Below are 70,464 nucleotides of genomic sequence, written 5' to 3'. Positions count from 1 at the left end.
CTCTGGTGCAGGTCTGTGGTTTTACTGTAGCCAGTAACATGAAGCCTGTGTTACACAGCCTGTCTGTGTAAGCGTGACTACTGACATTTGTAGATTGCTGTTTACAGTCAAGTGTTGAAATGGATATGCTCGACTATAAACACTGTTTTGTATATTTGTGTATCTGATCGTCTCCGCCTGTTGCCTCTGGTTGGTCGCTTATGTCTTACGTCCACACAAAACTCACAAAACCAACCATGTGATGTGATGTGATGCATCTTTGTTATATTTGCATTAAAACACACCAAACAGTACACGAGGAGCCATGTTCATCGATAATTCAACAAAAGAGCTCTTGTTTTTTTAATTTGACTCACATAATGTGTGACCTTGTCGCATTACGTCTTATATTGTGATCATACAGTATATTGCCTATACATTAGGGTGATTATCTAAAACCCTAAGTGGATTAGGCCTAATCTACTTACTGTGCCATATTTAGGGATTTTCACATACATGGATTGATAGCTACATCCAAATCCGGTCAGCAAATCTAGCACCCCATCACTCAAAGCTACATGCTAACGTGTAAAGCTCATGGCTGCGTCAGAGGGCCTTCTGCTGCGTCACAGTGTTGTGTGCTCCAGCCCCAAGAGGAAACGCAAAAGAGGAAGCCGATGTATTCCCCCCGAAGCACAGTGCTGCAGCACGGCACAAACAGCCACATCACAAGCCAAGTGAACCGCCGCAGCACGCGACCAGACCAGCTGTTGCATGTCATGGAGGGAACTGGCTGCACCACAGAGTAAACTGTTGCATCATAGGAAGGGACTGATTAGATCTCTGTCTCCAGTGAGAGTTAACTGGAACATACAGTACATACGCAGGCTGTGTCCCCAACCACTCCTCCATTCACTCGTTTTACTACTCCCAGTATAACAGATGCTATTGTTTACTTAATAATGAGCAGTGAAATTCTCCTTCTGGACATTCTCTTTTCATCCTCATCCCTTTGCATCATCGCGGTCAGCTTACACAACAGTCATTTTGTCTTCCGTGAAATATGGATTTCATTGTATTATGAGCAGAAAATTGTGCACTGCCCGAAGACTTTATTATGTGGGTACATCTGAACACTTGGAATTTGGATAATCAATTAAATGTGGAACAGTAAATATAGTTCATAATGGATAATAGAGTAATGGGGAGTGATTTACGACACAGGCCTATAGCAAGCAGCAACAGTTATGCTGCTGTGGCAACCTGCAGTTTAATAAACCTGACTTAATCTGTAAACTGCTTCTGTGTTTGACACCTGGCAGCAAAGTCATTTCTGTGGCTATGGTTGCACAGGTCTGCACAGAGAAGAGCTGTAATTATACTAGTTATGTTCAGGAACAGTAGCATTAGCTTTGATCAAGTTTCCATCAAACTTTGGCACATAGAGAATCAATTCTTGAAGTCAGCTTTCATTGCACTTTGTTTCCCCAGCCAAGGTTATGCTTTTCACCTTTCACCACTGTCCATTTGTTTGTTTTATTGCAAGCAAGATTACACAATATCAGCAGAACAGATTTCCACAATATTTGGTGGAAGGATACATGTGTAAGGGAATAACTAATTCAATTGTGCAGAAACAAATTATTTTTTTATTATTGCGAGATAGGACCTTTTTCAACATTTTCACTGTTTCCCCGGGGAATAATTCATGAATCTTGAAGAATCGAGCATATTTGGAGAACTGATGTCTATGAGTGTGTGAAATTTGGTGCAGCTTCATTGAATTTAAGGCGACTGCTGGGCCTTGACAAAGAATGCGATCTATGTGCTATTCTGGTTCTTTCTCCTTTTATCAACACATAAGCTGTGTCTCCATTATGAGGCTGCATCCTTTGGAGGCTGCATTTGAAGACATCACCTTACAGCGATTCGACTAAGCTTTCCCAACAAATGCGTCCATTCCCGAGCAATGAAGAATCCCACGGGTGGTTCCCTCTTGGCTCAACCTATCCCAGGATTCATTGTGCATCTGTGACAAAGCTAACGATCTAGCTATCTGGTTGACTGAGCAGCAGGACGTGCAGTGGCACAAAGTAGCTAATGATGCAACAGAAAGAGCGAGACAAGCTGGTGAGGCAAATATGAACTCCGCCGTAGCCCAGATCGTCTTGTTCTGGTTCAGCCTTCACGGGAGACTGCGGCGGCCCCTGAATTGGGTCACGGCTATAGACTTTCCTAATTCAGTTAAGTGGGAAAACTTATGGACTTATAAATATTTTCATATTTTCTTAAACTACTTAAACTTTCCACTCAGTTTTTTTATTTTAAATGTGCATAAAAACGGGTAAGTGGAAATTTATAATCCAGTTTGTGTTTTATTGCTCTTTAAAAAGATTATACTTGATTTAATAAAAACATCTTTGATCTCAGATGTTTTACTTTGGTTGGAGGAGTTTCTGGTCTGAACACTTTTCCTTTAGTTCATAGAATTTGTTAGGAAGACAAAGTTCTCTGTTTGCAATGTAAGGTTATGTAATGTAATATTGTTACAGTGTGATGTTCTTATTATAGAAGTTAATGTGGTCGGAGGCCGCTGTTCGTTTTGTGAGGTCGGTTTCTTGTGACCACGACCCTGATGGGTGGTCATTCCCAAATCAAACTTTGATCTTTCCACAATCCTCACCATGTTGTTTTTGTGCCAACACCTAACCAGCTCTGAAACCATGTGGGCTATAAAATCTGAAACGGGTTTTATTTTAGAAGGTGCGAGCAAAGCCAGCCTGTCAACAGTTGCGTCAGATTAGAAAATACTTATATGCTGCTGCTATATAACAGTGCTACAATAATAACCTGCCAGTGCAAGCACACTCTCGGCTTGTTATGAAATCCTTGTCATACAGTCATAGTGACCCCATCGGTTTGAAGGCCTGCTGGATTCAGCTGGCAAGTCCAGCGGAAAATACAGTATCTGATCAGTGTTGTGATTTTGCCTGAAAGTAGTAGGAGGGAGAAACGTCCAAGACATGCTGAAGAATTCCAACTTTTAAAAAAACATGTTCCTATGCTGTGTATTCGCAGGCTAACCCAGGTTTGTCTGGCCGGCTCAAGCTCAAGGACAGACAGATAAGAGGATACACACACACACACGCACACACACTCAGACACACTGGGCATACATTTACACACACACACACACACACACGCACAATTTTCCAAGACTAAATCAAATATTTATCAAATCCAGGCAAAAGTTACAAAGGCATGAAAGACTGCCTCGACTTTAAAGAGCGGACCAGTGTGGCTCATCCATGCAGTATTCATTAAAAACCATGTTCTGCCTCTATGAACTTCACAAGGCATTTTCCACAAGCTGCTATAAGGCATATGGAACATGTCAGGTACCGTGCATGTAGCCAACCAACAGCCAGGTGGAAATAATGCTAAATTAAATGCAAATAGAGTGTAACAGTGACAGACCTCTTTTAGTACAGCTCTGGTACCAGAAGTGAATTCATGACTTGTGACTACGAGATGACTTGTGAGCACAAAACATTTAATTCAGAGCAAAACATAAATAAAACTGAAAAAAGGGTGTTAATAATTATTTTAAGTGTGACGAAACTACGCATCCCATCAAGCATTGTTATCCGTTCCAGATCACTTCAGCTGCTTCTGTTGTTTCACCCTCTAGACTCTAAAAAACACAACATGTAAGAGAGGGAAATCTCAGTTGTGCTAATGAAACGCTGAACCATCTCATCGTTGCCCATATGCTTTTAGCGATTGTGGTAAATATTTCCATGGTAACCACGAGCTCCACCAATCAGAGATGTCGCTGTTACACCTGAGGATTGTGGGTAGTGTAGTATTTCTCCATGACATTGCAAAATAAAATGTGTTTTTCTTAAAACACAATCACAGACATGTGGCTTCTCCAGGTTTATCGCATTGTCTCGTTATCTCGTAATAGAGAGGTATCTACCTTGGATGGTTAAAATAATTATAGCTGATAATCACAATGATGATCAAATCTTTTTACTTCCGCAACCACGCTGTTGAGCTCTAAAAAAGCTAGTAGCTAAATCCTACCTCCATTTATTCTGAGGAGAGGAAAGAAAACGTGCAGTGGATTCGCCTTGGAGTGACCTAAGAAGGATAAACATCAAGTCATTGACACGTGATCGTCGCAATCCCACATTACACTTCTCTCTCCCTCTACTTCTCATACCTCCCATTCGTCCCACACACACATACCCCCCTCCCACCCCCCCACCCCACCACCTCTCTGCCACTTGCTTGCCTGCCCCTAAGTGTATCTCATTTTAGCATCGACTATCTGTAAGCCAAGAGCTGCTGTCACCAGATCCCCCTGGTCCTGCAGGGTTCTCAGGAATGGCATGTGTTCCCAATTGGCAGCTTAGCATACAAACCAGGGGCTTTCTGGAGGCCAAGGTGTGTGAAAGTATAGGTTGGGGCTCGCAGCGAATCTGTCCCACCAGGCAGGGAAAGAACTGCAAAGCTGGGATGTACCGGGGTCAGGCAGGTTCGTGAGGTTTTGGACAGAGAGAATTCAGACGTCGAGGAAGGCTGCTTCACCAAAAAAAGAGCTGCATGCAGGTTCATCCGCAGTCTTGTGATGGACAGGTGTTACTGTTTTGGTTTTTGAGCAACCCCCCTCCTCACTCCTTTCCAGCAGATAATGTCAATGTTACTTCTCGGGTTTCGGAGGGAAGCTGCACGGGGAGAGCCAGAAGTTTCTTGGAATCGACGATTGCATCAACCCTCCCAGCTTCACCATATGGCATTGTTGACTGTGAATATGTGTGGGTGTGATTGTGCACATATCTATATGCTTAAGGGTATTGCAAGATTGTGTGCATTTTTATGTGTGACTAACTGAAAGCATGTCTATCTAACTTTTGTGCCTATGCACTCATTTTCATTTACATTTTTTTCCTGGCACACACAAAGAAAAATAATGTATAGCTTTGGAGTGTGTGTCACAATTGTCACAGGGGAGTGGCAACATTAACTGGAAACACACAGTCAAAGGTCAAAGTGAACATGGAGACAAGAGCGGATATATGACATTGAATCAACATCGTTTCTCTGCTTCTCTCGTTGTTCCTCTTAATGACACACTAGAAAAAATTTTGCTGAGTCATGCCAGCTGTCTGCAGCGACTTCTCTGTTTCCCTGTTTCCTTTACTGTTGTTTTGTTTGGGAGTCATCTGTTTCTCCTTTAATGATTCATTAATCACGCCGTCTCCCGACATGCACTCGTTGAGCAATAATCGAATTTCTCCATCCTTTTCTTGCCCTCTGCACTCTTTCTCTTCCACTCTTGATTTCAACTCCACCTATGACCTTCTGTTCTGTTCACCTTGTTTCTAATGGTGAAATTGTGTAATTAACGAAAGTCTGGCTTCAAATTCATCACAGTGCCTCAACAAATATTGGTTGGAGTGCCATTCAATCTGCTGCAGACCTTCATGTTCCCCCATGATCAATTGGAGTAGCACAGGTGTTCCTTTACCTTTTCATATAGCGCCATCATCAGGTCAAAAATGTAACTTTGATGATAACATTGTTGAATTGATGAACATCTGGCCTCAAATTTATCAAAGTATCTCGATAAGCATTGGGTGGATTGCTGTGAAATTTGGTGCAGACCTTCGTGTTTTCATCCTTTAACACTTAATTTAGCGCCATCATTAGGTCAAAAATGTAATCATCCAATACTTTGTGTTTAGGACTCATTTGTAAACCTAATGACATTATCGCCAGTCTGTCCTGGGATTGGTGATTAGTGCTAATTAGCAAACATTTGCATGTTAACATACCAAACTAATGTGACGAACATGCAAACATATGCAAGCTTAACACAAGGATGTTGGTTTGCTGATGTTAGCGTTTTAGCTCAAATCACCAGTGTTTAAGTGCAGCCTTACTGTGCTGTAGACTTTGAGTCTTGTTTCTTTATCCATTCCTTGGCAGGGGAAAAGAAAAAGGCCTAACGAAGCAACACAGCGCAGAGTAACACAGGCCAAATATAAGTCAGAGCTGTGGCAGTAAAAATGGATTGGGAGCATGAAAGCGATTCCTTAGAACAAGGGCTACAGTCGGTTACATGACATATTTAAACCTTCCCCCTCTCTCTCAGGCCATTTCGTCACCTTTTGTTGAATTTTCACAGCCCATTCTGGATTGCATCTCCATCTCATGTATCTGTATGCAACAGCGGACACATGATTTCTGTGGTTAAAACACATTTCATAGCATGAGGTGAACCGTGCCGCGGTGCAAGTCGAGGGATTCCACTCACACCCCCTCATCCTAAAACCTTTCCCTCCTGCACACGGTGGCACAGCCAGGCTGGAAGAGAGATATGCGCACTCACACGCACACAGAGATGCATACATACACAGAGGTAAGCCAGTAATTAGAGGTACTGTAATTGTGACTTAGCATTGTAAACTGGCAGTGCAGCGTTGCCAGGGAAGGTTTGTTGACTATGAGATTATGACAGAGAAGTTAAATGGTGTGTGTTTATCTACATTCTGCAGTGGTGAGAGCTGCCGTCTAAAATATACACCAGGTCAACGGTAATGGATTTGGCTTAGGCTGTAAAGTTTGAGGGGTTCATCATCATTATCATCACCATCCTCATTGCAACTGGCAACGTCTCTGCTTTATTACTGGCTCAGCAGCAGGATTTTGGACACAAGTATTAAACTGTGTCAAGCAGATAACTTACTTTTGTTATATTTGATTGTGTTCCTACCAATTCGCTTTTTTCCAAATTATAGGGATAACTACACAAAGACTACACAACGTTTTAACAAATGACCACAACGTTATGGGGACTCACGCTCCGGCCGATCCCCGCAGGGAAAGTGATTACATTTTAAGGTCTTAAATGCTTAAAGTACGTGTTGAGGTTGGACTGGAAGCGGTAAGGGAAAACCTGTGGGACAGAAAGTGTCTGAAAATACAACCTCATGTAAAACAAAACAAACGACTTTTACAGTTGTTTTAAAAATATGTTGGCTAGACCATCGTTATAATGCCAGAGCCAGTGTAGCAAACTTTAGTCTAAGATGGATCAGGGTTTGTAGAGGGAAATGGAAAAAGCTACCTCCTTTCAAAATAGAATGACTCTGGATCCGCACCAAATTGTACATAATTATCAAAATATCATAAATATCAACAAACTGAATTTACCTAATTGTGCATTAATCCTTGAAAAAATTGAGGAAATTTGGGAAAAAGAAGCCCTGTAATGCCGTGTTGAAAAAAAATTTCCATGATGTGCAACGAAACTTTAATGGGGTTTTCCCATCGCGCCAAGTTTGGTGGAAATTGTTCCTGCTGAGAAATACAGTGAGCCGACAAACTGTAAGAAGTGAAAACATAATCTCCTTGGCAGTAAAGAAGATAAGTTATATCCTCCTTCCTTTAGGGGAAAAGCATGAGCAATGGTGGATAATATAACCTTACTAAAAACCTGTTTTACAACTTTTATGATGTGATTCATTTTGTGGGTGTGCTCTCAGCCGTCTGCTCACTGAAAAGCTTCCTGGTTCCTATTTTCTCATATCTCGGTATCAGACATTGAATATATGTGTCCATCGGGATGTTGCTTGACGGACTGTAAACTCCACGAACAACAAAAGAAATTAAACTTTATTGTTTTGACCCTGCCAAAGTCTCATGTGATGTATTTTTATCAATAATGATGTGAATAAACTAAACCCCAAAACAAAGTCTTCTGGGAATTACAGAAAGTCAATGCTATGCCCCCTTATGTGATATGTGCTATTCAAATGTAAGGTCATAGTTACAACATGGGAAGCTGTGTGCATGACGTCCACGTGGTTAAGGTTTACATGGTAGCGAGGTGACAGCAACATGGACACAAATGCTAACTGTCAGGACCTAGAATCAACAGAGGATAAGAATGTAGTGAGCTTTAGCACGCTAGCAGGTGGGTAATGAGTCCTAGTTTGCTTGACAGAGGGAAAACATGAAGCCATTGGGGATATCAACATTTTCCTCAAATATATTATGACATAAAGACAAATTACAACATTTAGAGGCTAATATCTTAACTTACTGTCCAACAACGAAATCACATGACCTTGTGAAAACATCAGTAAACATTTGTGAAATCAGACTAATCCAGAAAATTTGAGGGTTCAAAGAGTTCATACGGACTCTCCTCCAGAACCCCTGCAAACATGACCCCATTGGAAGACCCTGCTGCTGTGTCTCAATTCACCTACTTCTACACTCTTACTTTTCGAAGTGCATAAGTGCTTTCACGCTTACAAAGATGGCAACATGCAGTGCACTGTAAGATGACCAGATGGTACACGCAGAAAGGTCAAAAATGTGAGAGTAAAACCACAGACAGCTCTATGCAGTGGAAGGGGGCGGGACCACCTACGCATTCTCAAACTTCCGAAGAATTCTGTCCAAGGAAGGAGGACACCTCGTCAGTGTCACATGATAAGTGGAATACGCAAATGTGAAAATTGTTCCTTTCGAAGCCAAGTGCGCAGAGCTGCAGCCAGCAGATATTTTGGTGGTGACAGTCGTGGTCTCGTGTTGCTATCGTCATCTCCGACAAGTTCACCATGGATTTATTTAATATGTAGGAATCCATGCAGTATGTCATAGAGTGTCCTGTGTACGCAGATTACTGCATGTAACCCCACTGACTGAAATATCCGATTGGACATGAGACATAGCACGTGGGTGCGTGTGTGCTTGTGTGTGTGTGTGTGTGTGTGTGTGTGTGTGTGTGTGTGTGTGTGTGTGTGTGTGTGTGTGTGTGTGTGTGTGTGTGTGTGTGTGTGGAGGGGGAGTGTGTGTAATGACAGGTGGTTGTAATGACGAGTCAAATATTTGACACTGGCTAATTACAAAGGTAGTCTTGTGACTTTACACAGTCATAGTTTCCAGAGGTGTTGAAAATAAGGCTTTTGCCTTTGTTTGTTAAACTGCGCACATGATGTGAGGACATGCCCACACACGTGCACAGAGCAGTATTTGCATGTGCGTGTGGGTGTGTGTTTGTGTGTGTGTGTGTGTGTGTGTGTGTGTGTGTGTGTGTGTGTGTGTGTGCGTGCGTTAATACACAGCAAGCAGATCATGACATCAGGAAACCCACCCATAAAAATGAAATGTATCATATTTCCTTTTTTTCTTCCTGGCTTTCGTTCTCTGCCCTCTTGGGGGGGGGGTTATTCCCACACATCACACCACAAATAAATCCTCCCATAACAATATTTCTATTCATGCCACTGCACATCACATCTATCAAAGTCACATATTTATTGCAAGCTATTTTTCTTTTTTCATGGCATTCTCAAACTCAATTCCCATGTCCGAAAATTTCCATATCACTCACATGAGTGGCCGATCAGCAGATTTTTTTCCCCCTCTCCCCATTCGGAAATAAACAATAGCTGCTTTTCAGGACTTCAAAGTGCTGGAGGGGGTGAGAACAGGCTGCTGAGTGGCATAAATATCAAGGTGAGAGATTAGGGCTTATCACAGATTTCCTTTGAGAATAAAAATGTTTCTCCGTGTGGTTTCTGCTTGACTGAGCAGCAACAATGGAAGTGGATGAGGTGTCCATGTGTCATAACAGGGTCACAGGGTCAGCCACAGGTGGTTTATGAATTCTGAGGATGGAGACTATGATCTGCATGAGTTTTCCCCTGGTTCTCCTCGCCTTTCTGCTTCACGCCGCTCTTTCCCTGGTGTGCGTTTGACCTAATGTACCCTCTGACCAGAAAAAGCCAAATTACAGGAGAGTGGTGACTTTCCAGGAAACAAACTTTTCACACACAACCATTCACTTCTGATCTCCACAGTGCAGGAGAAGAGAGGGAACAAAACGATCTCAAAACAGCCGGTTGGCATCTTTACAGTGGTGTTGTCCAGCGGTAAGGTTTTCCAACGTGATTCATACGTGCAGGGGGGGGCGTCGGAGACAAGGTCGGCTAAAACCGACGTGACTGCAAATTCCAAATGCCAGTCATTCATAAAGGTTTGGGTCGGTCAAGCCGCAGTCGTGTGGATCAGTGAGTTCTGAAGGGGATTTTATTTTGGATCAGACCACCCCCCCCCCCCCCCCCCCCCACACCCCTCCGTCATTGGTCAGGTAATACCCTACCGCCCCCAAGTGGTCATGGGGCAAATGTAAATGACCTTGAAGTTTGGGTCATTTAGCCAGTTGAATAGACATGAGGACATGGAGTAGGATGAAAATAAACTGTAAAGAAAAGCGTTTTAAAGTAAATGAATACCAGTAATCGTCTTATCAGCCACTTCACATGGCCTTATGTCCTTAGTTCTCATCCAGAATTCAGCTGCCTTGATACTATGTTATGATCTTGCAAATTATTTATGAGTGTGCTTCTTTTCCTTCAAGCCAGCCCCAGTCAGTGAGAGAGAATGAGAAGCAGCAATCTGACTGGGTACCTGTCTGACACAGTGGTGCCATAAGTCGTACGTGACAACGTTCACACAAAATATGACTTGACCCAAAGTCTCCCCTGACACTGTGACACAGAGTAGGGGACTTTTACGTCACAGTTTTGACAAGTAGCTCTTTTCTTCGCCGCGCACAAAGCCTCGACTGTGCTCGTAATGGACTGAGAGAACAGCTGCTCACATGTCAGCTCCAAGATTGTGAGCCACGCTGACTGGTGAGGAGAAAAAAAAAAAGGGCCCCGCGCTGCAGGTGGTTTTGTGGATGTGGACTCCAAGGCGCAGGTGGGCTCCCCCGCGCGCAGGTGCATGCACACTGGGCCCCCGCGTGGACCAGGAGGACTCTGGTCAGGCTGTGCCAGTGCTGCAGTTACTTTCTGCACCATGAACTCAACGCTGAAAGTAAGTGATTATGACAGAGATTACAGATTTCAAGCAGCAGCATCTTTCTGCTTCTGTCTCTCTGTCATTTACAGTGTTAATCAATAACACATGGATTATACTTCACTAAACCTAAATCTCATTTTAAGTCTCTTCATATAAACTTAGGTAGCAGGACACCACACACTCATGTGCACACTTTAAGTACACATGCGATGAACACACACACTCAGAGAGGCTCCATTAGACTAAACTGTGCCCAGTCCCCAGAGTTAATGTTTAGACGCACTGTGTCTGCTGTGATATACGCAGCGAGCAGTGGGGGCGCCGGGCTGAAGGTCAGCCCCACATGTGCTGTTTGATCTTTTCCAGCCAACGGCGAGCCAAATAACATGGATTTAAGGACCCGGGGAGCGGGGGTTGTGGGGTGGTGGTGGTGAGAGGAGGGTTTTATGTAAAGGAGACACAATCACCTCAGGAGAAGTAGGTCGACGAGAGAGAGAGTAGTAGAAAGAAAGCGAGAAGGAGGGAGGCCGAGTTGACGATAGAGAGTATAAATCAATTGGGGATGTGTCCAAAAGAATCGGATACTCAGATGTTGGTGTGTGTGTGTGTGTGTGTGTGTGTGTGTGTGTGTGTGTGTGTGTGTGTGTGTGTGTGTGTGTGTGTGTGTGTGTGTGTGTGTGTGTGTGTGTGTGTGTGTGTATATGTGTGTCTGTAGCAACTGTTGCCGAGCAGCAAAGTTATAAAGTCATCTTTATTGTTATAAAAACAAAGGATCAACGTGATAAACAAAAACATATTACCATGGTTTTCATGCTGACGCTATTTTGTTCTCTAAAATAAAATGAAAAATCTTTTAAGTTCTATTAATTTCCACAATAGATCTGGTGGCACATTTTGTAGTTTATTATATTATTATACCAGAGACATATTGCCATAAAATGCTACATTTGTCAATGCAGCCATGAGCTGCAGACATTTTATAGTAATTTTATTTTATAGTGCAAATGTTATGAGACAATTTTATATAAAACTATAAAATCTTAATGAATGAATAAAAAGTCTACACCCATAGCAGCTTATGAACCTGTACTTTGGCACAGTGGTGCTTTGAGCTAAATGCTGACATTAGCATTATAACATGTTCACAATGAAAGTGAAAATGGGGGGAAATCCCTTGAAGCCAACTAATTGCTGAATCCTGCTCATACGCAAACAATGCATAGAGCAACTTGCACTTTCTCCCACAACTAATGTGTGACGCGCCAATTAAGCAGCACTTTTGTTTGTAATCCTTAGCATGCTAATTAGCATCTTTAGCAGGTATAAGGTTTACCATGCTTACCATCTTCGTTTGTTTGTGTTAACATGCCAACATTGGCCAATTGGCACTATAAGTACAGCTAAGTCTGATGGGGATTAAGCCGTGGCTCCACATTTACATTGTGGGTATGAGCCTGCCATTGGGTGCCCGCTTTATATGGCATTCTCCTCCCCCTCCACTTTGGCCTGCAACCATTTTCATAATGCGAGACCAACCTCCGGGCTAAGTTTTGGCGACGATGTGGATCGTGCACTTACACATTTGACATTTGTCTTTTACTGTTATTGTGGCATTTTCCCCTGCAGGGAATTAGCTATTGTAATGACAATGGCCTCCCTACATGCAAAGGTTCCACCAAGACACGCTCTAACAAAGGAAATACATCATATAGGGACGTTGTCGCTGCATCCTGAGTTTAGCCCCACTAAAGACGATTGTGATTGGTAAAAAAAAAGATAAAGAGATATTTAGCTTTCAAGGTATTGAGTCCTTCACCAAAACTCTGAAGGTTTAGCCTCATGGTGCCATGAGAGGAAAAGTCAGGGGATTTCTAATGTAATTCATCATCTGGGAACCATATGAAGGTCTGGACAATGTTTAACATGTTAGCGCCGGCTCACAGTAACAGGGCGATTATGGTGGCGCATTATGTTGTATGCTGCACAGGAGCAACTTATTCCAGTGGAAGGAGCTGAAATCAAATCATGTTTATTTCATTGGTGTTAATTGACCATTGACAAACTGTGACCTCCTGCTCAGGACACCTTTACTCTGGAGGAAACCAGTTAATCACAGTGCTACTGCAAGAGCAAGTGACAGATTGACAGACATGCAGGCGAAAGTGGTCTCATTGACAGACAGTCTGACAAGCAGAGGGGGACGAGGTGACCGCTCTGAATGCCGCTAAGAACATGAATCCGTCCGTACAAAAAAGAAAAAAGCCTAAATGCTGACGGACACGAACAAAAATAGCACAGACAATCATGCACATGGATATTCATGGACCTGAGTGAAGGTTGCGAGAAGCATTGTTGACCGATCACGTCTCTGTTTTCGTTGGCTGCCCCCACGCATGAACTCCATTTTGCAGACTAATCTTGTCTGTTAGAGTTTTCTACAGCATCATGCTGTGTTTCATTTTGGGCCTTTACCCAGAAATAGATGAACTATCAGCAGCAGCGGCCGAAATGGCATCAAGTTACCCAACAAGTTGTTGCTGAGAGAATGCATATCAAATATCTGCTGGAAATCTGACATGCCTCTAATCGTGTGACTCTCACCACATGCACACAAATACACACAGAGAGACACACACAGACACACACACACACACACACACACACACACACACACACACACACACACACACACACACATTCCCACAAACACACTTGCCAAAAAACTCCACCTGCTCTTTCCAGTCCTTTCCAACCATTCTCCATGAAGCCAATTCAGACCAAATCCTGCTGCTGTGTTGGCTGTGCTCTCCTCCAACCAGTGAAAAGGAAGATGGGGTTTTGTTCTGCAGCCCAGAAAGGCTTCGGGATGTGACGCAGAAACCTCCGACAAGGAATGGGGTGGAACAGAGGAATACAGAGAGGGAATGGGGTGACCACACACACACACACACACTCTCACAGATGTAAAATATGTCTGTAGGACGGTAAATGTGGTCACAGCGCCCTGCGGGATCCAGGGTACGTAGGGTTTGTCTGTGCGGGGCAGTGGAGGGTGAAATGCAAAGAAAAGAGAGAAAATGAGAGGTTCAGTGTGTGTGAATCTCTTTATATACAGTGTGTCTGTGCAAAGTCAAGAATGGGAGATACAGAGCTGAAGGGAAAGAATGAGATCATGACAGGGTGTGTGTGTGTGTGTGTGGTCAAAGTGTCTGAGTGTGTTTGAAAGAGAGAAAGAGAGAGAGAAAGAGAGAGGGGGAGAGAGAGAAAGAGAGCGAGAGCAGAGTTTGCTGCAGTCTGACTTTGACCCACAGGCTGCCAGTAAGCAGGCTGCTGACAGCCTGGCCAGTTGCCATGCGAACCCAACGCCTCGGCAACGTGCAGCCTGCCTCGTACGCAGCGGCGTCGTGGAAACAGTTACCAGGCACGTCGGTTTAACTGAGTCAACAGCTACCACTGGTGGACAAACCCAGACATTCATTCATAAAAACTTGTAACCACAGAAGTATTTCACATGACGTTCAGTGGCGTCAAGATATGTTAGACCCTGAAATATTTCTCCATGACGCAATGTAAGGTTTAACTCTTATGAGACACAGATGAGCCATATCCTTTACAACACATCTTTGCCATCACGCACACATATTTCCACATTTGCTGGGCTATATGTCTTGCTCACACGCCAGCTGATATAGCCACACATTCTCCCTCCAGCTGAAATAACAGCATCTCCATACAGCCAGCAGCAGGACATCCTCTGCTGTAATAGCATATGGGGCAGAGGAGGACAGAACAACCTCCGCCAGGCGTCCAGAGTCAGAACCCAAATCAATTTAATGCCCCAGTACATTTGGATTAAAGCAGCGAGCAGATCAAACAATGAATCTGCAGCAAGCACACTGTCCTCTGTTTCATGGGTCACAGAGTCCAAAAGAACAAATGTGCGCCATTGTGTGAGAGGAGGTGTCTGGTCTTTGCCTAATGCATGAGTGAGTAAAAGTAGGAGGCAAACGACGTCAAAGCGCCACTAAGAGAGGCAAGAGTCCGGTTGCGACAGAGGAGTCCCTGTTAAGTAATACCTCACAGACTTTCCATGTTTGCACAAAGTAAACCAGAGTGTCCTGCAGTCACCTGTAGGAGATAGTCATTGCAATGACAAATCAGTGCGTAATGCAAGTACAAACTGACCTCTAAACAGTGCCGCTGTATTAAGTAGTGTGGTCCATTGTCTATCTCATCTGTTAAACCTAAAACAGTACAACTTTTTTTTACCATATAAAAGTTATTAACCTATAATAAAGTTTGATTTGGGAGAAAGAACAGCAAGATCAACAACAGAGTTAAAAACCAAACTGCTAACTTCCCTCAGACTACAAGGCTAGATAGTGAGTTAGCCTTAGCTTCTTGTTTCTTTTAACTGATAATTCTAATCCCATTCTCCAACATCTTCATGATTGAAAGTTTGTTGTACAAACTAAAGGTTCAATGTGTAATATTTAGGTGAAAGGGATCTTTTGGCAGAAATTGAATATAAAATAATCATAGTGATGTTTTGTTTGAATTGTCATTTTTTCTTTACCCTAGAATGGGCCCTTTATATTCAAATACTTTATATTTACCTCGGGAACTGAAGGCTATCACAGGTTCTATTTCATGTTTGGATGGAGAGGGTGAGGTGAGGGGTATTCAGCTGCGACATTAAACTTCACCACTAGATGTCACTAAATTCTACACACTGAACCTTTAAATAAAGGACCACTCATGCGAATGGTGGCTTCAACAGAAAAAGAACTGCATAGCACGAAAGTTAGCTATGTTATGTGCTCCGAGCAGGAAACTGTGATTAGTTGTTGTTATGTCGGGACTACAGACTGTATATATAGAATACGCATATCCACTTATTGCACATTTGGAGGCATAGTCTGCACAGTAGCAATCGGAGGATGTAGCTGTGGTAGCAAGGTCCCATCAATCTCGACCAATCATGAGTCATCTCAGCTGTCAATCTTGACATTTCACCCCATTTTTTAAATCAAATAACCAATCAAAACCATGAGTGTGATAACAACTATCTAAAAAGTTATTTAATGTGCACTTAAATTTTTTTGTTTGCTCCATGTCCTATCTACTAACATGGAAGAGGTGGGATTTTTCACCTAGACTGCAGCCAGCCACCAGGTGGTGATCAAGACGATTTGGCTTCACTTTAGGGCTGCTGTCATATCGTCCATCTTTATACACAGTCTATGTCAAATGTGACAGAGAGCGTAAACGGAAGCAAGAATGTTTCATTTGAAGACAGTGATTTCTCAGCTTTAGATTTTCTAGATTAAGAGTCTGTGGTTAATAATCAGCCTGTAAAGATATTCAATCGACTCACCCCTCACACCTACATATCTTTAGCACATGTTTATCTAAAAGTCTTCAAACCCTTTTATGATGACATGAGTCAGCAGCCACGCAGACAGACGGCACCGGAGGGAGTGATGATGTCACCACGATGTCACCACGATGAACTGAGGAGCACAGTGTCTGTGATTGTGTATGACTGTACGTGTAAGCAACTGTGCTCACAGACACAAAGGGAGCTACAGCTGAATTACTTCAGTACGTGGCACCTTGGGGGTTTCGAGCGTGTGGCCTCCTTTGAGAACATGGATTTCTTCTGACCTATATGCGCGGCCCTGTTCGCATCCTGTCCACCCCGGTGCAGCTGCGTGTTCGACCCCCGCCCCAACACTTCATCCGGGCTGGATTTTAGAGGCGCATGGTAGAGAGTGTGACTACCAGCATGACAACAACGTGTCTGTAGGTCAACTGAACTGAATTAGAAGTGTTGATTTTGGTGGGGTGGGGGGGGGGTGGGGGGGTGGGATGGCACAAAGACAAGCGTGGCAACTGCGCCTCTCTGCAGCTGTGGGTGTATGTGAGCATCGGCAGGAACACTCTCGCTCCACGTCTCATCCCCCTCCCTTACTGGTTCCCTTACCCCCCCATGCTTGTTTGCACCCTCTAATTGACTTGATTGACATGACAGCCCCCCCTTGTTGTCCTCTGCTGAAATCCTTCTTGTACTGTTCTCTTTTTTTTCTCTCTCTCTATCATAATTCCCTCACTTCTCCCCCACATCATGTTGCCAAGTGGCGGGGACCTTGACAGAGAGAGATGTGTCGTGTTCGCACAGCCAACAGATATCCGAGAGCACTGAAAGAGGAAGAAGGGACGGCAAAAGATCACTTTTCCCACAGACACAGACACACACACACACACACACTGAGACACACAGACAGACATTCACACAGCCAATCTGGCCTTAAATGACCTGGAGTGTGCGTGGTGTCTGTGCTCTAGGGTCTGTGTGTGTGTGTATGTGTGTGTGTGTGTTACTCAATGCAAGTTTACTGTGTCATACGTACGCACATGCTGCAGCAAGCATGCCAACGCACACTCATGTGACCACTCCAGTATCATGATACCGTGTGCAAACACCAGGCTTCCAGCCCAAGGTCAGAGGTGATACCACACTCAAGATCTTGCAGAAAGAACACAGGTGGTTGGAGGACAAGGAGGAGGAGGAGGAGGAGGAGGAAAGAAGAGAGGGATGAAGATGAGGAGGCAGAATGAAAACAACAAAGGATTGAGAAAAGAGAGGGGAGGAACGAAGGACAGAAGACTGACCGAGGGTTTATACATTGTTGTACCTGTGTAGAGGTGGGAGAGGAGGATGTCAGAGGAGAGTCATAACACAGAGATAAAGGAGCGAGAGGAATGTCCTTGTGCTGTTCAGACATTCAGCAGCGACAGGAAGGCCTGTGATGCCCTCTTCAGGACACAAAGAGCAGTGCTGCCCTCTACTGACTCAATATGGCCATGAGCATATGTTTCTGTGGGTAAAATATATAAATATCTCTATTTTCAGTACTTTAATTAATCACATAAATCTGTGACTTTGTGATTTTCTTGTTTAAAATCACTTTGTTTATTTACCAGAAAAATACACAATTAGACACTCTTCAAATGACATCATGCCTAAAAGGCTTTTAGGCATCAGACGCTGCTGGATGGATGACGATCAAATGGGTTTTCATTTTTTATCTGTCCTAATCTACAATAAAGTCGTGTTACTGAAGAATAATGTCAGATTATCAAGTATAAAAAATGAAATACATGAATGATTAGGACAAGAAAACTGCAAACTAAAGCAGAAGCCTGTAACACATACACGCACATGCACAGACATACAGCAATGGGTTGAGATTCACTTAACAATTGAGAGTTAAAACCTTACAGTGAATAACTGCCTTTTACCATTTTTACATAGATAGTTATTAGGATTCTTTCACATGTTTTTTGAATGTAGACTCAACAGGACCCTTCAGTGTTATTGGGGAGTTATTGTCAGGTTTTTGGATTAAAGTAGCAGTAGCAGTAGGAGGGCTAACGTAGCGCAGTGTTGTTCAATGTACACAATTATTTTAAAGTGCCACAAGAACCCAGTCTCATCAGGTTTCTTAGTTAAAAAGTTAAACTTATTTGTTCCAATGAATTCACAGAATCATTTCTTATTAAAATCATTTTAATTCTTCTTTAAAGTCACGACAATTAACCTGAGCAGTGCATCATGTGGATTTTGACAGAATTAAAATTATGTTTCTCAAAAAAGAAAAAGAAAAGATGAAATGTAAATATTCTTCTGAAAAACCAGCACGACTTTCATTATCCTTCCTTTATTTGAAAGTTAAGGATTTAGTTAGTCTCATATGTTCTGAGGCACAGAAACACTCTGCATGTGTCCTTTAAACACCAACTTTCAAGTCATTGAGGTTCACAGAGAAGGTTAAAACAAGAAGAAACTGTGACATGATTGTTCACTGATGAAATTCAGAAAGTGAGCGGTCAGAGGAAGATAGCGTTTCCATCATGGGCGGCTCTCTGGAGTTGGCCACCTCTGTAGAATTGGCGGAGATTCAGTTTGGCAGGTGCTGAGACATACCACATAACCACACCTGTGGGGTTCACTGACACCACAAAGTCAGTGGAGTCTTTCAGCATCATAGACTTGCCAGTGAACACATCGATGATCTGAAGAAGAGTAGAAATAAAACAGTGAGGGAAACTCTCCTGCTATATTCATGCATGCATTAGGTTAGTTACAGTATCTATATTAATTTAATCTTGAAACCAGACGAACAAATTCATAAAAACTATGGACAGATTCTTAGAAAACATCAGATAATAAAGCTTTAAAATCGTCAAGGGGAATGAACAAATCTAGCTTGAAGGCAGCTTACAATTAATTACTTTTAAAAAGCTGCACAGTATCTGAAACCAGTTCTGCCAAGACAAGATAGACACCATGTAATTCTACAGAGAGCCTAGTAAATTGTTATAATCTGAATCCTCAACAAGCCAAACTCCTATGTATTTGTATGACAGGTCTCCCTGCACGGTAAGAATCTTGAGTGCGACAACATCTAACGGCGTAGAAGACTTTTAAAAGACGTACCTTGTAGCTGCCGCTCGTGTAGTTGAGTTTGCTGAGGGAAGTCTTGTAGCGGAAGGGCATGTCAGTCCGACGACTGAAGAACACCAAGGCACTGGCATTTTTGGACAGGGGGCGCCAAAACACCTGAATGCTGCTTTTCTCCTGGTAGAACAACGTGGATGAGAAAATATGAATACTAACAACAAGAATAAACATAATAATTACAACAATGATAAGAGTAAACAACTGAGGACAGAGATTAGTCAAATCATTCAAATCTTTCATCTTGAGAACTTGCAAGATCCATGCAAAAGTGTGTCACCTTCAAAATTCGTCTTCCCTGAACGCCCAAGACGTCCTGGCTGATGCTGATGGCCAATTTGTTCTGTAGGATAACGCGGGCCTCGTTGCTGATGGTGCGCAGGTCATTGGACATGTAAAGAGGAGCGGCCATAATCGCCCACAGAGCCATCTGAGTGCGGGACTGGTCAAGGCTGAGGCCAAAGTCTCCAATAACCAGCTTAAGAGGGTGAAATCAGAGAATCGAGGACAATGACATGAAATGACCGATCGTTCCTGTTGGTGCTTGTACCATTGGTATACTACCCTCTACCCATACTAAACAGTAAATATGTGGAAATGGTGTTATGTCAGATAAACAGACCATGTCAGGGTCGTTCCACCTTCCTGGTCCCGCTGCAGGTGACAGGATATCCTGGTTCTCGAAGAACCAGTCCACAATGCGCAGGATGCTGTCCCAAGAATCCTGGATGTCGCCATAGTTACGCCACAGGTTGCAGATCTCACCCAACTGAGTGTAATTCACCTGGAAACATAAATCAGTTTCACCGTCAACAGAGTCTTAAAATGTTTTCAGTGACATGAAATATGTTTAAAGACATTCTGCTCATACCTTCGGTGGCAGGCCTCCCTGGTAGGCGGGCCAGCTGCAGGAGTAGGCAATGGGGCGGCCCGTCGCATTTAAAGCCTTTGCCATAAGAGGGTAACCTGTCCAAGAAAGGAACGAGCATCAGACATCAGCAAATCAGTTACATCTTGACAACCGCAATGTTAAAGTCACCAAAGGTCTCACCCTGCTCCTGCTGCATGACATCAGAATAACAGCCATCAAATTTTAACATATCCACCTCCCAGTCTGCGAAGGTCTGAGCATCGATCTGGATCTTCTCCAGTGGGGTGCCAGGGTAGCCCCCGCAGGTGTGCGTGCCCATGTCTGCGTAGATCCCCAGCTTGAGTCCTTTGTCGTGCATGTAGCGTGACAGTTTAAGGATGCCTCCTGGGAATCTGAGGGAAGTGTGATAAACTGTTACTTTTTGTTTACAAAGCTCTCAATGGTCTTGCCCCTCATTATATCACTGATTTATTAATCCCATATTTTGCCCCCAGGTCACGTAGATCATCCTCACACCTCTTTTCAGTCCCACTTTCTCGTCTAAACACTTAAGGGACCAGCTTTTTTCTGTCCATCCAACATTTGGTCTAGTCCCACTATCGATACTTGAAATCTAATTTAAAGTTCTCCCTTTTCAATCTTGCTTTTAATTCAGCTTCACACTGTCTAATGATTTTGACTGTTTTTTTTATAAATCATAGTCTGTAGCAGTAAATAACTCAACTGTCTCATTCAGATGTCTCTTTTACAAAGTTAAATGTTAGGAAAGACTGAAATGTAATTAATGTAATCAACAATGTATAAAAACAGCCAGTTACACCTCCATTAATACATAAACTGTACATTATGGGTTTCCATTCACATAGTGAAGATCTAACTCCCCAAAGCCTGAAGCTGTTCATAACTGTAGCGTGATTTTTCTTTCGAGGTTGTGTTTGCTCATCACGCGTTTTCACTTCCACCTTTCAGGGAAGTGTTTATTATGTTTTTATCACACTTACGCTGATGCTGCAAGTAAAACACGTTGATGCGGTAACGCTGCTCGCAATTCAATCTGCTGGTTCAGGTTTTTCTTAGTTATATAAACGCATGACTGTCACGCTGTCTCACCTTCAACAGTCTTATTGACATGCATGCTTAGAAGTCACATAGAAATGTTTACATTGTGGAACAATGACCCGTGTGTGTGTGTGTGGGTGGGTGTCTTTGAGCATATAGCGTGGATATACTACACGTACCTCTTTGGGTCCGCCTGCAGCCGACCCTGCTTGTCTCTCTCCATGGACGCCCAGCAGTCATCTATGTTCACATAGATGTAGCCAAGCTCCTTCCAGCCGTCCTTGAAGAGTCTGTCTGCCATGTCGATGAACAGATTCTCACTGGAAGAAAAGGAGTAACGTCTCATTACAAGGTGTAAATAAAAATATGTCACTGTCATTTGATAGATGGATTGTTTGGTTTTAAATAGCTGATTACTGAAACAAAGTAGGTGTAAAGAGATCTAAAGGACTTTATATTATGTAATTTCCAACAGAAAAATCAATGAACCATTCACAGATTCATATTTTAAAATGTACACTGGTAAATAATATCATGACTAAATATTTCATTTTTGTTTCCTCAAAACTGGTTTGGCTTCCAGAGCTCCACACCCATTTATATCAAAACAGGTTGCAATTAACACAACAAAAGCATCTCTCACAGACCACTCCTCTAATTAGGCACACGCAAGTTAAGTACACATTGAGAAATTATATCTCACATTGTTTCTGTAGGTGTCAAGTTAAATGTAAGGGTTTTCAAAGACCATAAAGAATGAAAATTAGGATTTGTGTCAGTTACAGAACTACTAGTACTAGGATTACTTTGCCATAACTGAAGATAAAGTGAAGTAGCCGTGTAGAGAATAACATTTGAAACGTCATATTATCTCTCATACTACAGACAGAGACAGTAGGTATCCATAGTCTTTCCCACAGCCACAGACTGTGGTGTCCATGTTGCTCTTCTTTACTGCGTGCTAATATCTATATCATTGAGGAAGAACTTCAAAACATGGAGAATTCACAAAGTATGCAGGCCGCCAAAACAATTTCTAAGAAAAAAAACGAACTAGCATTAAATGAATGTCAACATAACATGAGATCACAGAGTGCTACGTTTGTGTTGTGTTGCCTTGCCTGATGCAGTTCTTGGGGTCATTGTCACAGTCAATATCGCAGCGGAATCGTTCCCAAGCCAACCAGCCCATGGGGGGGGTCAGCATCAGACCGTTGTCGAGGGCCAAGGTGGTCAGAGGGAGCGCCGAGGCGAGCAGCAGCACCGCCAGATGCATTCCTGCAGAAGTAACGTCAAGTTGAATCAGATGCTGCACGCCGCACTGCATCAAGGTTCAACAAAAGGTAACACATAAAGTTTCACAGTCATGCTGAACCTGCTGTGCAACCCCCTTTATCCTATGTTCATTGACAGGATGAGTCAGGAGTGCTCACCTGACTGACTGGGTGTGACTGTGGCTGAAAGCAGCCATAACAGGTAGTTACAACTACCACCACAGTCTGTAAATATCAGATGATCACATCCAGACTCAGCACTTACTGCAGAAAACCCCAACAGCATGGCAGATATAATGCCTGAGCAAATAAGTACACATCACACTTAAGCCAAAAGCATTATCCTGATTGTTTCCTTTACCTGTTGGATTTGATGCAAGTGAATAGCTGATACAAATGGGTTGTCTTTTTCTATTAGATATTCCTGAAATAAATTGTATTTAATATTTTATTTTTAAACTATGAAACTATAAAAATGTTAAAAACTAAAATAGGGTTTTACAGGGGCACTGAAATAGTTTAACAGCCAGTGTTTCCTGGTGCATGTTCAAAACAACAGTGTGAAAAGAGGAGTTCGCTTACTGTGATTCCGCAGGTCGCCGTGAAGCTGAAGGAGGACAAACACAAAGACGAAGACTGATGCGTTCACGTCTCCTCGACTCTTCTCTTTAAATGCACTGGGTCCTTCATACAAATCACATGATGAACATTAGAACCTGTCGACCGCAGATGAAATAAACCGAAAGTCTGCACGAGAAGCAGGAAGTGAAAGTCATGTGACGTGACGTGCCAGTCAGCTGACCACACAGCAGGTGGGGGGGGGGGGGGGGGGGGGGGGCGGGGCCGTTTTTTAGTTTTTTACTCACCTCATTTTTTACTCATCTAAAGTTTATGTTTTCATATATTTTAACATAACTTTATAATAATAATAATAAAACATGTATTTGTATGGTGCTTCTCAAGGAACTCAAAAACACTTAGATATACATAGAATTTAAATGAAAGATACAGTAAAGATAAAAACGGCATCATCACACATTGAAAGTGTTTCTGTCTCATTTACATTTATTTATGTATATTTGTGGCTTTGATTATAGTTTATTAGTCATTTACCATCTTTAATCATCAGTTCCGATATCTACAGCCAGGTTGTGATAAAACCTTCTTTAACCTGATATTTTTTTGAATTAATAGAGTCATCAGGTACCCATTTATAAATGTGAGCGAGTCATTGGTAAAAGGCCACCGCCAGCAGATGTTAATCAATCACCAATCTTTCAATGTAGGTTAATGATAAACCATTAATAAAGGCTTCTACAGTAATCCATCAAGTTTGCAGTGGTATTAAACTAGTCTAAACGTGGATTCTGGTCCTACAGTCCTTCTCCGGACGCTATCGCAGCAAAACACTTCATAAAGGGGTCTTTTAATAAAAAGCAAAGCGATTGCTGAAAAGACAAATAAGGTGTCATGTTAATCCACAACCTGGTATTATTCAAGGCCTTACACTGATTTATAAAGTATTATTGAATGATTTATTAACCATTATTAAAGCCATGTATAACAGCATATAAAACCTAGATAAAATATATTATCATTTATTTTGAACACAAATTCGTGAGATATCCATGAATGAAAGTGTGATGTTGTGGTTGTGAATATGGAATAAGTGAGTTGTTAAATATATCTCTCGCACACTAAACTAACAGTGCCATGTTGTATTTCTCCATAACCTGACACAACAGGTCAAATGTCACCTGTCACCCACAACAAAGGTAAGGTACATTTTCTCTGGTTGGTTCTACCTTCCCCGCAGGTTATAATCAATGTATAATCACTTTAGTACTTTCAACCTGTGGTGATTAATAGAACGCACGTGAATTAATTCCTAACGTCTTTACCCCTCCCAGGTGTTTTCAGTGTGGCGTCGGCAATCCTGCAAAGTGCAGCGCGGCAGCTTTTGTGTTTGGAGAAGCTGCATTATTTGCAGTTGAGCTCCACACTGACTGTAGCTGTCGTTCTGCTCGTTCTGGCTGCTGGTCGAGCCGGTTCCACAGGCATCTGAGTGGTGACGGAGACGTGTCTCGTGTTCACCTCGTCGCTCGTTTCTCTGGCAAGTGGTTTCCTCCTCGCTGCCATGACAATGAAGCTGTCGACCGAAGTTGGAGACATGTTCTTGTGGTTAGCACAGTGGGCATCCTTCCACTGTGGATCTATGTTGCAGCCCAAGGCGTCCTTGTCCTTGTAGTCTAATCATACTTGAATTTTAACGACATGACCACAGCCCTGCTCATCATCTTCACCACCCTCTACCTCAGTTTCGTATACGGGAGGCTGGGCGTCCTAATTGGGCTCCTCGCCATTGGATTGACCATCTGTGCCAGGTGTGCCATACAAAAGGCCGAAACCTAACACCAGGTGCAGTCTGTTGGAGAGGATCTTCTTCTTCTGTGTTTTTGTGGCGATATTGGGATTCTCAGTTAGTTTAGTGGCAGGTGAGGCAGGAGGTGGGTCAGAGGCAGAGGTGGTTTTGATGCTGCAGTCTGCTCTCTGGGTGGCGTTTCTGTCTGCAGGGCTGCTCGGAGGTGACTTGGGAACAGTGGCCATGGTTGGACTGGGCCCAGAGGTGGCTGGAAAGGGCGCTGTGGGAGCTGCTATGATATCCTCATTGTCCTTGAGAGTTATTCTGCGATCCAGTTCATCCCTTGGGACTTCCAGCATGAGGGGAACGTTAGGAGCAGCCGCAGCAGCAGGGGTGTCACTTGGAGCTGCAAGTGTGGCAGCAAAACAAGCGTTCAGGTCTAGAAAATCAGTGTTTACAGTTTTAGGTTCAGTTGTTGTTCGTGCGATTCGAGCCACGTGAGGCGTAGCACTGAAAGCAACTATGCTGACGACGTCAGAACATTGGTCTTGTTGCAGTAGGGGCATTTGTTCTGGGTGAACTAAAGAGCCTGTTCCACACCCAGGTGAATCTACAAAGGGGTCTTCTCACGGGGCCAGACCTAATTAAAGGAATCGGCATGGAGACGGTCACCGCAGCAGCGGCCCCTATCGGAGCCGGGGCACTTGGGGCTGCGGAGTTAGGCACCGCGGCCCTGAGGCGACTGGGCACTGAAGGAGTTGTTGTGGCTGTATTGTTGGCCTGGGGAAGCACTCTGAGTGCAGGAAAATCACACAAAGAATGACTGACGCCATCTTTCTCTCCTGCAGGTCACTATAGTCATGCGCCTGGACACAGGGTCAGATATATTTTTAAATGTGTATTTCATTTCATTTAATTTTGTAAAGACTGTTTGTTACTTTTCTTTTTTTACAAATGTCCCTCTCACTGCTCATCCAAGTGCCTTGTTTTATTTATTATTTATCATTACAGAGAAATGTTACATCCCCATAATCTTTTATCCTGACTATTTATGTTGTTACCTACCACTTTCACTCTCTCTCTCTCTCTCTCTCTCTCTCTCTCTCTCTCTCTCTCTCTCTCTCTCTCTCTCTCTCTCTCTCTCTCTCTCCCTCTCTCTTCCCCATGCTGCTTCCCATCACCCTTCACAAAAACATTAGTGGCAGACGAACGTGTAACATGAACTGACAGCAACAACACATCAGTAACAATATAAATATACAAATAACTAAAAACCTAACAGATATATATTGAGAAAAATGAATACAAATTTGTCTCCCTACATTATCTTCTCTAAGATCATATGATGCTGTTTCATTAATCGATGCTTCAATGTTTTGTTTTCCCCCAATAATCTATAATAAACTGATAGTGCTATAAGTGTCCGATCCCAGCTGACTTTGGGCTAGGGGCGAGGTGGACCCTGGACATGTCACCAGCGACATAAAAGTAATATTGCAATTTAAATGATTTTATATTAGAAATTAGAAGATTAAAAATGTTTATGTGGTGTATTTACTAACTGATGCAGTTTTATTCTCTGAGAAAAAGGAAGACTGATTAATAGAGAACATAATAAACTGTTTATTGTTGACTTAATCACCTCTTTTCCTCTCTTCCTCACACCATCACCTCCCCAGACGTGGCCACAAGCCGACAGTTACTTTGGTTTTGTCTTAGCAACAGTAACAGAGGATTTGGTGTTCAGGGGAGGGAGGAGGGGGGAGGAGAAAGAAGGAAAAGAGTGATATCAGAAGACAGAATAGATCAGAGTAGATGTACAGTATGTTGGGGAGAGCTCACAGTGAATAGAAGGAATATGGATTTGGTTTGAGGAGATGATGTGCAGCGTGCAGATGGACGTCCAGCTGTGGCTCACGGTTTTGAAGATGTGCAATGGCACCAAGAAGAGGATGCAAGAAGTGTTTCCTCCGGAAACAACAGAGAGATAAACAGCACTGCACTTGCATGAAGAAACATGGTAATAAACTCTTAAGGTAAGAGACTTTTCATGGTGGATTTGAGGTGAAACTTTTGGAACTCTTCACTCTGGAATGGGATTATCTTCTGCATTGAAATCACATTACTTCCTTGCACTATTCAAACCTTGATAATGTAATTATCTCCAAAGATGGGACACATCACAGCTTCTCCGTGGATGTTGTCATCCTGTGCGCTTCGGCACCACTAACTCAGTATTACATGCATCAGGAGGATTGACCTCACCATCATGTCTGTGAACCGGGTCCACAACACAGACAGGGAGCAGTCTGTGGACTACTCTGTGGAGTATTCAGTGCAGGAGGGCCGTGCGCGGGAGGTGACCGTGCTCCAGTCCAGCTGCTGCAGCTGCCTGCCCCGCGCCGTGCGCCTCACCTTTACGCCCGATTCTTTGGAGCGGCTTTACCAGAACTACTTCCGCCGCCAGAGACAGGACAACCTGCTGGTTCTGGCGATGTTCGCCGCTCTCTTCAACAGCTTCATCATCATCATGTGCGCGGTGGTGTACACCGAGGACAAGCTGGCCATGGTGGTGGTGGCAGCCGTGGGCCTGGCCGCGGACATCGTCCTTTACGCGCTGTGCTGGTTCCAGAAGCTCCCCGCGTCGCCGGTCTCCCGTGGAGCGGTGCCGTACATTCTGTGGCTGATGGTCACCGTGCACGTTCTGTGTTACATGGGACTCAACTATGAGCGTTTCCATCACGCCAGTGACTCGGTGGGCTGGCAGGCCTTCTTCAATTTCTCCAGCTTCCTGACGCTGCCCCTGAACCTGGTGCCTCTCCTGCTGCTCACGGCCCTCTCCTCCGGGATACACACCCTGGTGTTGGGGGTGATTGTGGCCCAAAGGTTTGAAGACAACCTGCAGGGGCCCATGCTGGTGAGACAGGTAAATGTTGCGTCAAGATTGCATATGGCTGTGGGTCACTTCAGCCAATGATGCAGAACTTCTGACCTATTTTAAAGGTATAATCATATCAGTGTCTTGTTTCACCTAAACAAGTCAATAAATCTGTTTCTGAAGATGTTTAGGGCAGAAAAATACAGTACTTTAAGTAATTGATTAATCTAGAATCTACAAAGTTTCAGTTCAGAAGTTTTATACAAGGTTTGAATATAGATTGTGAATCTGTTTCAACATATAATCATAGACAATAGCAACAAACACACATCCTCTCTGCCTCCTCAGCTTTTCGCCAACATTATGCTGTACCTGTGTGCAGCCATGGTGGGCGTGATGTCCTACTACATGGCGGACAGGAAATACAGAACGGCCTTTTTGGAAGCGCGTCAGTCGCTAGAGGTCAAACTCACCCTGGAGGAGCAGAGTACCCAGCAGGTAAGTGGGTCGCGCGCACACACACACACACACACACACACACAAACACACACACACACACACACACACACACACACACACACACACAGGTGAGGTAGAACACCCTGTGCTGCCTAATTATGGAGTGTTTTGCACAGTGCACGACTAATAGGTTGATTAGAGAGACGGTTGTTTTCACCTGCAGAGACACCGTCAGGGACATGACACACTGAAGTTACTTTAAATTCTGTGACAACCAATACAACCTTGCGCAAAAACATTGCAAGCAATCATAAGTATTTTAAAAAGAAAAGTATTTATTTGATTATTATTATTGTGTATTTAATTTCCTTTCGTGTTTGTGCCTTTATCCATATTCTTCTCAAAGGTCACCATCTTATCTCTTTTTGTAGCAGTGCTTCTCTTCCTTCATTTTGCAGATACTTTTCTCTTTTCGGACATAATGTTTATGGTTTATTTGCTTATAAGCTAATTGTCTTAATTGACTATCGGCTAATTGGCTATCGTTTATGGCTCTCCAAAAAGAGGCTGGGAGGCACGGTGGTGCAGTGGTTAGCACTGTTGCCTCACAAGCAAGAGGGTTCCCGGTTTGAGTGTGCATGGAAATTGACCATAGGTTTAGTTGTTTAACTCTGTATGTCGGCCCTGTGATACGCTGGCGGCCTGTGCAGGGTGTACCCCGCCTCTCGCCCAATGTCAGCTGGGATTGGCTCAGCTCCCCCCGCGAACCCTCAAAGGAAAAGAAGTATATATAACAGATGAAAGGATGGAAATATGAGAACGGAGTTTGAAGGAGTGAAGTTACAGTTAAGGCCTCAAAATTGTTTTCGGGGAAATCATATCAAATTATGAGCAAACTTTTTTCCTCCATTTTCACAGCCGTTTTATCCCATTATATATTCCCTCCCGAGCCACCACTCGAAAATTCATCCACTGCTTCAATTTATTGAAGTCAAAGATAATGTAACATACACTGTCTGCAACCTTGTATTAATTTAATTATTTAACTCTCGCTTTATTGTCTCTATGCTCCTGTCAGTGACAATCTGTGGAATAAAGCGAGCAGACCTGTGAGAGTTGTTTAGGCGGGGGCGGATAAAATGGGGATATGCAGACAAGGATGGAGAGACAAAAAGGAGGAGACGATGGAGGTAGAATTCCCAAAGGGTTCTGGGAGAAGACAGATAGAAGCAGCCGACCAGAACATGTCTGACCAGTTGACAGGATCTCTAGAGGATCACTTTACCGCCTCAGTCATGCATTTGACATATACACACACACACACGCAGAGCAAATTATTCTTCCTGTCATTACCATCCAAAACTCACACTTTCCTCGACTGTGTGTCCACATACAGGAGGAATTATTACTGTCCATCCTGCCCAAACATATCGCTGATGAGATGCTGGAGGGCATGAAGAACCAGGCCGATCAGCAGGAGGTGCAGCAGCAGCAGTTCAACACTATGTACATGTACCGTCATGAAAACGTCAGGTCAGCTTCATGAAATCACACAAATCCAATCCTTTTGTTCTTGGGTATAGGTTTAAAGTCAGGATGTCGTGAGAGGGTTTTTCAGTGTCTCATTGCAACATGCGCGCTTTCACTGCAGTATCCTGTTTGCTGACATCGTGGGCTTCACCCAGCTGTCCTCAACCTGCAGTGCCCAGGAGCTTGTGAAGCTGCTCAATGAGCTGTTTGCACGCTTTGATAAACTGGCATCGGTGAGTATCCGTGTGTATTTCACAGTATTTTCTGTCTGTCCTCTTGTCCAATAAACATTGTGAGTCACATTCAATAAATCTGGACGTTTTATGACGACTGATACGTTGGTTTTTCCACCATTTCAAGTAAATTCTACCAGAAGAGCTCCAGAAACTTGATGTATTTGTAACGTGTAATTTAAATCGACACTCACACATTTCACAGGATCATCACCAACTGAGGATTAAGATTCTTGGCGACTGCTACTATTGCATCTGTGGTCTTCCTGACTTCAGAGAGGACCACGCCGCCTGCTCCATCATGATGGGCCTCGCGATGGTAGAGGCCATCTCGTAAGTAGAGACTTTACTTTCACACGTCAGACTAAATAACACAATTTAGAGACAGTATTTATTTGTGCAACATCAGAAATTTACAATCAATAATGGAGGAGTAAAGGAAGGGAGAGAAAGATAGAGTTAACCACATTTAAATAATTCAAGGAGAGATAGATGGGCACAGATAGTAAAGCACTTTTGGAATAAGGACAGGTGGATTCTACAGGAAAGACAGACCCTTACAATAAAAATAGAAGACGTCTTTTGTCTTATATGACTTCAAGGACACCTCATTGATCCTCTGCCTTTCCCGTCTGTTCCAGGTACGTGCGAGACAAGACAAAAACCGATGTGGACATGCGTGTGGGCGTCCACTCAGGCAAGGTGCTGGGAGGAGTGCTCGGTCAGAAGCGATGGCAGTTCGATGTTTGGTCCACAGACGTCACCGTAGCCAATAAGATGGAGTCTGGAGGGATTCCTGGGTAGGAGAGTAATAATAAATACATTTGGCCGCCTGCTTGTGCGCTTTATTTTCAATTGTTTGTTGTGTTACACAGGAGAGTGCATATATCCCAGAGCACCATGGACAGTCTGCATGGAGAGTTTGAACTGGAGACGGGGAACGGTGGAGAGAGGTGCGAGTACCTGCTGGAGAAAGGCATCGAGACATACTTGGTTCTGGTGCCTAAACAGGGGGCAAGTGGACCTAATGGGAAAGTGAGTGGATTTAACGCCGTTCTCATTTTATTTTTCAGACAAAATATCCTTGTTTCATTCAGGCTATGAGATTAATCGTTGTTTCGCTTGAATGATAAACTCCATGTAGAAAGAGATTACATCTTTATTAATGCAGGATTAACGGCGGTTTGTCCTGCTCCTCCCTCAGGCACCCAGCAGACTGTCCAACAGAAATTCAAACCAGTTGATCAACACTACAGCGACCAATGGGAACGCAGCCTCACCCCAGGCCACACCCACTGAGTGTAAACAGGAGGTGAACTGTCATAAATGTCTTTATTCATCATGGCGTCCATAAACCTGTGTTGAAAATAAACCCTCTTCATATCAGACCTCATGTGGGACTCGCATGTATCAATAAAAAACACACTTAATTCTTTATATATATTCTTTGAAAAATCTCATACAGTAAAAGCACTTGATAATCCGACCCATATCTGATCTGTGGTTTTCTTACACTCAGAGGACTAAGATGGTTGAGGAGAAAGTGATCAACAGTCGACTGCAGCAGGAGCTTCTGGAGAGAGAATCTCAACAAATGTAAGAAAACAGGTGAAATAAAAAAGGCATTGGAAAGGAGCAGAGGAGGCATTAGAAGGGTGTTAAAGTTAGTGAAAAACACATGTACGCCGTAGTGAAATGATAAACCCTGTGTCTCTCGCAGATTGATGGATCATCAGATCAACCCTGTGTCATTGCGTTTTGTGGACGGAAAGCTGGAGGAGCAGTACTCCTCAGAGAAGGAGAAGCGGAGCGGAGCGGCCTTCTGCTGCTGCATGATTGTCTTGTTTTTTATCACGGCAATGCAGGTGCTCATAGATCCACAGTGAGTTTGCTCATGTGACCTTAATACGTGAAAAAAATACACACTAAATTTGAAAGCGAAATTTATGCAGACTTTGAAATTTGCCCAAACTTTATTCTGGGGCCATTTATTTGTTTGAAATTGCTAGAAAATTGGCTGAAAATATATGTTCTTGCTCTAGGTTGGCTGTGAACTATGTGACCTTCGTAATAGGAGAGGTTTTGTTGCTAATCCTCACAGTGTGCTCCATGGCTGCCATTTTCCCCAAGGTGAGAGAGCCAAAATAATTGTCTATGGTTGTAATGATGAGAAACAGAATGTATCTTAGGATGTGTCAAATGGGCTAATTGTACCTCTGAGTTATTCTCAGTACTGACATGTGAAATTAGATTTATGATTTCAGATTGAGGTTAATTTTTAATTACAAGCAGCATTTAGAAGATTTGCATGGACACTTGCTGACACTTTATAATATTTGTTTTATCACAGATGTTCTCCAAGAGGTTGGTTTCTTTCTCAACCTGGATTGATCGCACCCGATGGGCAAGAAACACATGGGCCATGGCAGCCATATTTGTTCTAACCATGGTTGTGATCGCTGACATGGTAATGACGTCACCAGATTCTGATACACTGTTTGCATGTCAGTGTGTGTGCGTGTGTGTCTGTGTGTGTTTGTGTGTGTTTTAGGATTGGGAAATATTTTATTTTAATATATTGTGCGTCGTATGTCATCACATCACCCATCTCCAGTGGGTGTGTGCATCTCTCCAGTTGTGTGTTTCCACCTTGTCCTCATCAAACTATCACTGGCTTTTATGTGTCTGACTACATGTTCCCTGTGGGGTCCATTAGCCGTCTATCTTGCTGCCTGCTGGTTCATGTGGCACGGCCCCACAGGAGCAGCCTGTTACACACACCGCTGCCTTCAAAGTCTGACAGGAGTAGACAACGCCAAAGTGAACATTAATTTCTCTGTGTTAGCTGTCACGTTAAGGTGACAGTCACACTGAAAAAAACTGTGTTTTATTCGTCCTATTGTTACCATGGTGACAGCTTCATTCACGCCATATTGTATCACCGACTAAAATTACGAATTATATTTTAAATGTGTCTTTGCCATGTTCATGTTTAACTGAATGAAATTAGGAAATTAATTTAGTGAAATCGTGATTTAACTATACATTTTCATTTTCATTCTACAAGTAAATCCAACTGTATCCTGGCTTGTAAAATTAAAGATACATACGGGTTTTTCACTGATAATCACTCATTCTATTTCTCTTTGATGCTGCAGTTAAGTTGTGGCCCACCAGCCATTCGGGTCTCCAACAGCACCTCCGGCAGCATCTTGGAGTCATTCGGTGACCAAAGCTGTGCAGAAAATCCAAAGCACTACAGCTTCATGGCCGTGATGTCACTTATCGCAACCGCCATGTTGGTGCAGGTCAGCCAGCTGATCAAACTGGGCCTCATGGTACTGGTTGTGACGGCAACCGGAGCCGTGAATATCTACAGCTGGAGGGACATTTATGACCTTAACGACTATATACAGTTTGCCTCCTACAGGTGAGAAATTGGTAAAATGGAACAATGAATGATGGATTAGTATGTATATGAAAATTTATATTATGAATAAATACACTTTTACACTTTTTTGTCTATATCTAAGATATTTGTACAAAGCACAAAGAGCTTACTGAGTTATTGATAAATTGTTGTGCCTTTGTGTTTTCAGATCGTCTATAGTGCCGTCTAAGTATCTGATGACCATGATGATTATCGTCATGATGATTGGTTTCTACTTCTTCGCTCGCCATGTAAGTCACTGTGCTGCCCACCCACACAGTGTCAGGATTTCCTCTCTGTTCTTTGCAGATGATGTGATTCTGTTGGCTTCGACAGACCAGATTGATGGGTGGATGGATTGATTGGATTGTCCTCCATCTTAATGTCTTGCCAACTTCCTCTCATCTATTTCATGGTGTGTGTGTGTGTGTGTGTGTGTGTGTGTGTATGTGCAGCTGGAGCGTCAGTCCAGAAAGCTGTTCCTGTGGAAGGTTGGCGTCCATGACCAGAAGGAGAAAGTGTTTGAGATGAGACGCTGGAACGAAGCCCTGGTCACCAACATGCTGCCCGAACATGTGGCCCAACACTTCCTGGGCTCTAAGAAGAGAGATGAGGTACATATGAGTTAAAGTGTTATTTTGATATATACGTGTTTTAGGGCAGTGAGTAGAAGCAGTGGGATTCATACATTTATCGGATATAAAACACTTATAAATCCTGAAATTTAAACGGTCCCTGATAGTTCCCTATAGCTGTCATACATCCTGTCTATATTACACTCAAATGTAATTTTATTGTCCAGAATAGTTCCCAAATGCTTTTAGGACTCACTGTACTGTTAGAAGAATATTAGGAACATATACATGTAAAATGTACATGTCCTTCTTCTTTGACATATTCAACACTGAAAACGATTGCTAACACCAATTTGAAAAAAGTGCTTTGAAATAACTAATCTAAAGCAACTCAGGCAATAACATATACTTTTGTTAATTTTACCATTCAGTGTTAAGAATTTCCCCTCACCCTCCCCTTCCTAACATAAAAGATCACTCCAGATGTAAATATAAAGTATTTAAATATAAAGAGCTCATTCTAGGGTAAAAACAACAATTTGTACAATGTAGGTGAACCACACTAGTGAAAACATCACTAGGATTATTTTATATTCAATTTCTGCCCAGAGATCCCTTTCACCTAAAGTAAGGATGGTACCATATGTGACACCTAAAATGCAATTCATTGCTTAACAGTGCCATCTTGTGGTTTATTTCCAAATTACATATTAGTGCCCTGGTGTTTTTTTATTTTTTATAATGAGCATTATCAAAGAAATGAATAGAGATATACATTGAGAGCAAACTAACATCTTCATTCATTATTTATAGGAGCTGTACAGTCAGTCTTATGATGAAATAGGTGTGATGTTTGCTTCCATCCCCAACTTTTCTGACTTCTACACTGAAGAGAGCATCAACAATGGAGGCCTCGAGTGCCTCAGGATACTCAACGAGATCATCTCCGACTTTGACAGCGTGGGTTCTGGCAGTATTTCTACAAACGGTGGCATATATTGCGATTTAGCAGTTCTACTCTTATGTGACATCTAGTTAGACCAAACTGACGACAGTTTAAATGCCCACTTTCCCCAACAGTTGCTGGACAGGGACGAGTTCCGCTTCATCACTAAGATCAAGACAATAGGAAGCACCTACATGGCTGCATCAGGACTCACTCCTGAGAGCAACACCAATGGCTACAGCAACCGCAAGGTGTGATACCTCTACAGCTTCTACCTTACAAATACAACTTGTCGCAAATAGAACAATCAGCTGCTGGTGATGGTCATCATTGAAAATATATCCTGTTGTTTCACAGCCAGAGGACCAGTCCCGGATTGAGCGCTGGCAGCATCTCGCTGACCTGGCCGACTTTGCCTTGGCCATGAAAGTCACCCTAAACAACCTCAACAAACAGTCCTTCAACAACTTCATGCTCCGAATCGGTCAGTGTGTGTGAGTGTTTGTTTGCGTGTGTGTGTGTGTGTTTGTGTGTCTGTGTTGTTTGTTCATATTTCTATGACGATCCCCCTCAGGTCTGAACAAGGGAGGAGTTCTGGCAGGAGTGATTGGAGCTCGTAAACCTCACTATGACATCTGGGGTAACACAGTCAATGTGGCCAGCAGAATGGAGTCCACCGGAGTGATGGGAAACATCCAGGTAGCACACACACACACACACACACACACACACACACACACACACACACACACACACACACAGACATCTACTTTTATTTCCCCCTAAACTTTATTTTTCTGCCCTCAGGTGGTGGAGACCTGCTACGACATCTTGAAGGAGTACGGCTTCCGCTTTGTCCGAAGAGGGCCCATATTTGTGAAAGGGAAAGGGGAGCTGCTAACCTTCTTCATGAAGGGCAAAGACAATCCCAATAGCAATGGCTTCCCAGTGACCACTGCTCTTCCACACCAAGTTGGGGACGTTTCTTGACTAATTTCACCCGAGGAAACGTCATGAACACGAGGATAAGCCTTGGCAGGATGACCATGTTGCGACATTTCTCACATATACACTTTTTTTTAGACCTTTTAACTTTTTCATACATAACTGTAGCAATGTAAAGCTTATGGAGGTAGACCAACACAACAAAATACTATTATGAGCATTATAACAGTGAAATATAACTTCACCCACAAAGAAGTTTAAGAACAGAGGGATTTTGTAGCTGTACATATTTCAGGGATACACTTGAATATCTCACATGGCTTCAGCATAAAAGATTTGTACTTGACTGATAGAGTGCTATGTGGATTACAAGCTTGAAACAGATCTAAATAAATTACTTTCCTATGTTGTTTTACCTCTAGGCCAGGTTTTGTAAAATAATGGAAGTTGATCAAACTGTATTTATACTGTGTTAATAAAAAATGTTTGCACTACACTTGTGAAGTTGTTCTTGCCATGGGATGTAGATGGTTATTTTAGATAGTTATGTTAGATCCACCATCTAACATAACTATCTAAAATAACCATAATTTGGGGTCTAGAGACAGTTGTTGAACACATGCAGCTTTTATGTGGTCCCTCCACTGGTCTGGTTTGATCAGATAAGGATGACACGATGACACATGTAAGATTTGTAATCACAATTAGTTTTGCTGGGGAAAAAAAATCTAAATTAATAATCTATGCCAAAAACACCAGAGGCATTCATTATTTATTCATTAATTTAATCTGATTGGTAATTTGAACTGATTACTGTGATAACTGATCTAATTATGAATACAATGGAATATTCTTTGGCCACTTGATGCTTGTTTATTCATTCATTCGTTGATTAATTGATTCATTTGCACACAGAGTCTGCTACCAAAAACCCAAACAATTGCAACCCAGCTCTTATTATGCAGGCCAGGTCAGTGGAATGGCACACTGAGACAGTTTATATTAGTTACATCTGAGCTGTTCCAGCTATCACAATTTAAAATGTCTGCAATAAATGTTGTTAGTGTTTCTTTCTATATATTTAATTTACCTAAGAAAAATGATCATATATGTTAAATGAATATTAATAATCAGAACAATGATAATAAACTCTTATGTCTTTGGATTGTGGAGTGTTGGACAGACAGAAACGGACACACAATGACAATTTAAACAGTTCTTTCACAATTCACGTCAAAACTAATTGGACTTGTTTTAATCCAAAACAAGATATGTAATGAATACTTAGAATATTATATGATAAAATACATTTATTTCAAAGATATAGCTTAAAAAAACACTCATGCATGAAATAACAAAGGAAATGAATACGGGTCATTTCTGACATGTGCATTAGAAGGGTGTAGTGATACAAAACTGATTTTTATTCAAAAAGTAACAAAGTAAAAATTTAAATAAGGATTAATTGGGGAATACCTGAAATACTGAATGACGAAATTCTTTCACTGCAAAGATATAGAAAATAAAAACTAAGGCCGGGTCACTGTGAACCCTGAAAAAATAACACTTGTTTGTGACTAACTATTTAACTCCACCCGGGCTTAATATAAATGAACACTTCAAAAGATTCATTAAACAAATAATTAATGTTGTCAGTTTGCTTTGATGTCACAGTGTCAGTGGTCATAGATTCCTTTGATTTCTTAAACTGTTGCAAAGGTGAAAGATGTATACAATCTGAAGAGAAGAGAAGAGTTTTTTTGACCTGAACAGATCTATAAATCTGTAAGTAGTGACAGTGATAGCACCACCTAGTGTCTTTTTTTTTTTTTATGAATATTACTTAAATACTAAATGAATTTATATTTTTTAGAGGATTCACTTTGGGCCACATGATTTACTGTGGCGTGAAGGGTTCAGTTTAAAAATAGCGCAACAATAATATCAATAAACTGGACAAAGACAGTAAGACACGTTATGCTAATGTAATATTCCTGAGATAATGTCAATTCTCTGTCCAAAAGAATACTAATGAGATTATTGTGTGTTCTTGTTGACAGATTCAATTATTATGCACCACCCATGGATTATATTCTACCCGGAAGCTTGGTAGTGTAGGAATTTCCGGTTACGTCAGGGCGTAAGGACTCCATTAGAGCTGCAGCTGTTTGGAGAGAAACAACAACAAAAACGGGCGAACTGTCAGGGCCGCCGGAGTGACAGTCCGTCCACAGCCCGACAACGAGCCCTCAAACCTGGAAGCGCAACCTCCATTTCCCACCCGGAGCTCCGCCGGCTTCTAACCACGGCCGCTCTCGGTGAGGAAACTCTGGCCTCCGCTTCCTCCTCCTCCGACTCGGACACCGGCGGAGCGTCGCCGCCCCCGCGGAAGAAGCACCGAGCCTCGGCGGCGGAGGGAGCAGGAGAGCCCGGGGCTTCAGCAGTTGTGACAGGCCTCTCCGGAGTTGCCCTAGGACTTGCTTCGCACTCCCCGCACTCTCAAGCCACCTCCGCCATCCAGTTCAACCGTAGCGTCGTCAACATCCTCAGCGGCAGCATGCAGGCAAACGGGGCAGGACAGGGACAAGAATCCTCGGAGCTTTCCTGCCTAAATAGTGCACAAAACGGGGAGTCATCCTCGGCCGGCGGAAGCCACTCCAACGGGCTCCTCTCCAGCACAGACAACGGGAACAGTGTCGGTACCAGTAACGGGTCCTCGAGCGGGCCCGGTTCGGGGACTTCGTCCGCCTCCACGACTTCGGCCTCCGAGGTCGGTTCGCTGAAGAAGAAGAAACGACTCTCGCAGGCGGAGGAAGATGTCATACGACTAATAGGGCAACATCTCCACGGACTGGGGCTAAAGTAAGTTTATTCGGTGTGTCAGTCGAGGGAAAACACACAAACGCTTGCAACTCCGGGGTTGAACATGAGAGGTTTGACGGGTTTTACTGGTGTTTGGTGCGAAAGTGTGAAACTGCAGCTGGTACGGTTCCATCCGTGCGCCTGACATACACAAACATGGGGGGATGGGGCAGTTAGCCTGTGAGCTCGGCTGTTGGTAGAAAGAAGGGGTCCATCTTGCACAATAAAACCGTTAGCTTGGTTGCTAACAGCACTAGCCTGCGCTGAGGTGTTGTGTCCGGGCTTTAAACCTTTTAAAAGGCAAACGTGTAACACAATCCAACGTTTGGCAGCTTCACGAATCCGTCGTGGGCTTAGATGTGCGTTAAATGGCTGCAGCGCCATGATGCTTTAATTAACGTTATAGATTTAGCACTGAATTAAAGGCATTACATCATCTAACGTTGGGAATCTAAGGGTTTCCACAGGGAAAGAAGACTTGTTGTGGTTTGCAAAGCGTAACACCAGTGTCATGAGAATGGATGAACTCGATTTAGCTCCTTATTTAAAGCACATGAGCAGGATCGTCGAGTGTTTATTTTTGTGGCTATTGCGCAAAAAAAAAAAAAAAAAATGCGGACGAAATGTTGATGTGCGGGTTTGTCAATGTTGGTGGTTTATGGTATTCTGCGTTTTTCCAGCCTGGAATGCCACGGGGGGGAAGAGAAATAACACGGCTCTTATTGTGTGTGAGTCCACGGGAGGAACATTTAATAGGTCGGGCCACACTGTAATAACGAGCACGGTTATGAAAGCCGTGGTGGTTATTTTAGTATTCAGGGTGCACTCTGCGCACGTTTTCAGCTGTCATCTCCAGCAGCTCTGTTATTCACCACATTCATCCCCATTTTATATGAACGTGATATAATAGATCAGTGTCTTTTTATTATATATTTGTGTGTCACTGTCATGTGGGAAAAGAGTCAGGAACAGTGAGGGGCATGTGTTTATCTAAAGGCAGCAGCAGTCAATAGTCCTGGGTTGAACAGAATTTGCTGTATACCAGCTGATTTAGAAAGTGTTAAAATCCTGATTTTAATATATGAAGGAATGTCTAACCCTCTTCTTCAAAGTGGCTTTTGGATGACTTCACACCCCTTGGTCTCTGCTATCCAGCTGAGAAAGTGTAGCCTTCCATAATAAGGCATTATGAAAGACAACCTAGCAGCACTGTGTTTACAGAGAGGGGGGTGGGGGTGCATGGCATTACTTTCTGTGACACGGAGCCCCTGCGTTTCAGTGGGGAAAACACAAGTGGAATCGCCGTAGCAGCCAGCTGGAGGAAAAGGCTGAGCTGCTGCGCCACTCCATTGATACCTGGGAATGATGTCATCATGCTGCTGAAGGTGTCAGCCCCCCCATCCCCATCCCACTTACATTATCTCACACACACACACACACACACACTAATCAGACACATCTCAGCCGACCTGTTTGTGTTGGTGGCGTGTGTTTAGCTAAGATGGTGGTGTTTGGACAGATGGACACGGTTCATGGCTGACAGGCTCTGACAGGATAATCTCAACTGCAGTGTAGGCCAGGTTCATGCAAGTGGACCTGCCATTGTCCACAAATAATGATCTGAGAAGGACATCTATAATGTCATGTTAATATGGTCCCTATGCTAAAACTGTTGTTGTAGATCCCCCACAAAAAATATGACTATCTTACATGGTAACATGTAATAAATGATTAGATCATTAATAAAAGTTGAATATTCTACCTGGAAATGTAATTTAATATAATCATGTCCTGGCCTTTCAACACCATGCTGATTAAGCTCACATTTTCTTTGGCTTGTCTCTTTGATTTTATGTCATTTTAAAAGTCACCCTCTCCTTTCTTTCATCTCATTTGCCTTGTGTCTATACGTCGGTCTCACTTTGTCTTCCCCTCTTCCTCTCTGTGTCTCTGCAGTCAGACAGTGGACCTGCTGATGCAGGAGTCAGGCTGCAGACTGGAACATTCGTCTGCTACCAAGTTCCGCAACCATGTCATGGAGGGGGAATGGGACAAGGTTGGTCATGCGTTGCCATGGTTGCATAACACCGAGCACTTCATGGTTTGGGAATTAGTGACACATTTTTGGGATCTGTTGTCCATATTGTGCTGTAACATGGAGAGCTTGGACAAGAAACCAGCAGTTGGCATCTCAGATGTATCTAATATGGACTGGCAAGAAAAACAAACATGATCCCTATTAGTTATTGAAGGCAGCATGTCAAAGCATCAGTAAAGTACATTAAGTCTGCATTTGGGCCTGTATTAAGACTTTTTACAGGACCTATACACATTCACAACTGTCTATAAGTCACAATATTTGACATGAAACTATTTTCTTTACCAACAGATATTAGTGTTGAAATTTTGTGCACATAGCTGCACATAAAATATTTTATCTGTTTATTAACTGTTAATATTTAGAGTTCAGGGAAGAAATCAGACTTTTGGTGACGGGAAATAATGTTAGGCTGGTCAGTTGTTAAATATTGAAGGATCAGTAAGTTATAAAAGTAAACCCACTCAGGATTATGCTTGCAAGGTCTGGCAAACCATACCGTGCTGCTTTGTAACAAAATAATAGGGCACTTGCCTTGTTATATACATATCAAACATCATAATTAATTTAATTAGAACACCCAAAGCACAACGCAGCATAATTAATTGGCTTTAAATCACCAGTCCTAGTTGTTTTACCTCGTTCTTACCACAGAATAGCTCTCAGCTGCCTTGTGAATCTTCTGGAATAATGAACACATGTCAGAACTGGCGGCTGGAAAATTAATTCAGCCTTGAGCTGAGCGGTGATAAATCTTTGGATGTGGCACGTATGTTTGAACTCTCTACAAACCAATAGAAAAGCAGCCATTCATTTGGCACTTGTTTTGATCCTAAAGTTACATTTTACCAACAGATAGTAAAAGTGGGAAGTGTTTTATTAAGAGACACAAAGGTGCTTTGTTGCATTTTGTCAGTTATTGTTAAAGCCTCTGTTTACTCATCTTAAATATTAATGCGACCATAGATGTGTATTACTCTTCCTTTTAATTTTTTTGTTTTCCTGTGCATGTATGGAAACTGCTGAGCTAACCCATTTCTCTCCCTCTCCCTCCCCTCTATCAACATCCCTTTGTTTTGGACCAGGCTGAGAATGATCTCAACGAGCTGAGAGCACTGATGCATTCTCCCAATGCTATTGTGGTAAGCTCCCTTTGCCCAAACCTGAACCACCGGGATGAATGACAGTCATTCGGTCAGTTAACAGGCACAGCTGGAGGTTCCAGAATTGCGACGTGATAATGCAGAGCTGCATGTTCTTGTTGTGGAACAGTGAACTCTAAAATGTTCTGGGTGAAGCCTGGGAAAGTGTAGCGACAGGAATGGGTGTCACGTTCAAATCAGGGAATGGTGTTTGAGTCGGTCGAAAAAGCTGATTGATCAATTTGATTGACAATTGAAGATTATTCTGAGATTATTTTGATTATAGATTTATTGTTTTATTTTCTATAGTAATCTGTTGGATATTTCAAGTGTTAGAGACAACAGAGGCAATTCAAAGAAGTCACCTTGTTCTGTAGATACTTGTGATCAGAAGGTTCCACAATATCAAATGAACAAATCAAATAATTAAGAATATAATGGCAGACTTATCAATTAGGGAATGAATAATGTTTTGCAACCCTGTTAAAAAATACACCCATCATTTTTGATTGAAAGATGATTCTTTGTCTGTATTTGAAATATTCTTAAATTTAGGTTTTACTGAAAGCGAAACAACTTCCATAGTTATTTGCCTTTTGAACGGAATAAACAGTTACACTGTGGGATCGGTTTAACGTTAAATACTTCATACACTACTCGGCTCAGGTTAATTAGCTTTTGCTAGCATGCTAGTTAGCTGGCATTACCGCCACAATATTCCCCTGTGCCTCAGTCAGATGTTAGAAGTCTGTGCCTGCAACCACAATTCGTGGGTTGATGTTTTCGTGGGTCAATGTGCAGTAGGTGCCACTGTGGTTACACCAGTTGTCAGAGCTGTGACTCCTACTGCATACCTAGATAAAACTGACACTTTATATGACTCAATGTTGACCAGCAGCAGCAACTGATAAACACTTGCCAGTGTTCTTCAGTATGAAGGCTGCAGGCCGCTGATGTTGACATTTCCATATGTCTTGTGCAAATCTATAAATATATTCTGATCATGAGATCATCCAGCCTTTGGAATACGGTACAGCTAGTTTTGATTACAAATGACGGCATTAATTTAATTCGGGGGAATTTGGTGATGTCAGTGTTCAGCTAAACCCGTAGAAATGTGAACATTTATGTCCTATAATAATAATAGTAATAATCTGTTGTGTAATCAGTGGTCTAGTCAATGTTACAGAGAAAGTTGAGGTAGTTCAATCTTATCTGTCTTCCTTCTCTACTGAGGTCATCTCTCATAAAATCTCTTGTTTCTCTTCCTCTGCTCAGCGTATGAAGTTCCTGCTGCTGCAGCAGAAGTACCTGGAGTATCTGGAGGATGGCAAAGTCCTGGAGGCTCTGCAGGTGCTGCGGGGAGAGCTGACGCCTCTCAAGTACAACACAGATCGCATCCACGTTCTCAGCGGGTACTTATACAACTTATATCGCACCTGTCTCACAGCAGTTACATGACAGTTCACCCTCTGAACAGCTACTGTGTATACCCATGTAACTCTTCGATACATCTGTAATCACTCATGATACAGCTCCCACCTAAAGTAGTTGACATTTAAGTTCTAATTGGTTTATCACTTCTGGCATATTTAACAATTGTACGACCTGTGATCTAAGCAGCAGAGTTAATGTCACTTCCTTCCTCTGTCTGCTGCTCCCGGTTGCTCCACCTCTTGACTGAATAATGCAGAGGATTTGTTGCTGTTGCCAACGCTTCTGTGCAGAGAACCTCCCGCTGCGTTGTGCATGTGTCAAAGGCAAACTCTGGGTAGACTCTGTAGCCAATTTTAAGGTCCTGTCCGAAATGGCTTTGGTCAGTTTCATCGAGTTTTTAAAAACTAGTTATTTACTCATGACTTTTGTTGTTGTCTGAACCTGCACTAATGAAGATTATATTGATAACGTGTTAAAAATCAATGACTGAATCAACAATATTCCAAGGTTGTTATTGGCTTTGTTCACTAATACACATATACGTACATTTTTTTCTCAAGACATAAAATGTAAGAGTGCCACTAGCTACATTATTTGATCATCGAATCCATAGTCTGATCAACACCTTATGCTTTCAGCTAAAAAGTATTCTCATCCATTGCCTTTTTAATTAGTTGGAATAGAGCACTTGCTTTCACCTATAAGCCTGTTTGTTATAACAGCTTGTCGCTCACCTGAAGGATTCATTTATTGATCTGTCACCTGTCTCGGTCAATTTGTTAACAGTGTCCAAATGTGTCCTTAAAACTGTCAAAGAAATTACATCCAGCTTGTTCCTCATTCAGTACCTGCATTTGAGTTGCCTCATTATATATTCTGAACCACCTGTGTTTGAGGCAACTAAAGTTTTGTTCCGTGTTTGATGTTCATCTGCAATAAATCTAATCTGTACTGCGTATGGTCTTGTATATGGAGGAAATGTTATACATATAGTAGTTGGTTAATAGCTAAACGCTTGAAATGTCTTTTTGCGTCTGTGCAGGTACCTAATGTGTAGCCACGCTGAGGATCTGAGGGCCAAGGCGGAGTGGGAGGGCAAGGGCACCGTGTCACGCTGCAGACTGCTGGACAAATTACAAAGTGAGGAGCTGACAAATATCGTCACAGAGTTATACAAACAACCTATATGAGAGGTCAACATGTCTTTACTCTTTCCATGTAGCGTACCTGCCACCGTCTGTGATGCTGCCCCCACGGCGGCTGCAGACCCTGCTGCGGCAAGCGGTGGAGCTGCAGAGGGACCGCTGCCTGTATCATAACACCAAGATGGACAGTAACCTGGACTCTGTCTCTCTCCTCCTCGATCATGTCTGCAGCAGGTTTGTACTGCACAGCTAGCATATTGCTCTCCCAAATTAATTTATTTACAGTTGTTGCAGCATTTTGAGATATAGACAATATACGGTAGCAGGACCAACCATTGCTGCATCACACGGTGAAGATTTTAACCCCAGGTCATTTTTTTCCCCGTCACAGGAAGCAGTTCCCTTGTTACACGCAGCAGATTCTGACAGAGCACTGTAACGAGGTGTGGTTCTGCAAGTTTTCAAACGATGGCACCAAACTAGCCACAGGCTCCAAAGATACCACTGTCATATTATGGCAAGTGGACCCGGTGAGTGCAAAAAATGCAATAGACATACACACGGCCGTACTTATGATTTAGTCTATATCCTGCTGAAATGTAGTGGTTAGGGCTGCTTGAACATTTTGCCAGCAGGTTTGTCTTCTGACAACTGACAGTGAATTATTTTCTCTTTCTTCATGGTAAAAGCACATTTACTGTAGCTGTATTACTTACCTGGTAAATGACTTTAATAACAAACGTATTGTTCAGAGGCTCTAAAAAGGTCATACTCTAAATATATATGCGTTACCATTGCCTTTGAATGTAACCTTCTGTTGTTTCAGATGTATCATTAAATATGGTATGTACAATTACATAATCTCTGTTTGGGGAAATGAACACTGGTATCTGTTTTCCTGTCTGACATTTCACCAATGTGCTGGTTTAACTCTGGTTTGAATACCTGAAATCCTCGCACCACTGCAAACACGAGCCCAGCCCTTCAGCGTGTCTCTAATTTTTATCATAATCATCTTAATCCTGTCTTTGTGTAGGAGAGCCACCAGTTGAAGCTGCTGCGAACCCTCGAAGGTCACGCGTACGGAGTCTCCTACTTAGCCTGGAGTCCCGACGACACCTATCTGATCGCCTGTGGACCTGACGACTGCTCCGAGCTCTGGCTCTGGAATGTGCAGGTAACGTCTCTCTGTTTTGAGCTATATTCTTAATCCCCCGTTTACTTGTGATACCTCTAACAGTGTTTTCATATGTCTGTCCCTTTTTTCCCCTGCGTACTTGATTGTGAAAATGGGAAGTAAAGCGTCTTATCAGTCACGTCAAAGACTGGGGCCTTCTAATCTATATATAGGCCAGTGGGAAAGAAAAACGTGCATTGAGTCTTCCACAGATATTCTGTTGACTGTGTGTACTCAATGACCTCTCCGCTCTTCCCACCCCCTCCTCTTTCTTCTCCTTTTATTCACCCCTCCCCCACATGTACTTAACGTTTCTTCTTGTTGTTTCCCTTCCCCCTCATTTTTCTCCCACTGTCATTGTCAATCTTTTTGTCCACCAGACGGGGGAGCTGCGGAACAAAATATCCCAGTCCCATGAAGACAGTCTGACCAGTGTGGCCTGGAACCCCGACGGCAAACGCTTCGTCACCGGGGGACAGAGGGGGCAGTTTTATCAGTGTGTAAGTAAATTAGATTTTTTGCTAGTAAGTGTATTTTTCTGCCATTTTTCCCATTGTATTATATGGTATGCTGTGACTTTAAACAGGCAGCATTAAGATAAGTGTATCTTTCAATGTATTGATTTTCCAGCCATGAACCCAATGATCGAGATAGGCAGGTCTCTGTGGTGGTCTCCATGGTGCCCTGGAAATGATTATATGTGCAACCTAATTATTCTAAAAAAGCCACTATCATGTTGTTCTGATTGATAACTCGTCTGGGTGTCAAGCTTATCTACTTGTTGGTCGTCCTTTTGTACTTTGTTCATGTCTTCAATCCCCGATTAAGAGATGAGGGGGGTGTTCTTCTGTCTGTCGTTGTCAGGACCTAGATGGTAACTTGTTGGACTCCTGGGAGGGCGTACGAGTACAGTGCCTGTGGTGCCTGAATGATGGCAGGACAGTGCTGGCGTCGGACACCCACCAGCGTATCCGGGGTTACAACTTTGAGGACCTTACGGACAGAAACATGTGCGTGTCAACCTTCCTACCACCTGTACTGATGCATATGTAGATAAAGGTTCAATGTTTACTATAATATATAGGATATATATAACTTTTAATACCTAAAATGTGCATTTTATCATGTTCCAAAATGACACAGATTTTCTTCTGAAGACAATGATACTAATGTTGATTTTATTCATTAATAACAGTCATTAACAGTAAGGCAGTTTTCTGTCATGACATGAGAAAATGTCTGAATAAGTGGGTGCATACTTTTCCGGAATTTGTCTTGCACATATGAAGAAAGCAGCAGGAGAAATATCACATCACCTGACTTGGACATTTGCGTTGTCACATACAGCCCCTCCAGATAATTTCAGGAGAAAGTCTTGAGTTCAGTGTATGACTGAAAGCAGCTTAATTTATAGGATGAATTCTTAAAGCAATGTATGGTCTACATAAGCGTAGTTTTTAGAGTCCTAATAGAAAGATAATTTAATATTTTCCCTTCATACAAATATACTGTATGATTGTACTTTCAGTTGGGTTTGTCCTCCCTGCTATTGGACAAGACACACTTTAGTAAAAGTTCAACCACAAATTCTGGGAAAAGGTCGCACAAGTTGGCACAACAAACTATGCTACAAGGATTTCCTCTGTATTATATTGGGTGTAGCTGATTGCCTGTGTCTGTTTATCCTTTACAGAGTTCAAGAGGACCACCCTATTATGTCTTTTACTGTTTCAAAGAATGGAAGATTAGCTTTGTTAAATGTAGCAACTCAGGTAAGCCCTTTGTCCAACTACTACTGATGTTTTTACGAACACTATACAGGACATGTCAGTAGTTACAATGTATTCTTCTACCTTTTGTAGGGAGTACACCTGTGGGACCTTCAAGACCGGGTACTGGTGAGGAAGTACCAAGGTGTGACCCAGGGCTTCTACACCATCCACTCATGCTTTGGAGGACACAACGAAGCCTTCATTGCAAGTGGCAGTGAAGGTGCAGTCAAAATATTCCAAGTTTTAATACTTAATTCAATATATGGCGCTCAGTGTTGAACACTATGATCTTAAACTGCCTCTGCTAACTTTTTATTTTTCCCTTCCTCTTGTTCCCTGGATGTTCTTGGATTGTTCATTGCCTGGCTTGTGAAAAAATGAATACATTACACTGTTGTTCCCTTGTTTGCTTTAACCTAATGCATTTATTTCTGTTCTCATATTCACTCCCACTCATGTCTTTGCTTTCACGTCGTCATCCCCCCCCCCACTCCACAGACCACAAAGTGTACATCTGGCACCGGCGTGGCGAGCTTCCCATTGCTGAGCTAACAGGCCACACACGCACAGTAAACTGTGTGAGCTGGAACCCGGTCATCCCAGGACTCATTGCTTCCGCCTCAGACGACGGCACAGTGCGGATTTGGGGTCCTGCGCCGTTCCACGACTCGCAAGAGGCGGACGGACTCAACGGTAAAAGCTAGATCTGTCTTTTTTTACCACAGTGCAAGTGAACGTCATTGGCTTAAATACTGTCATGGGTAGCATCTACTTGAGAAAACTTGACCAACTCTTTGGCTGCAGCAGATCAGTGAATGTTTTGTAGCATGCTAATGCAGAGTCCTGCACTGGTCGATTTTTGCAAACCCACACCTAGAAAGCTCTGTACTGGAACCAAACCATTACTAGCAATAATCTCTCAAATCTAATCCGGACTCATTAGCATATTACCCACGATCCGTCACCCTTTTATTAACACACATGCTACATACAAAGCAACTCACTTCAAATGAGTTATGTCCTCTTTTTCCTCCTGTTGGTGACTGAGTTGTTTTCTTGGAAAAGTATCTATGAATTGACACTGCACCTGTGCTCCCTCAGCTGTCTGTGTTTCCTCAGTGGCGAGGTGCTTAGCTTGTGGCTATCAAAAGCTAGTGTTTCTTGCCACTTTTTACAAGCAGCAAAGCTACCGAGCATGTATTCACCAATGGCTATTTTATGTTCTAGCTAGATTGCTGTCCGTTGTGCCAGTTAATTGAGTGGAAGTAAAGTGGTCAAAGCTATCCTTGCTGCTGACTAGGCTTCATATTAGCGGAATTAGATTTAAAAATTACTACACACTCGTTTTAATTTCTGATTTCTCCAGGGAAAAAACACATTTTGTGACTGCTGAGTTCTTAACCACCAAAATAATTGTGGTAACTATATTTACCTGATGTCTCTCTTTTCCTTTCCTCAGAGAACTGCAGTAACATGGACAGTTGATGGTCACTCATGGAGCAAATGACATCTCTCTTTGACAACAATCCAAGAATCCCACAGTGAAACAAAATCTAAACTGGCAAATAAAATCCAACAACAGAAATGAAGTCAAGAATAACACAACAAAAGCCACCAAGACAAAAGAGTAAACAAAAAGCGAGACAAACTTGTCTCCTGACTGGCCTAGACAAAATGGTGGAGGTGATGACGGACACTCTGAAATTTCAAGTCCTCATCCAAAACTTGATCTCGACCCAGAGGCCTGGAAACTCCAGTCAATGCCCAGCGGGAATACGTCCGCCATCCAGTGGCGAGTTGTGACAGGCTGTTCTCCTCCTCCAACTAACCCTCCTCCTCCCCTCCCCTGTCTCGCTGCATGGTCACCTGCCATGCCAGTTCCTCGCAGAGTTTCCCAGGAAACCCACCTCCACCTTGAGCTCGGCGCACATCAAGTTCCTGTGACACCGCATGACTGACACGGCAGACCAACCATCTACCTATTGGACTGCATTTGTCTGCCTGTTTTGTCTCAAGCTACCTGTAAAATGTCTCAATGGACATGGGTGGGGTGTTTTCGGGACAGGATGATGCGTAGGGGGATATAGCAACACTTCTGTATGTATTTTTTTTCTCCCCCCTCTTATTGCTATATTCTTCACATTGTTGGACTAAAGCCGAAAATCCACATTGAAAAAACTAAAACTGACCGACCAGCTGACAAAGAACACAAAAACAAGGCTATGCTAAATGTTGGAAATTTATTTTAATGGTAGTCATAGCATTTATTCTCATTTAAGAGGTGAATCTTAGCTTGAGTAGTGCCCTTGGAAAGCTTTAGCTTGAAGATTCCACTTTCTGTTTCTCGACATTAGGAAAACAAAACTTTTTAATTCCTTAATTTAACTCCTAACACGGACAGTCGCTGCAATGTTTCCAACTTGACAGCCCCCCTCCACCCCAAATAAAAAAAAGACATCTCCTCTGTCGAGCTAGCTACCGCACAACTTCATTACATCTGCCTAAGAGGAGACGGACAGAGGGATTACAGGTCACATATCAGCAGCGAGGGAGGGGGCAGACGTTATCTGTGAGGTGGGGTTTCCACTGTCGGGACAGATCGCTATGATCCCTTCTCAAAAGAAATGCAAGGGTTCAAGTGTGATTTCGAATGCAGGCCGGTGACTGCTGTCCCTCTGTGTCTGTGTGTGTGTGTGTGAGTGAGTGAGTGCGAGAGTTTATGCATGCACACATTAATGTGAGAGATTACATTTGTGGGTGCAGGTTTAATTGGCTCGTGTGTTTTTGTATGCATGTTCAATTCACACCAGCAAAGAAAATACTCCCCCCCTATGATCCTATAATCCCATAGTAAAATTGTAAAGAGGATTTTAAATCGATTCTAAGTTATCCAAAGCCCCGTAAGGACCTCTATCTGTCGAACAAAGAATACTTGAGAGCCATTTTGTAAAAGAAAAACTTTTTTTAATCTGGGGCTTTGTTTTTTTACATTTGTTTGGTTTTTCTCCTTAACCACGTGGCATTCAAACGGCACTGAGTTATTGGCATCCAATCATCTTTGTGGGGAGAAATTTAGGAAAGAGCAATTTGGTCGAGGCATGTTTAAAAAAAAAAAAAAAGAAAAGACAAAAAAAAAGAAGCTGTTAAGTGTTGTGTTTATTAGCAAAGGGTTATTTCATATGGGAAGTTCGATGATTGTAACGTACTGAATGAGTAGTTAGCACGGCCCTAGAGAGAAGAAGGAGGCACCAATAATCAGAACCATGCTCTGAGCCCGCAGAGTTAGGGAGCGAAACACACACACATACACACACACATACACAAACTGCCTTCCTGTTCATACAGTTGCACACAAACCTTCAGTATGTATGACACCCCTCCCTCCACCCAACTGCACTTTGAGTGGTCTCATTGCCGTCTTGCACCTACTGCAGCGGCGTGAATCCATAAGGTTCTTGTAGCCTTGCAGTCACCACACTCGCCAGACGTTTGGCTTTAAACAAGGCTGCTTTGGCAAAGACTTAAAAAACGGACAGGAGATTGCTAAAGGAATCAAGCCCTCTCTATGCATCCAAAAGCGGTGACTGATTATTTCATTGTAGAACTCTTGCATATAAAGCATCATGGCAGCCTCACCTGGAGGGTGCCACTGTTGGAGCTTAGAGAGAACTCAGCATTAACTCCCCCATTGCTCTCCAGCCAAGTACTTCAGTGGTCAGTGCACCATTCAAAGCTTTCTTCCTCCCTTTTTCAGGGTATGTAATGACTATTTGCTACAGACTGATATACAGTGAAAATGTTTAAAAAACAGTGCTTTTCTGTCTGTTTTTATTGAACTTTTTTGTTACTTAAAATTTTTTTTGTTCACATTATATCATTTTTTTTTGGGTTGACCTTTATCCCTGTATGATCATATTAAAATATAACCAGACACTTGGGAGTCCTCACTTTTTTTTAATCTTAACAAATCCCTCTTAACTTTCTTTTATATATTTTTTTCTTAGTTTCTTTGTGTTCAGTTGAATTTTATCTACAATTACAAATGAATATGCACAGTAACACCCATGCCAATAGGAAGAGTCATTGTAGGAAGTGTGTTACCTATAATCAAATCAGGTTTGAACTATCCACCCCTCGCCTTTAAAGAGTTTCCTTCATGTGAGAATCTTCTTTATCGCATGTCTGTGTAATTGAGCAAAATCTCTCTTGGTGTGCCATTGTTGATTTGACAGTTGCCACTGCTCTGACCCGTATCAAAGCCAAATCACTTTAGAAACAACAAGTGTGACGGTCTGATATTCACAGTCTTGAACCCTCGACTCCCCGACTGCAGAACGGACTCCTCTTCCACACCCAACATCATCTCAGAAGACCCGAGGCAAATCACACACTAATGAACCCTAACATGAGTTTCAGTAAAGCCCATCATTCACCTGCTGGGGGCAAATGCTATGTCTGTATGCAACCTGGTGTCTACTCTGTTCTTCTGTCTTGAGTTTACCAAGGGAGTTGTTTCTGATTTTAAATATGTCTTATTTCTCTCTCTGAGGTGAGGGTGGTGGTTGTGGGTAAGGGGCTGGGTGGGGATTACTAAGGGCTTGCTGTAGCATCTCTGAGTTCCTTGGGTGAGGGGCGGGACGGGATGATGTGTGGGTTTTGCGTTCAGTGTGTTATTTACAAAAGTGATTGTACTGTTTTGTATTGTTGTGTAGGAAAAGTGTTATGTATGCATATTTTCAATAAAGCATTCAGGGTTTTGAAAAAAAAGAAGAAGTATAGTCCATGGAAGTTTGATCGGCCAGGAGCTTGTGAGGTCTACCTATCAGATGCCAAGGGCGGCCCATCAAATGCCAATGGAGCATTTTTTCTCCCACTCACACCCCCACTGTGCAGATCCAGCTCGGCCCTGAACCACTGTCTTAGGAAAAAAGCATGTTTCATGGTGGAAAACACTGGGTTTGAATTTTCGGTTTTGTGAATTCAGTGTTGATTTCTAAATGTTTTGAAAGCAATGTGTGGGGCCAGACCAGCTGGTGAGAGGGGATCTCCAATGCCAGAATAATTAGGAATGACAAGAACAATTGCCAATAAAGTGACATTATTTTGAGTAAGCTTTGTTGTTGGCCATACATTTCTATAGAAATGTCACCCTTTAGGAAACCGGTTCTCTAAGCATGGATACTGGTAAAATGTGAGACCCAAAGTAATTTATAGTAAAATTATGAGTAAGAAGCCAATAAAGAAACGATCATAAAGATTTATGCACACATGTATAATAAAACCTGTAACTGAAAAAGATCCTGTAGATTTCCACTTGATTGTTGTGTTGCAGACAAATAAGTGACTTGATCCTGTTTGTCTATGTTGCTGTAAATGTTTTATACTGAAAAAAGAACCAACGTATGTTTTAAAATGAAAATAAATGACTTCCTAACTCTGATTTATAACAATGTAAAAAGAAGCAGGATGAAACACAATTTCATAATAATTTGATAGGGTTCAACAAGTATTGGATTATTTCACAATTTCATGGTTATATATTATGTCTAATCCATCAGAATAACATTAATTCTAGTGGTATTAATTCAATGAATCAGCCTTTATGTATAAAAGCAAATGTTTTTCAAATGAGAGAATCTCACTCTTTTAATGAGTAGTATCATAGGACAGTAAAAAATGAAGGACATACCCAACAAAGACTGAAAACAAATCTGGAAATAGTATAAGAATTAAAATGAACATTTGGACACATTTATACGATATATGATAATATATATACAGTATAATTTATATGATGTACATGATTTGATAATCACAACTAATCTACTAATGGGCACTGGTTCTGACTAACTCGATATACACTTAATTTAATTTACAATACACTTTTACTTTATTTTAGACTTAATTCTTTTTTTTACTGTTTCTGTTCTACTTTATATCGTTCTGTACTGTAATCTTGGAGCAAGCAGGCACAAGAGCTATGCTATTTACTATTAATAGTCTTATCTAAAACACAATGGCAGCAAATAAGCACATGAGAAAACATAACAGCAAGTAAGAAAAGACGACGTGTTTTGCACTCCAGGGCCACCATATCACTGGACTGCACTGATGTCTCTGCCTGGGACACTTTGACAATTCAGTGTGTATAATTTAGTGACATCTAGTGGTGCAGTTGCATATTGCAGCTGAACGTCCCTCACCTCACCTTCCCCTTCCAAACATGAGAGAGAAGCTGTCGTAGCCTTCACTTGCATAACAACTCAAAAGATGTTTAGTTTGTCCAGTTTGGGCTACTGTAAAAAATAACATGGTGGCCTCTGTAGAGAGGACCAGCTCCAGATGTAAAATATTTGAAAATAAAGGGCTCAATCTAGGGTAAAGAAAACAATAATTTGTACAATTTAGATGAAAAACACTAGTGAAAACAACACAAGGATTATCTTGTATTTAATGTCTGCCAGTAGATCCTTTTCACCTAAATCGTACACACTGAACCTTTAACTTCCCCTGGCAAATAAAGGACTAACTGCACTTTGCACACTCCAGCCTCTAGTGTTTACTTACTATGTATGTATTGCACAATCCCCTCCCCTGGTGCTTATAGTATTTTTTACATTTAATTTTGTTTCCTATTTAAAAAAAAATGTAATATTTATACTTGCACAAATACACCACATCAAATTATTGTATGTGTAAACCTGATTCTGATGCATAGACCAGAACAGAGGATTCAAAGGCCTTGTTCTCCAAAAGCTCTATGCTGATGTTTATCTCTTTAATGCAGGAGAGATGCAGACTGTCTGTTCCGATCAGATGATTCAATGAAGACGTGTTTTGAGATGAGTGGTTTTATGATGCACAACATAAACAGAGCTACAGTCATTTCCTTTGTGAAGCTCATCAGACTGGTTTGTTTTGCTCCATCTCAAAGGGGCGGGGCGTCCACTCTGACGTCTCTCTCTCTCTCTCTCTCTCTCTCTCTCCGCTCCGCCGTCTCCTCCTGAGTCCCGCAGCCGAATCCAGAGCTCCATCGCCGGGGGACCGATCGGGCAGCGTACCGAGCTCCCGCTGCAGTCATGGCGGCGCCGTTAGCCCACTTCGACGAGGACTGGCAGGACTTCAACGAATTCAAGGCGTCCTCGGCCGAGTCCGCCGACCACCTGGACCTGCTCAACTCCAATGTGGGCGACCCGTCGTCGGGCCTGGACGATTTCTCCGACCTGGACCGCAGCTTCTCCGGGGAGATCTGCAGCTTCAAGTCCATGGAGGACCTCGTCCACGACTTCGACGAGAAGCTGACAGTGTGTTTCCGGAACTACAACACGGCGACGGAGAACATCGCGCCCATCAAACCCATCTCGGAGGACAGCTACCTGAAAGACGACGAGTGAGTGTGAATTGTTAGTTTGTTCACGCTAACTTTTAATCTCTTAGCTAGCTAGCCGCGTTAGCCTCACCGGGCTAGCGCGTCAGCCGGTGACCAGGAGGGGACCGTGGCTCAGTTTGAACTGTCCAGCAAAGGTTAGACAGCGGCTACGTGTTAGTTAAACGATAATACACTTTCTGACGTTTTATAAGAAAGTAGGTTTCTCCTGTTTTGTTAGTTGTTGGTGTCTAAACTTCAGGTTGCCATTCAGAAAGTACAAGCTAATGACAAATACTAGTTGTTATCATATTTTGACTCTATGGTCCTTTTTAAAGGGTCAAATTAAGAGATCACATCCTTATATATTTGTCTTATTAATTGTCTTTGTAGAGAGAGAGAGTGTGTGTGTGTGTGTGTGTGTGTGTGTGTGTGTTTTAAAGGCAGGGGAGGGGTCTTGCCACGTTACCAGCCCTTGATTTTGACCCTAGATTTGTTTGTGTTAGCTGTGTTTTGCTAACTTTGAATATGTGGTTCTCTCTGCTAACAGACACTGTGCTCTGTTCCATACATGTAATCTCTCCTCTCTCACTGTTTACACTGCCAGCATCTCTTCTCACCACCTTAACACCATTTGTTATCTCAGGCAAAGGTCCATTTTATTACCGCTACACATTCGCATCAATCAATCGAATCCAATCCACTCTTTTGTCTTCATGTGGACATTTCTCTGAGGCCAAAGTGTTGCAGCAGCTGCAGAAACAGCACATTGTGTAACAGACAACCCAAAACAGTACACAAGGACATACCGTGTGAGAACCAGATGACATGACAACATGGTATAACTTAGCAGGAACTAGTCTCATCCATCCCACACATGAGCACAGACATGACTGTAACTTACAGATCTGCGTGAATCACCCTCCTCTTGCCTTCTGGCTTCTTCTCCACCAGCACGAACATTGCGACACTGTTGGATCTGGTCACATAATAAGTCTCCTCTGCTCGGCTACAGTGAGAAGTTCGTCACGAGTGTTCACGTCTACACACAAATATCGCTTTATGTGAATCTTGCAGCGAGAATATTGAACATGCAACTCAAATCAAAGTAGATATATATATTTTTTAAAGTTGCTCTAAATTGTACACAACCAACATATGACTTACAGCTCGATGTAGGAACAGGCTATTAAGTTATATAAATAACTGATGAAGACTACCACAATGCATTGGGAGTTTTGTTTACATACTCTTTGCATTAACTGTGGTAACAACCAGTCCAAAGTGTTGAGTGTTTGAAATAATTTATTGCCATGGTTACCACAAATGTCAATCGGAAATACAGTGGTGCACAGTTGAAGCTGCTTTCATTTTCACTATTGCTTCAGAGCATTTGTTAGTCTTATTAAATGGTAACTACTAATTGTTACATGAAAGCTGCCATTAGTTACAGCTCGAATTGGCTAACCTGCTGATCAGTTTTCCCCAATTCATGTACTGTTAGATGGTCCGTCACGTTTTCCTGAAGGTTTAGGTGCTTTCTTTGTTTTTGTATTTTGTTCAGTCAAATATCTATAACCAAAACTTATACAGTTTACTACCTCATTCGATTGAAACAAGTGAGTGTTTGATATTTTTGCTTGAAAAACTATTTTACTAACTAATTGGTAACATTTGAACAATAATTCCAGCTCTGTATGTGTGTGAAGTAGTTGGTGTATTTGAGTATGGTAGGTTATTAACACTGAAGCCAACATTAGACAAATATAAAGTTGTTACATCACAAAAAATTGGAATTCAGGAGAGCTCGTCTGATGGGGAAAAAGCTTCTATGCTTGTTACAGGTAAAGAAAGAGAGGAAGGAGGAAATGAAATAATTGGACAGCAGCCTGCTGAAGCCCAAAGAGCAGTGCCAGGCTCAGTGAGAGTCTTTTCTGGATGGCTGCGCTTTTGCGGGACGTGCCTAGGCGCTTAACAAGTTCTCCAACAAGACCGAGGCCCAGACGAACAACGGGGGCTGACAAGAAGGAAGTGTGTTTCAGTTAGAGTCTACAGACGAGGCCAAATGTGTTTGTCTCAAAACCAAGTCGTGTATGTGAATCATGTTCGCCCATGTGCACAACAACACAAAACAGCATAAATGTATTTGAGCAAATAATCCAGACAAATTGGCTCAGAGCTGAAGAAGAATCAAGTGAACTGGTTCCTTGAAATCTGGAGGAGGCTTGTTTTTAAAAATACTCTCAGTGAAACTGACGCTAATTGTGCTTTCTGGCGTTCTCTCGTGTCACGTGTCCGAGACAGTGTCATCGCTCGCGGTGCAAAAGATATTTCCTGCCAGCCTTTGCCCTATTTAGAACAACCCAGCAGCCCCTAACTCGCCAAGCTGTGCAAGAGCACTTCAGGGAGAAACATGCAAGTTACATAAACATTTGTCCGTGTGTGAGTGTGTGAACGAGGGGGTATGACGATGCAGAGCCACTCTGACACATGGGTTCACAGCATCCATCCTCGCGCTGCTCGCAGCAGTCAGTGCCAGGAACAAAAACACAGAGATTTGCATGTGGGTATGAATTTTTATGCATCCTGTGTTTCTGTCATGGTGTTTGAAAATCATGCGTAATGCCGGCAGTTGTTAATGTATTCCTGCCACATTATGGTAATTTAGAAATTACCTGGAACCATGAACAGCAGCCATTGTAAAACCAGGCTCCACTCCACCGTCTGCTCTGCTGTGACGTGTTGTCTGCCAGCTTTCACGCTCCACAGTACTGCACACATTTAACAATCTGCTGGTATAATGCACTGTTTCTGAATTAGCCAGTGTTAACTGTGTGTTAGTGATACAGACCCACGGTTCATGGGTTATCAAAGCACACTTCAGTTTTTAGGTTGAACTACCGTCAGTGTGTCTCAGTGGTGAAACATGTCATTTGGGAGTTGTTACATTCGTCAATGGATTCAGGCGACTGCTTTGAGATGCAGCAGTAGGAACACGGTGACGTGGTGAGGGGGCGGTTGGAAAAGAGGCCACAACACTGCCAAGTAATGCTGTGTCACAGTAAAAAGAGGAGGACGCAGGGCTTGTTGTTCATACTGTGAGCTTATAAACTTCGCCCTATCCCTTTCTTGTTAAATTTTTAGATATGATGTTGTTCTGCAGTCCTAATTAAATCACAAATCCTTTTTCCTTTGTTCCAGGGTGTGGAACGCTCTGACAGATAACTATGGCAACGTGATGCCTGTAGACTGGAAGACATCGCACACTCGCTCCCTACACCTGCCCATCCTCAACCTCACAGACCATGAGGTACCACACACTCACAGTCTGTGGTGAAGTTGAATGTTTCTTCATCTTAATGTTCGTCTTTTCCATAAATCTGCACACTTTTTGAAACGCTAACCTCCTGAAGAAGAGCATACAGAAAATGTAAACGGTTATCTCTTCCTCCTTCGACCTGCTCAATCACCCTTTTGTTGTCTCATCCATGTTCTCCCTCTCTCTCTCTGTCTCTCAATCCTGCCCTGATGGACAGAAGTTGGACAACCAGTCTCTTGATCTGTCCGACGACGAGGAGCTGAGGGAGCAGATGGATATGCACTCAATCATCGTCTCCTGCATCAACGACGAGCCGCTCTTCACAGCTGAACAGGTGATACATTCATTCACACACATGTGCGTGAATTGTACCACATTGTGTTTTTTTTACATACAGGATTGTTTAAAAAGTCAGATGAGGGTTGATTGTCTGATTGTCATGATTGCAGGATGTAATGTAGGTGCTCATGCGTTACCCAGCCAAGTGAAACACTGTTCTTGTTTCTTTTATGTTATTATGAGAAGTGTAAAAACTGTTTAATTTGATTGGCATTTGGTGGCATGCCCTGGTAATTAGTGGGGAACACTGTCTGATTAGAAAAAAAGTCCAGTTCACTGTGTGACCTCACGGAACACCTTGAGGAAATTCCTTTTAAATTTGGCCCAAGCTACCTCACAACATGACCTTGTCCATAACCCAAGAAATCACATACTAATTATAACAAAAAAAGACTTGACTTCATGTATGAGTTTGTACTGATGTGGATGTAAACTGCAACTTGACTGGTTGGAGGAGGCACAGCACCACAAGGTTGTTATTCTAGTTTGATCTCATGACGATGTGAAACATTTTCTGAGAAGGAAACTACAGACAGACTGAATTGAGAGGATCTGAAGCAATGTTCCAAAAATAGTTTGATTAGATACGTGTAGCTGTAGCTATAAATATCTTTAAAAATGAAATACTCCTCTGCTTAAGAGCCGCACATACATTTCGTTTGACTGCACATCGCCTGATGTTCTCCATTGGGCAAGCTTTGGCTGGGATGAGACATGCAGGTCACCAACCTTAAGCCTGAACATGTACTTAATGTGTGTGTGCATTTCTATTGTCTGTGGTGTTGTCTAGGTGATAGAGGAGATAGAAGAGATGATGCAGGAGTCTCCAGACCCAGAGGACGACGAGAGTCCCTCCCAGTCCGACCTGTCCATGCTCTCTCAGGACCTCCACGCCCTGAAACGCTCCAGCTCCAACACCAGCTACGAGGACCGTGAGTACCACCGTGGCCTTGTACATTTACAGTGAAGAGAAGGAAAATCACAAAGCTTTTAAAGTTACTGTGCTCGTCGCCTTGTGAGCGCCAGTGTGCTCGTGCGCCTTTTCACACTCGAGCTTCACTCAATGAAGTGTAATGGGTCAGACAATGCGGCACATGAAGAAACAGCAACACACATGAGATACCATTCTTATGTAATGTGTAACAAATACAAACAGACAGCAGTTGTGTTATAACTATGTGTTATATAAACAACAGCATACGTGGCTCGAACACAATTTCTATTCTCAGAGCGTAGACTGAGCAGCTGCATCCAATTTGCCTTAAGGCTATAGATTTTATCTCAGCTCCTAATGGGTGTGAGAAAGTGTATTTACAATATTTATACTTGCTCTCTATCAGATTGATAAACAGGTAGATAAACATATTAAAAGAAACGGTAGATTTTGCGAAGGACACGTGTAAGTTGGTAACATCTTTTTCCTTTAACACACATACTGGAATTTAATATAGTGCAGTTAGCATTTTAAATACATACATAAAATATTTAATCTGTCTTTTGTCCCTTTTATTAAAAGAGTATTAGGACCAGGCATAAGAATTAGAATAGATGTTTTTCCCATTTTGCATTTCAAGAATAAAGGTGAAATGTCCAGAATTAAGTTGAAATAAATCGGTGGAAATTAATTTTTTGGAATTTCAAGAATAGTGAGAGAAAGCCCTCATACTGATTATCACACTGTGTTCTTGTGCTAAGAGAGAAATAGTTTCCTTGTTACTAAAACTGATTCTGAGAACTATTTCATCAAATCATCAACACAAGGCAATTTGTAGAGGTGGTCCTATGCATGAACAGTAGTAGTTTGATATATTTTTTTAAAGTTCGGCTTTAATTCTAAAATTTCAAATTCTTACTTAACTAATTGTTCTGTTGGGAGCCTTCATAATAATTAAATGATTAATACATAGTGACACATATTTGTATACACCATCTCCAGGGCTGCGTCAGCTGTCTGTTTCTGAACTGACTGAGACTCTGGAGGAAGTGGAAACAGCCATTCGCCGCTACAGCGAGGAGCTGATCCAGGCTCTGGCCCTGAGAGATGAACTGGAATATGAAAAGGAGGTACAATATATTTGTTATTTTCTTCTGTGTTGCATCAATGTTCCCACAACAAGGCAAAAACATGAACAAGATCTGTGTCTGTTGAGATTATAAAAGCTGACAAAAATGACCAGATTATTTAGAGCATTCAACTGAACTTAAAATCAACTTGAGAGTAAAGCATCATTTTAAATGTTAAAAACTGTTTTTGAGAGTAGGACAATTTGAACATCTGTTGTGCAGTGAGAGCAGACTGCAGTGCTCACAGTGTTGCATAGGTCAGTGAGAAAGGTCATCGAGTCATTGGCGGCTTCATTTTTACAGTGTAGTTTGGTCATGTGTCTATTCTGGTTAATATTTGACAATAGATAAAAAAATAGTTTGTGTCATTGCGTGTATAAATAAATGCAAAACGTAAATTTGAATGTGAAATCAGCATGAGTAAACCGGAGTTGTGTCTGAAAACAGGTGAAGAACAGCTTCATCTCGCTGCTGATCGACGTGCAGAACAGACAGAAGGAGCACCGCGACCTGCTGCGCAAGAAGAAGAAAATCCGAAGTACGACTACGACCGCGCCCAACGGCCAGAGGACAACCAGCACGCACATACATGGCACGGTGAGTCGTGTGATGATGACAAGTGAAACTGACGCATATTAACCCCACGCACTTGTTGTAATTATAATTAGGGGCATGCACGATGAAGACCTGACTGTTTGCATGGGGAAGCTGCTTTTATTCCAGCACTGGGTTTGTGGCTAGACTTTTCCTTCTATCCTCTAATATTCTCTGTACCTCCTTATCTCTCTTCACTCTTCTTTTCCCCCTCTTTCCTCTCGCTCATTTTAGCTCCTCACTTTGGAGGGACTCTCCAATGTCATTCAAAACGGTCTCCGTCAAACTTTTGGCAACACAGGAGGGGACAAACAGGTGCCCCTGCTCTTTATTTCCACTGCAGTTAAAATCGGTTGAATTTTTCTTTCTTTCTTCCCACTCTGGCACGTTTGTTTTCCTTTCTACAGCTTCCATCGCTGGCGTTTGGTGTGTTCTCTCGTTTCTTTTGTCTGTCTCATCTCTGTGGTTGATTTTTCTTCTCTTTTTCTTCACTTCATATTTTAAACTTGATTTCATCAAATTATTCACTCGTCATTTTTATTTTGCAGCTTTTCCTGTGTCATAATCTCATTTTCCTTTGTTTTAAACCAGGATGATACAGTTACAAAATCTGTGCTTTTGATTTATTTTCTCTGCCTTTACTCTAATAGGCCCCTGAATGGTTGAAACCATTGACATTTTCATTTATCATAAATTCATATCATCTACATGACGCTTGAAAACAGCATGTTTTATACCATTGTCACAAGAGTTATGGCTATTGTTCTTCCAAGTTTAAATGAGATGACTATAATTCAAATATTAAGTGTCATTGTGTCTTACATGATGTTTTCCTCTCAGTACCTGACCACAGTAATCCCTTATGAGAAGAAAGCTGGTTCCCCGTCAGTAGAAGACCTCCAGATCCTCCAGAAGAGTGAGTGCACCCACACACGCACAGACACACATAATAACAAAGATAAGATGTAATGTTATTTGTTTTCCCTCAGTGTGTTTTGTCTTCAAAACGTAATGCATCGCTTTCTGTCTCTCTGCTAGTCCTCCATGCCATGAGGGACGACAGTGAGAAGGTACCTGCTCTTCTCACAGACTACATTCTCAAAGGTAAACACACTTTGACCTCAGAGAGCAAACAACTGCAGTTAAGTCAAGATTGTTTCTTGCAGCAAAAGCCTTTTAGGATGGAAATAATTTGTTTCTAACACGTGTGCCAAAAGTGACATATATTTAGAGATGAGTGTGTCACAGCCAGTTGACTTTTTACCCTGTTCAGACCTGGTATGAACATCTGTCCTGAGTGATCCGATCAAAAGTGGTCTAAGTCCAGGTCTGAATGCACCCAACTGGGTCCTGAGATCTGATCAGTCGGGACACATTCAGAGACGCATGTGGCCACATTCTTTTGTACTGTTTGAAAGCAAATGCATCCCGGGCCACAAATGAAGGAACACCTACTCAACTGCTGTCCTCTGACCCGCTACAGTTTCAAAAGTATTTTTACGCTTCTATTTTTACGACCATACATTGACTTATTTGTGGCCACCAACACAATTTCAATACCACGTAACGATGTCTTTATTTCTTACTTACTTTCTTAAATTCTCAAACACAAATGATGTATGTGATTATTTGCATACAGATCCGATCACATGTCGTCACAGGAGACTCATTCAGAGCGCATGTCAGTTCCACGTGTGAAAAGACGAGCTTGACTCTGTCAACTTGTGATCAGACCTCTCAGGACGGGTGTTAGTACCAGGTCTGAACGAGACCTTTGATTGTGACCGTTCCACCTGGCGACACAGGCAGAAGAAAACTGTAACACCAAATGTTTAATAAAGGAAGACAAACAGATGCCTTTCTTGCCGCCCTTCACTGTTGACCATGTACCTTCCTTGTCTCTCGTCTGTGCTGCACTGTCCTTAGCTCTGGTATGAGAGCAGTGGAAACTGAGGTTTGTGAGGCATTGGCACATTAACACCGACTCTTCACCTTCAGCCTTCAACTCTGAGCCCCTTTTCTCTTTCTCTCTCTCTTTCTCTCTGTGTAGTCGCACTTTCTTCCCCCCATTCAAAGCAGAGGCCTCCCCTCACCTTCTCTTTGCTCTAGCGCCTGTCATGCCTCGCAGTGCTTGTGGCCGCACTACACCTTCCCCGAAACGCCCCAAACACACTCACGCACATAATTCCCCTTTAACTGCGATCTTGTAGCAGCAGCTGTTCTCGTCTGCTTCTCATCTGTAGCTCTTTTCCTTACTGACCACCACCCCACACTTCTCCCTCTGGTAGATGCTCTTCCATCCTTCATAGATCTCACAGCTTTCACCGAACAGCACTTCTGACCAACAAATCCACTTTTTTGTCTCCACAGTTCTTTGTCCCACGTAAAAGCCAAAGGCAAAGCCTCATGTTTCCAGGACCTTCCACTGGACCATCAGAAGAGGATTGATCTGGTAATCTGGAAGAATCCAGACGATGGATTCAAATCCAAACCTTCCTCCCAATTTTTCACAACATCGACTTTTCTTCCTTGTGGTATTTTTTTTTTTTCACTCTGCCACATCGTTGATCCTTAAATTTTAACTCTAGATATAACTCCCTGCTTTGTAGAGTTATTTTTAATCCTTTAATTTTTTCTACGACCTTCTATTTCCTGACTGCACGATGACTTGTCTAATGATGCCAGTAATCAGTATTAGTTTGAACACCTCACTTCCTGATTGGCCAGTGGCTCTTGAGTGATGAAGGGTCAGGGAAACATGTCAGTGTTTTAAATTTTTTGCCTTTTTTGATTCTGTGTGAGGGAAGTGTTCCATTTGTTTTGTATATTTAATTAATTTGAATCTGTCTGGTTCAGTCCTTGCACAGAAAACAAATACTGGTTGAATCTCCGGATGTTAAAGAGCCAGGCGAGTCTTGGTATTAATTATAAATCCTGTTTTTCCTGCTTGGAAAACTTAAAGTAAGCCCTTTAATATCAAAAATCAAAAATCGTAGCCCCACCTGTGTTTGCATGTCAGTTTGAAGATAATACTCAATATAGGCTGTTATTTTGAATGTTAAAATGAAATATTTTGTATACTATCATTGCACAGTTTTGGGAACGTTTCACTTTTTTAAAAAAGGGAACAAAGTAATTAGACTTAAGAAAGTGATTGCTGGATGAACAAACATGTAAAGAATATTTTTGGATAAGGAGGTTTTTTTAAATGAGATTAGGGACTTGCCAGTCGCCACTTTTGTGACCACGTCACAACATCATTATGTAAATGCTGCCCGTTGACCTCTGAACCCTCGAGTAGTGATCCCATCCCAGATATCTTCATCACCTCCCGGGAGTCATCATCGCACGAGTCTTCAGATACCTCATGTTTTGCTCTTTTTTTTTTTGCATCTGGTTGTATCGTTGGATAAATAATGTAGTTAAGGTTTTTTCAGATATGATAATTGTGTAGCTTCTATTATAAGTTAGCTTTCTCTCTATCTGTTAGCCCTTAAACTGTTCTGTAAACTTTAGGGATATTGTAGTAGCACTTAAGTCACTGTAAGTGGTCTGGTCGTGTAGTAGTGGACTATGTGATGGGTGTTCTTTAGAGTGTGTCTCACTAGATAAGCGTTAGACGAAGCTTAGGAACTTAGGCGAGTGGCGCAGAAAACATGTTCCACTGCATTTGTATCATCTTGTATCCCGTTCCATCTACTTATCAGTCAGCATGTGAATTAGAATTGAAAGAGCCATAAAGGGACTCTCCACTAGTTTTCACACTTCTCAAACAAAAAACTAAACAAGAGGAGCTTTGTCAAAGTTGAGACTTCATCTTTATTGCATAAAAATATCTCTGCTTGGGCTTAAAACCACAAAATGTATAACTAACTATTGACTGATTAAAACTCAGGGCATGGAGATTGAAGAGTCTAACAAAAACATGCCATCAAGTTGCATTGTGGTAAACGTAGTGTCAATGTGATGGACTAAAAATCAGGGTATCTCATCCTCGGCCTCATCAGTTTTGACCCCTTTGTTTTTAGTGCATGTCTGGCCCAAAGACTCTATATAAAGATGGCTGACGCATCTCCACTTTCTCCCACTATCTAGAAATGAAGCCCAAATACCCTGGATACTGCCTGCATGCGCTGATGATGTCGTCCATCTTTATAAAAGACCCATGGTCTTGCCACACGTCTTGTCTTAGTTTTATTACAGTGAAACATTAAATCACTGGAGCACCCCCTTTAAAACCACGGAACACCAACACTAGCGCTGCACATCATGTCATGCACTCAGTTGGTACAGTGACATTCAAATCACCAGCTACTACAGGTGAACCACACTCTGTCGGATCAGGTCCAGTCAAGCTCTCAGGTACGATCGTACACGTAAGAGGTTTACAATCTTGTTTAGAACGCTACTGAGTCTGTGTTTCTGACATTGTGACAGCTAAACGGCAACTTTGTGCTCTTTTGCCCACTAAATCTCATTTTAAACAGCCGGAGCAGATGGAGGCGATCATGGTAGCCTCTTGACTAAATCAGGGTAGCATTACACATGTGGAATACGTCACATTTTTTTGAAACAGTTCTGAAAGCCCTTGACTATAGTAGTAGTTGTAGTAGTTGTAGTAGTACTGTAGGTGTAGCCAGCAGTTTAATGACATGTACGACGGCCTCTCAGTAGCATCTGCTTGTTGTAGCAGTAACAGTTAGTGACGATAACAAAGTTGTACCATAAGAGGAAAAAAAGGGCAGACGAGGAAGAAAAAGGGGGCGATAAAGACAAACATTGCGGATGTTGGGGAAGATTGCACAAAGGGTTGACTTTTATTATTTTGTAAAGGATGACAAAAGTTCCTCGTGCTATGTTTAACTATTTATATGTACTGATGCCAGCTTTGAAAACATTCACAGCCTAGCATGTGCTGCATGCACTTTACTGCTGCAAACTGCTGCACACATTCTTAATCATTAATAATGTTATTTCTGTTTACGGATATTTTGTGCACGTTGGAAGGTTTGAGGATTTGAAATAGGGAAAAGAAAAACTCGAGGGTGATTCACGAGCCTTTTTAACAAAACATCACTCAGCTGATCATAATCTGGTCGATACAAAATTTCAGAGAAAATAGATTCGACACCGACTTTGTAAATGAACTTTAAATTTTCTAATGAAATGGCCGTCAGCGTGGAGGTCACTGCCGGATCTCGTCACTGCAGGAACTAATCTCGGGCCGGAGCCGCTCTCCTGGCCTCCTCTTAGCAGACATATCAGTGTATCTACAATTTAGAGATTTATATTTATATATATGTACGACAGAACAAGCAACAGAAAAAAAAAAAGGAGGCTGCCTTTGTAAATGCCTGAAACCTTTTTGTACTTCAAAACTAGTTCCTGTTTTTGTTTTTAATGCAATATAATTCCCCCATTTGGGGTTTTGTGTTTACTGTCTTGTGTGGTACTGCAGTATATTAATTTATTATGTAAATGTTCATTTTGTAACCTTACTGTTGACTGTAATGGTGCAAGTGTTTGTGCCCACATTGCATTGCAACTCATTTCAAATAAATTGATATGTGAAGACTTGAATGTGGTTTGGGTTCTCTGTGAGGTGCGTTTGTGTAAATCATAAAACACATTTCCATCACACACATTGCTCAGCATTTTTATTAAAACAATTGTGTTCCTACAAACTGTCGCTGGATATCAAAGAGAAACTGGCCTTTAGTTTTCTGTTCTATTGGAAAACCACTCAACGTTTCCCCACAAGATTTAAAATAACATCTGAAGATACAATGATTTAAGCAGCAGATTTTAGTGCAGTGAATTTTAATGAAAAAAAAGGTATTTAAAATAAAACATTTGTACAACAATTAATATTCTAAAGCCTCGCATATTTCAGAAGAGTTGAGAGAGTGAACTTTGCAGATTTTTTTCTGTCATCCCTTTTAAAATTTTTAATGAATTGATATGAAAGTTTGTCGTCCCTGGATACCATTACACGGACACAACACATTTTGCTTTTCCTTCACCAACAAGCAACCAAAGACTTGAATCTAAAAGAATTGAATATTGAACATGTCCATAAATAAAAAAAAATGTTTTTACATATACATAACTCAAATACATAACTATGTTCTGCTGCTTCTTCCACTATATCTTTGGTTTGTTTAGTCTTTTTCTGTGCGTGTTCAGAGTCTCTATTCAATGATGAGAAATAATAATGTCAAGCATATTTCCTTTTTCATTAGAGTTCTCCACAAAAGCAGGTTCTTCCTCTTTCCACTCAATAGAAATGTTTTTTGTCCTGTTGTGTTGAAACGTTTCTCACTTCTGTCTCCTCTTAGTTGTCACAGTTATTCCAACAGTCTCATCACGGATCACGTCGACTTCCTCTTCCTTCATTTATCAGTTCCGCTCAGCTGTGACCTCTGGGTTATCTCCGGGTTGGAGACAACACAGGGTGGATTTAATGTGACCCTGTGGCCGTGTTTTCCTGTATAGGGTCAAAGGTCGTCCTCAGGTCACAGGTTGGTGTCACTGAACATTGTGTGCTCCTTCCTCACGGTGCTGAAACCTTCGACGGTGTCGACAAACTCCTCATCTTCCATAAACTATCAGAGAGAAGATTAGAGGTTGTAGTCAATTTAAAATGTATTTGCTTGTTTCATGGGCCTTTCCACCTCCACTTTCTCTGTCTCTATGTTGTATCCTAGCAACATATACTGTAGGTCATCATGTATTATTATTATTATTCAGGGTCTCTCACCATCCCACTGTCATGGCCTGAGATGTTTGGGTCCCGCGTTGCATCGTCTGTGAGCGACCTGCCGTCCATCACCTGGCTGACGCTGCGTCTCAGAGAGTTCACGCTGAGGATCGCGAGCTCGCCCTGAGGAGGGGGCGTCGTCAGAGGGCTCACACTTAGCCTCCAAAACTTCCTAGAGAAACCAAATAAACACATGACGTATTATGCACATGCACATAAAAACTTTTCTTTGTGTGCATTTATGAGTCTGTGGAGTTTTACCTCCATCTTCATGGTGAAGCCCTTGGGTTTGACACTGTTGGAGAAGCCTGTTGTGTCAGGCACGGTGTCGAACTGAGGCACCTTTATGCAGAATGCATTTCCTCCCTATGAATACAACTGGGTGGAAAAAAAAATCACCACATCCTGGTAGATTTTGCATATGTAGCCACACACAGTCGGGAAGAGAGACGAACTCAGTGCAGGTCGTCTTTATGCAAACTACAGGCACCATTTGAGTTCCGCATCTGAATCAACAGTTGAATTATCTGTTAAATCCTCATTTCCAGGGATGCATCTAACAGACAGATATCACAAGTCTTTTCACAAAAGAAAGAAAGACAAACACACACGCACACACACACACACACACACACACACACACTGGGCTGGAGATACCAGTGTAACTGGAGACATACTAGCTTGCATGGCCTAGTTTCTAACCTGCAGACAGCACCATACTCTTTAATCAGCCACTTTTATCCATTTATATTTCGATAGCCGTGTGTAGTCTTAGATTCGTCTGGACCTTGAATATTTATTGATATTTTATAAAGTATTTTTACATGAAGGCTCTGAAATTAAGGCCTGGTGAGGTGCCCACTTGTTAATTCTGCTTTCCAAGATGTCCTAGTTAAGGCCTTCCAGTAGAAACCAGTTGTGTCAAAGATATTCTTGTTACGGATTTACAGAAGGAGAAAAAATTTGGGTTGGGAAAGAAAATAAAATGCAGACAGACATTCATATTCAACTTGAAATGGCATCATTTACACCATGTTTTAAGCCTAAATGTCATCTGATGTCCTCCTCTGGAGCCGCATTCACATAAATGGCAAAAAGCAGTTTGAATCTTACCCGTCAAAATGTTATTACAAATGTTTTATTTTGACAAATGTTATAGGACTCTTATATAAACATTCTTTCTATAGTCACGATGAAAGTATGACTAGTGGGAATGACATAATCTGCAGAGTTAATTCTGGATAATCAAACAAAAGAGAAAGACATCGTGTCCTGCTGAATAAGCCTCTGTGTGACAGAGAGCTGCCTGTGTGAGCGGAGGGGTCTGCCACTCACAGCAGACAGGCTTCACTGAGCAGCCACACACTGAACCTCGGCAACATGGTGCCACTTTTTTTATGTTTACTTTGCTTTAGTTTAGGTTTCTTTTAGCGCACACACTTAAAATGCACATACACGCAGGTAACAGATAAATAACTGGAGACATAGATTTTGGTTTCATACAACATGCTTAAGTTTTATTTGCAGATTTTTACAATAGGTTAGCTATTTGGAGTGCAAACATTTAGTTAGCTTTAGTCAATTTTGCTGTATTTGTTTCATCCGTTTATTTTTTTTGAGAATTAAGGAACTAGGGTTAGGGTTAGGGTGAAATGGTCTTGATTACCAATTGCACTGCACCATGTTCCTCATAATCATGGGGAGGAACATTGTTTTGTTATTTTTGATTTTTGGTAGATATTTTTTTGACTACTGTTTTGATATTGATGTTTAATTATTTTTCCTTAGTTACTATTCGATAGCATTATGGTTTTTGCAGTTTTTTAAAATGTTAGTATGTCTTAGTCCATCCCCCTTTGTTTTTGAATGGCCTGATCAGCCACTATATACGTTCCCCCTGTGTCTCAGTTGAGGAGTTCAGTTTGTGCTGTTAAATTCTCTTCAGGTGGTGCCTGAGTTATGTTCTGTTAGGTTGACATTTTATTGGCTCAAATTTGTGTCTCTCTTTGTCTCTCTGATCCACCTTTTCTGTCTGTATGACAAGTATGATCAGGCCTTTGATCTTTTTCTTGACTTTGATGGATTTAAGGCATTATAGACAAATCTATGTGTTTATATATAAGGAAAAAACACACATGGTTGCAATACCTTTGTCATAAAAGGAATATCCCTTTCTGTACTTCAAACCAAATTCACAGTCAGTAGACTTGTTGAACCAGTCAATCTTTAGAGCTTCATCCTTTGTAGTTCTCACAAGCAGTGCTGAATTTGAAAGAAAATGAAGGTGAGCCAAATTATGGATTGACTTTGGCAAAGAGAACTTCTTCTATAAAATGTTACAAAAGATGCCTAAAAGATTTAAAATATAATATTACACATTTTTAACCGGTGCTGAGACAAAGCAAACAATTCGAAGATTCCACTTTGGACCCTG

At 42.1% G+C, this 70,464-nt stretch overlaps 4 protein-coding genes and 1 long non-coding RNA gene across 11 annotated transcripts; 3 read left to right on the top strand and 2 right to left on the bottom strand.

The window, feature by feature from the left end:
* Window positions 1-18,526: 18,526 nt before the first annotated feature.
* naga (N-acetylgalactosaminidase, alpha) lies at window positions 18,527-23,380 on the bottom strand. 2 transcript variants are annotated; one of them, XM_034580902.1, is made up of 9 exons: window positions 23,180-23,380; window positions 22,445-22,601; window positions 21,503-21,643; window positions 20,445-20,656; window positions 20,265-20,359; window positions 20,016-20,177; window positions 19,674-19,871; window positions 19,373-19,513; window positions 18,527-18,948 (listed from the first exon to the last, which is right to left on the bottom strand). In XM_034580902.1, the coding sequence occupies exons 2-9, from the start codon at window positions 22,597-22,599 to the stop codon at window positions 18,763-18,765; spliced, it is 1,290 nt and encodes a 429-aa protein (XP_034436793.1). In that variant the 5' UTR covers window positions 22,600-22,601; window positions 23,180-23,380; the 3' UTR covers window positions 18,527-18,762. The 2 variants fall into 2 exon arrangements, with proteins under 2 accessions (XP_034436793.1, XP_034436791.1); XM_034580900.1 differs by having other exon boundaries at window positions 22,445-22,644; window positions 23,180-23,370.
* A 3,075-nt stretch (window positions 23,381-26,455) lies between these two features.
* LOC117758850 (adenylate cyclase type 3-like) lies at window positions 26,456-36,450 on the top strand. Of its 3 annotated transcripts, XM_034580828.1 has the most exons (21): window positions 26,456-26,995; window positions 27,130-27,885; window positions 28,186-28,335; window positions 29,693-29,829; window positions 29,948-30,059; window positions 30,265-30,392; window positions 30,701-30,859; window positions 30,935-31,094; window positions 31,264-31,371; window positions 31,579-31,655; window positions 31,780-31,941; window positions 32,102-32,189; window positions 32,410-32,526; window positions 33,218-33,489; window positions 33,659-33,740; window positions 33,945-34,103; window positions 34,878-35,024; window positions 35,145-35,261; window positions 35,368-35,494; window positions 35,585-35,709; window positions 35,818-36,450. In XM_034580828.1, the coding sequence occupies exons 2-21, from the start codon at window positions 27,229-27,231 to the stop codon at window positions 35,998-36,000; spliced, it is 3,267 nt and encodes a 1,088-aa protein (XP_034436719.1). In that variant the 5' UTR covers window positions 26,456-26,995; window positions 27,130-27,228; the 3' UTR covers window positions 36,001-36,450. The 3 variants fall into 3 exon arrangements, with proteins under 3 accessions (XP_034436719.1, XP_034436718.1, XP_034436721.1); XM_034580827.1 differs by having other exon boundaries at window positions 26,456-27,885; XM_034580830.1 differs by lacking the exon at window positions 26,456-26,995 and having other exon boundaries at window positions 27,882-27,885; window positions 31,573-31,655.
* Window positions 36,451-38,056: 1,606 nt separating this feature from the next.
* On the top strand, window positions 38,057-52,534 carry LOC117758863 (WD repeat-containing protein 26). The gene is made up of 14 exons (XM_034580866.1): window positions 38,057-38,817; window positions 40,774-40,873; window positions 42,001-42,057; window positions 43,336-43,472; window positions 44,537-44,634; window positions 44,717-44,873; window positions 45,031-45,169; window positions 45,676-45,816; window positions 46,197-46,316; window positions 46,681-46,826; window positions 47,510-47,588; window positions 47,679-47,808; window positions 48,087-48,281; window positions 49,048-52,534. The coding sequence occupies exons 1-14, from the start codon at window positions 38,513-38,515 to the stop codon at window positions 49,071-49,073; spliced, it is 1,830 nt and encodes a 609-aa protein (XP_034436757.1). The 5' UTR covers window positions 38,057-38,512; the 3' UTR covers window positions 49,074-52,534.
* Window positions 38,771-67,164, bottom strand: LOC117758910. The gene is made up of 3 exons (XR_004613378.1): window positions 66,255-67,164; window positions 49,949-49,952; window positions 38,771-38,782 (listed from the first exon to the last, which is right to left on the bottom strand). It is a non-coding gene; the product is annotated as an uncharacterized LOC117758910 (long non-coding RNA).
* On the top strand, window positions 54,571-64,384 carry si:ch211-57i17.1 (uncharacterized protein LOC565010 homolog). 4 transcript variants are annotated; one of them, XM_034580907.1, is made up of 11 exons: window positions 54,571-54,978; window positions 58,156-58,264; window positions 58,491-58,607; window positions 59,403-59,544; window positions 60,549-60,676; window positions 61,124-61,273; window positions 61,505-61,585; window positions 62,111-62,186; window positions 62,309-62,374; window positions 63,197-63,224; window positions 63,641-64,384. In XM_034580907.1, the coding sequence occupies exons 1-10, from the start codon at window positions 54,668-54,670 to the stop codon at window positions 63,205-63,207; spliced, it is 1,191 nt and encodes a 396-aa protein (XP_034436798.1). In that variant the 5' UTR covers window positions 54,571-54,667; the 3' UTR covers window positions 63,208-63,224; window positions 63,641-64,384. The 4 variants fall into 4 exon arrangements, with proteins under 4 accessions (XP_034436798.1, XP_034436800.1, XP_034436797.1 ...); XM_034580909.1 differs by lacking the exon at window positions 61,505-61,585 and having other exon boundaries at window positions 54,572-54,978; XM_034580906.1 differs by lacking the exon at window positions 63,197-63,224 and having other exon boundaries at window positions 54,572-54,978.
* Window positions 67,165-70,464: the final 3,300 nt, after the last annotated feature.

This window comes from Hippoglossus hippoglossus, chromosome 24, assembly GCF_009819705.1.
Source record: "Hippoglossus hippoglossus isolate fHipHip1 chromosome 24, fHipHip1.pri, whole genome shotgun sequence".
Taxonomy (NCBI): Eukaryota; Metazoa; Chordata; class Actinopteri; order Pleuronectiformes; family Pleuronectidae; genus Hippoglossus; species Hippoglossus hippoglossus.
The sequence above is the reverse complement of the archived record's forward strand: the minus strand, read 5'-3'. Positions and strand labels throughout refer to the sequence as shown.

Excerpts from the sequence above, each read along its gene's own strand:
- naga (XM_034580902.1), bottom strand. The coding sequence starts at position 22,599 with ATGCATCTGGCGGTGCTGCTGCTCGCCTCGGCGCTCCCTCTGACCACC. Across the intron at positions 19,514-19,673 it reads AGGGAAGACGAATTTTGAAG|GAGAAAAGCAGCATTCAGGT; the intron begins GTGACACACTTT and ends TTGTTCTACCAG. Across the intron at positions 18,949-19,372 it reads ACACGAGCGGCAGCTACAAG|ATCATCGATGTGTTCACTGG; the intron begins GTACGTCTTTTA and ends ACTCTTCTTCAG.
- LOC117758850 (XM_034580828.1), top strand. The coding sequence starts at position 27,229 with ATGTCTGTGAACCGGGTCCACAACACAGACAGGGAGCAGTCTGTGGAC. Across the intron at positions 31,372-31,578 it reads CCACTGAGTGTAAACAGGAG|AGGACTAAGATGGTTGAGGA; the intron begins GTGAACTGTCAT and ends TCTTACACTCAG. Across the intron at positions 33,741-33,944 it reads TCTACTTCTTCGCTCGCCAT|CTGGAGCGTCAGTCCAGAAA; the intron begins GTAAGTCACTGT and ends GTGTATGTGCAG.
- LOC117758863 (XM_034580866.1), top strand. The coding sequence starts at position 38,513 with ATGCAGGCAAACGGGGCAGGACAGGGACAAGAATCCTCGGAGCTTTCC. Across the intron at positions 45,817-46,196 it reads TCTGGCTCTGGAATGTGCAG|ACGGGGGAGCTGCGGAACAA; the intron begins GTAACGTCTCTC and ends TTTGTCCACCAG. Across the intron at positions 48,282-49,047 it reads AGAGGCGGACGGACTCAACG|AGAACTGCAGTAACATGGAC; the intron begins GTAAAAGCTAGA and ends TCCTTTCCTCAG.
- si:ch211-57i17.1 (XM_034580906.1), top strand. The coding sequence starts at position 54,668 with ATGGCGGCGCCGTTAGCCCACTTCGACGAGGACTGGCAGGACTTCAAC. Across the intron at positions 58,608-59,402 it reads CGCTCTTCACAGCTGAACAG|GTGATAGAGGAGATAGAAGA; the intron begins GTGATACATTCA and ends GGTGTTGTCTAG. Across the intron at positions 62,187-62,308 it reads CCTCCAGATCCTCCAGAAGA|TCCTCCATGCCATGAGGGAC; the intron begins GTGAGTGCACCC and ends TCTCTCTGCTAG.